Source organism: Cyrtonyx montezumae, unplaced genomic scaffold (genome assembly GCF_038088225.1).
Source record: "Cyrtonyx montezumae isolate F1298 unplaced genomic scaffold, pur_monq_1.0 scaffold_40, whole genome shotgun sequence".
In the NCBI taxonomy this organism is placed as follows: domain Eukaryota; kingdom Metazoa; phylum Chordata; class Aves; order Galliformes; family Odontophoridae; genus Cyrtonyx; species Cyrtonyx montezumae.
The window spans coordinates 97,891-168,163 of NW_027072046.1; the positions used below are offsets into that span (position 1 = coordinate 97,891).

At 49.1% G+C, this 70,273-nt stretch overlaps 1 protein-coding gene across 1 annotated transcript; it reads left to right on the top strand.

The window, feature by feature from the left end:
- Positions 1 to 5,532: 5,532 nt before the first annotated feature.
- LOC136055330 (E3 SUMO-protein ligase RanBP2-like) lies at positions 5,533 to 59,164 on the top strand. The gene is made up of 5 exons (XM_065747055.1): positions 5,533 to 5,567; positions 47,513 to 49,059; positions 50,772 to 52,004; positions 54,243 to 54,309; positions 59,029 to 59,164. The coding sequence occupies exons 1-5, from the start codon at positions 5,533 to 5,535 to the stop codon at positions 59,162 to 59,164; spliced, it is 3,018 nt and encodes a 1,005-aa protein (XP_065603127.1).
- The last annotated feature ends 11,109 nt before the right edge of the window (positions 59,165 to 70,273 follow it).

Sequence of the window (70,273 nt, forward strand, 5' to 3'; positions counted from 1 at the left end):
TTAGAGCTGGAGTTTGGGTTGAGAGAGAGAGCAAGGATTTAGAGCCGGAGTTTGGGTTGAGAGAGAGAGCAAGGATTTAGAGCCGGAGTTTGGGTTGAGAGAGAGCAAGGATTTAGAGCCGGAGTTTGGGTTGAGAGAGAGAGCAAGGATTTAGAGCCGGAGTTTGGTTGAGAGAGAGCAAGGATTTAGAGCCGGAGTTTGGGTTGAGAGAGAGCAAGGATTTAGAGCCGGAGTTTGGGTTGAGAGAGTGTAAGGATTTAGAGCCGGAGTTTGGGTTGAGAGAGCAAGGATTTAGAGCCGGAGTTTGGGTTGAGAGAGAGAGCAAGGATTTAGAGCCGGAGTTTGGGTTGAGAGAGAGCAAGGATTTAGAGCCGGAGTTTGGGTTGAGAGAGAGAGCGAGAATTTAGAGCCGGAGTTTGGGTTGAGAGAGAGAGCAAGGATTTAGAGCCGGAGTTTGGGTTGAGAGAGCAAGGATTTAGAGGCGGATTTTGGGCTGAGAGAGCAAGGATTTAGAGCCGGAGTTTGGGTTGAGAGAGCAAGGATTTAGAGCTGGAGTTTGGGTTGAGAGAGCAAGGATTTAGAGCTGGAGTTTGGGTTGAGAGAGAGAGCAAGGATTTAGAGCTGGAGTTTGGGTTGAGAGAGCAAGGATTTAGAGACAGAGTTTGGGTTGAGACAGCAAGGATTTAGAGCTGGAGTTTGAGTTGAGAGAGCAAGGATTTAGAGCCGGAGTTTGGGTTGAGAGAGCAAGGATTTAGAGCCGGAGTTTGGGTTGAGAGAGCAAGGATTTAGAGCTGGAGTTTGGGTTGAGAGAGAGAGCAAGGATTTAGAGCTGGAGTTTGGGCAGAGAGAGCAAGGATTTAGAGCCGGAGTTTGGGTTGAGAGAGCAAGGATTTAAAGCCGGAGTTTGGGTTGAGAGAGCAAGGATTTAGAGCCGGAGTTTGGGTTGAGAGAGAGCAAGGATTTAGAGCCGGAGTTTGGGTTGAGAGAGAGAGCAAGGATTTAGAGCTGGAGTTTGGGTTGAGAGAGAGCAAGGATTTAGAGCCGGAGTTTGGGTTGAGAGAGAGAGCAAGGATTTAGAGCCGGAGTTTGGGTTGAGAGAGCAAGGATTTAGAGCCGGAGTTTGGGTTGAGAGAGAGAGCAAGGATTTAGAGCCGGAGTTTGGGTTGAGAGAGAGCAAGGATTTAGAGCCGGAGTTTGGGTTGAGAGAGAGAGCGAGAATTTAGAGCCGGAGTTTGGGTTGAGAGAGAGAGCAAGGATTTAGAGCCGGAGTTTGGGTTGAGAGAGCAAGGATTTAGAGCCGGATTTTTGGCTGAGAGAGCAAGGATTTAGAGCCGGAGTTTGGGTTGAGAGAGCAAGGATTTAGAGCTGGAGTTTGGGTTGAGAGAGCAAGGATTTTGAGCTGGGGTTTGGGTTGAGAGAGAGAGCAAGGATTTAGAGCCGGAGTTTGGGCGGAGAAAGCAAGGATTTAGAGCCGGAGTTTGGGTTGAGAGAGCAAGGATTTAGAGCTGGAGTTTGGGTTGAGAGAGCAAGGATTTAGAGCCGGAGTTTGGCTTGAGAGAGCAAGGATTTAGAGCCGGAGTTTGGGTTGAGAGAGCAAGGATTTAGAGCTGGAGTTTGGGTTGAGAGAGAGAGCAAGGATTTAGAGCTGGAGTTTGGGCGGAGAGAGCAAGGATTTAGAGCCGGAGTTTGGGTTGAGAGAGCAAGGATTTAAAGCCGGAGTTTGGGTTGAGAGAGCAAGGATTTAGAGCTGGAGTTTGGGTTGAGAGAGCAAGGATTTAGAGCTGGAGTTTGGGTTGAGAGAGAGCAAGGATTTAGAGCCGGAGTTTGGGTTGAGAGAGAGCGCGAGAATTTAGAGCCGGAGTTTGGGTTGAGAGAGAGAGCAAGGATTTAGAGCCGGTGTTTGGGTTGAGAGAGAGAGCAAGGATTTAGAGCCGGAGTTTGGGTTGAGAGAGCAAGGATTTAGAGCCGGATTTTGGGCTGAGAGAGCAAGGATTTAGAGCCGGAGTTTGGGTTGAGAGAGCAAGGATTTAGAGCTGGAGTTTGGGTTGAGAGAGCAAGGATTTAGAGCTGGAGTTTGGGTTGAGCGAGCAAGGATTTAGAGCCGGAGTTTGGGTTGAGAGAGCAAGGATTTAGAGCCGGAGTTTGGGTTGAGAGAGCAAGGATTTAGAGCCGGAGTTTGGGTTGAGAGAGCAAGGATTTAGAGCCGGAGTTTGGGTTGAGAGAGCAAGGATTTAGAGCTGGAGTTTGGGCGGAGAGAGCAAGGATTTAGAGCCGGAGTTTGGGTTGAGAGAGCAAGGATTTAGAGCTGGAGTTTGGGCGGAGAGAGCAAGGATTTAGAGCCGGAGTTTGGGTTGAGAGTGAGAGCAAGGATTTAGAGCCGGAGTTTGGGTTGAGAGAGAGAGCAAGGATTTAGAGCTGGAGTTTGGGTTTAGAGAGAGCAAGGATTTAGAGCCGGAGTTTGGGTTGAGAGAGCGAGCAAGGATTTAGAGCCGGAGTTTGGGTTGAGACAGCAAGGATTTAGAGCCGGAGTTTGGGTTGAGAGAGAGTAAGGATTTAGAGCCGGAGTTTGGGTTGAGAGAGCAAGGATTTAGAGCCGGAGTTTGGGTTGAGAGAGAGAGCAAGGATTTAGAGCCGGAGTTTGGGTTGAGAGAGAGCAAGGATTTAGAGCCGGAGTTTGGGTTGAGAGAGAGCAAGGATTTAGAGCCGGAGTTTGGGTTGAGAGAGAGAGCGAGAATTTAGAGCCGGAGTTTGGGTTGAGAGAGAGAGCGAGGATTTAGAGCCGGAGTTTGGGTTGAGAGAGCAAGGATTTAGAGCCGGTGTTTGGGTTGAGAGATCAAGGATTTAGAGCCGGATTTTGGGCTGAGAGAGCAAGGATTTAGAGCCGGTGTTTGGGTTGAGAGAGCAAGGATTTAGAGCTGGAGTTTGGGTTGAGAGAGCAAGGATTTTGAGCTGGAGTTTGGGTTGAGAGAGAGAGCAAGGATTTAGAGCTGGAGTTTGGGCGGAGAGAGCAAGGATTTAGAGCCGGAGTTTGGGTTGAGAGAGCAAGGATTTAGAGCCGGAGTTTGCGTTGAGAGAGCAAGGATTTAGAGCTGGAGTTTGGGTTGAGAGAGCAAGGATTTAGAGCTGGAGTTTGGGTTGAGAGAGAGAGCAAGGATTTAGAGCTGGAGTTTGGGCGGAGAGAGCAAGGATTTAGAGCCGGAGTTTGGGTTGAGAGAGCAAGGATTTAGAGCTGGAGTTTGGGTTGAGAGAGCAAGGATTTAGAGCCTGAGTTTGCGTTGAGAGAGCAAGGATTTAGAGCTGGAGTTTGGGTTGAGAGAGCAAGGATTTAGAGCTGGAGTTTGGGTTGAGAGAGAGAGCAAGGATTTAGAGCTGGAGTTTGGGCGGAGAGATCAAGGATTTAGAGCCGGAGTTTGGGTTGAGAGAGCAAGGATTTAAAGCCGGAGTTTGGGTTGAGAGAGCAAGGATTTAGAGCCGGAGTTTGGCGTGGAAATGCGATGAGTTTTTGCAGTAGTTTGGGGTGAGTGTGAGAGAGTTTAATGCAAGAGTTTAAGGTGTAACACTGAGCGTTTAGAGCTGGAGATTGGGGTGGGACAGCGAAAAGTTTTGGCTGCAGTTTAGAGTTGGAATAGTGAGCACTTGGGGTTGGGATTGGGGAAGGAAAGCCAGGGTTTAGGGATGGAGCCTCGGAAGGAGCCTTGAGTGTTTGTGCTGGAGTTCGGGATGGAAAAGCGAGGAGCTGGGGCCGGACTCTGAGTGGGGTAGTCGGGATTTAGGGGTGGATTTTGGGGTGGAATTTGAGGAATTAGGGCCGGAGATCGGGGCTGAAGAGCGAGGATATAAAGCTGGGTGATGGGGTGAGATAGCGAGGAGTTATGGAGGGAGTATGGGTTGCAGCAGCGAAGCTTTAAAGACAGAGGCTGGGGTGGAATAGAAAGGAGTTTTTGCAAGAGTTTGGAGTGAGTCAGCATTGACAGCTGGAGTTTGGCAGGAGGGAGCAAGGATTTAAAGCCGTAGTTTAGGGAGGAACTGTGAGGATTCAGGGCCAGAAAGTGGGGTGAAGCAGCAAGGATTTGTGGCAGGAGATTGGTGTGGAACGAAGGGGAATTAGGGACAGAGATTGGGGTGGAACAGCGAGGATTTGGGCCCTGAGTTTGGGGAGGAACTGTGAGGATTCAGGTCCGAAGTTTGAGGTGACAGAGTGAAAAGTTAGGGTTGGAGTTCAGGCTCAAACAGCGAGGATTTGGGAACGTTCTTTGGGTCTAAAAGTAAGAGGGTGGCATTGAAGTTTGTGCTGAATTAGTGAGGGCTTTGGGCTGGAGTGTGCTGGAAATAGAAAGAGTGCGCCGGAATTGGTTTGAAATAGCGTGGATTTGGGACTGAATGAAATAGGAAATGAAATATGAAAAAATATATTTTCCCATGTTCATGATATTTTCCTATGTTCATGATATTTTCCTATGTTCATATTTTCCCATGTTCATATTTTCCCATGTTCATATTTTCCCATGTTCATATTTTCCCATGTTCATATTTTCCCATGTTCATATAATATGGAAAGATAGGAAATAGGAAAGATAGGAAATGTAACAAAATGTGAAATGAAATAAAAAGAAATGAATAGTAACGAAATAGTGAAATGAATAGTAACGAAATAGTGAAATATGAAATTAAATGAAGTACGAAATCTGAAATGACATCGACGAGATGAAATGCGAGAGGAAACAACAAACGGGAAAAGCGAGAGGAAACTGTTAAAGATAGATGTTTTATAGATGTTATAGATGTTATAGATGTTATAGATGTTATAGATGTTATAGATGTTATAGATGTTATAGATGTTATAGATGTTATAGATGTTATAGATGTTATAGATGTTATAGATGTTATAGATGTTATAGATGTTATAGATGTTATAGATGTTATAGATGTTATAGATGTTATAGATGTTATAGATGTTATAGATGTTATAGATGTTATAGATGTTATAGATGTTATAGATGTTATAGATGTTATAGATGTTATAGATGTTATAGATGTTATAGATGTTATAGATGTTATAGATGTTATAGATGTTATAGATGTTATAGATGTTATAGATGTTATAGATGTTATAGATGTTATAGATGTTATAGATGTTATAGATGTTATAGATGTTATAGATGTTATAGATGTTATAGATGTTATAGATGTTATAGATGTTATAGATGTTATAGATGTTATAGATGTTATAGATGTTATAGATGTTATAGATGTTATAGATGTTATAGATGTTATAGATGTTATAGATGTTATAGATGTTATAGATGTTATAGATGTTATAGATGTTATAGATGTTATAGATGGGCTAAGAATCAAAGAGTCAACTACTGAATTTTATTAATCAGAGAGCAAAGAGGCAATGCAGCGCTGGGCGACAGAGGACTCTGCGTTCCACCGACTGTTGCAACAGTTGAACCAATACCCGATCCTTTTATACAGTCCGTCTTCCGTATACGTGTCCTTATCGCTTTCTCATTGCGGTGTACTCTGCGCATGATCCAGTTGTTGCTAGGGGTCTTCTTCTGCCAGTAAGTAGTCTTCCTCCATATCTCCTTCTTGACCCTTTCTGGTGGTTTTTCCTTTTATGGTATGTTATTTATACGAACAAATCTCACTGCACAATCACTAGTCCTTGAACGTGTTTCGGCTAGCTCCCGGTTTGTGAAAGTTTTGTGTTTTCGCAAGATAAGCTTTCATATAGTAATGGCTATCTTTTGTGGCTTTCTTGATTGCTTAAGTGGAACGTATATCTGCGTTACATGCTAAATCACAAATCACGGTTACATATTTACAGGTCCCTTCCTTCTTACAGAAAACAAAAAGATTACTTTCTCACAGAAACAGAGCGGAAACGTGAGAGGAAATGCGAGAGGAAACGCGTGAGGAAACGCAAGAGGAAACAGAGAGGAAACGCGAGAGAAAACCGAGAGGAAACGCGAGAGGAAAGAGAGAGGAAACCGAGAGGAAACGCGAGAGAAAAACGAGAGGAAACGCGAGAGGAAACAGAGAGGAAACGCGAGAGGAAACAGAGAGGAAACAGAGAGGAAACGCGAGAGGAAACAGAGAGGAAACAGAGAGGAAACGCGAGAGGAAACAGAGAGGAAACAGAGAGGAAACGCGAGAGGAAACAGAGAGGAAACGCGAGAGGAAACAGAGAGGAAACAGAGAGGAAACGCGAGAGGAAACAGAGGAAACGCGAGAGGAAACGCGAGAGGAAACGCGAGAGGAAACGCAAGAGGAAACAGAGAGGAAACGCGAGAGGAAACGCAAGAGGAAACAGAGAGGAAACGCGAGAGGAAACAGAGAGGAAACGCGAGAGGAAACAGAGAGGAAACGCGAGAGGAAACAGAGAGGAAACAGAGAGGAAACGCGAGAGGAAACAGAGAGGAAACACGAGAGGAAACCGAGAGGAAACGCGAGAGGAAACGCAAGAGGAAACAGGGAGGAAACAGAGAGGAAACAGAGAGGAAACGCGAGAGGAAACAGAGAGGAAACAGAGAGGAAATGCGAGAGGAAACAGAGAGAGGAAACAGAGAAAAAACGAGAGAGGAAACAGAGAGGAAACAGAGAGGAAACAGAGAGGAAACAGAGAGGAAACGCGAGAGGAAACAGAGAGGAAACGCGAGAGGAAACAGAGAGGAAACAGAGAGGAAACAGAGAGGAAACGCGAGAGGAAACAAAGAGGAAACGCGAGAGGAAACAGAGGGAAACGCGAGAGGAAACAGAGAGGAAACGCGAGAAGAAACAGAGAGGAAACGCGAGAGGAAACAGAGAGGAAACAGAGAGGAAACGCGAGAGGAAACAGAGAGGAAACGAGAGAGGAAAAGCGAGAGGAAACGCGTGAGGAAACGCGAGAGGAAACAGAGGAAACGCGAGAGGAAACAGAGAGGAAACGCAAGAGGAAACAGGGAGGAAACAGAGAGGAAACAGAGAGGAAACGCGAGAGGAAACAGAGAGGAAACAGAGAGGAAACAGAGAGGAAACAGAGAGGAAACAGAGAGGAAACGCGAGAGGAAACAGAGAGGAAACGCGAGAGGAAACAGAGAGGAAACAGAGAGGAAACAGAGAGGAAACGCGAGAGGAAACAAAGAGGAAACGCGAGAGGAAACAGAGGGAAACGCGAGAGGAAACAGAGAGGAAACGCGAGAAGAAACAGAGAGGAAACGCGAGAGGAAACAGAGAGGAAACAGAGAGGAAACGCGAGAGGAAACAGAGAGGAAACGAGAGAGGAAAAGCGAGAGGAAACGCGTGAGGAAACGCGAGAGGAAACAGAGGAAACGCGAGAGGAAACAGAGAGGAAACACGAGAGGAAACAGAGAGGAAACAGAAGAAACGCGAGAAGAAACAGAGAGGAAACGCGAGAGGAAACGCGAGAGGAAACGCGAGAGGAAACAGAGAGGAAACAGAAAGGAAACCGAGAGGAAACGCGAGAGGAAACGCGAGAGGAAACGCAAGAGGAAACAGAGAGGAAACAGAGAGGAAACAGAGAGGAAACGCGAGAGGAAACAGAGAGGAAACGCGAGAGGAAACAGAGAGGAAATAGAGAGGAAAAGCGAGAGGAAAAGCGAGAGGAAACAGAGTGGAAACGCGAGAGGAAACAGAGCAGAAACGCGAGAAGAAACAGAGAGGAAACAAAGAGGAAACAGAGAGGAAACGCGAGAGGAAAGAGAGAGGAAACGCGAGAGGAAACAGAGAGGAAACGCAAGAGGAAACAGAGAGGAAACTCGAGAAGAAACAGAGAGGAAACAGAGAGGAAACGCGAGAGGAAACAGAGAGGAAACAGAGTGGAAACGCGAGAGGAAACAGAGTGGAAACGCGAGAGGAAACAGAGAGGAAACGCGAGAGGAAACAGAGAGGAAACGCGAGAGGAAACAGAGAGGAAACGCGAGAGGAAACGCGAGAGGAAACGCGAGAGGAAACAGAGAGGAAACGCGAGAGGAAACGCGAGAGGAAACGCGAGAGGAAACGCGAGAGGAAACGCGAGAGGAAACGCGAGAGGAAACAGAGAGGATACAGAGAGGAAACGCGAGATGAAAAGGCGAGAGGAAACAGAGAGAGGAATCAGAGAGAAAACGAGAGAGGAAACAGAGGAAACAGAGAGGAAACAGAGAGGAAACAGAGAGGAAACGCGAGAGGAAACAGAGAGGAAATGCGAGAGGAAACAGAGAGGAAACGCGAGAGGAAACAGAGAGGAAACAGAGAGGAAACGCGAGAGGAAACAGAGAGGAAACAGAGAGGAAATGCGAGAGGAAACAGAGAGGAAACGCGAGAGGAAACAGAGAGGAAACGCGAGAGGAAACAGAGAGGAAACAGAGAAGAAACGCGAGAAGAAACAGAGAGGAAACAGAGAGGAAACAGAGAGGAAACGCGAGAGGAAACAGAGAGGAAACGCGAGAGGAAACAGAGAGGAAACAGAGAGGAGACAGAGAGGAAACGCGAGAGGAAACAGAGAGGAAACGCGAGAGGAAACAGAGAGGAAACAGAGAGGAAACGCGAGAGGAAACAGAGAGGAAACACGAGAGGAAACCGAGAGGAAACGCGAGAGGAAACGCAAGAGGAAACAGAGAGGAAACAGAGAGGAAACCGAGAGGAAACGCGAGAGGAAACCGAGAGGAAACGCGATAGGAAACAGAGAGGAAACAGAAGAAACGCGAGAGGGAACAGAGAGGAAACAGAGAGGAAACGTGAGAGGAAACGTGAGAGGAAACGTGAGAGGAAACAGAGATGAAACAGAGAGGAAACAGAGAGAAAACGCAAGAGGAAACGCGAGAGGAAACAGAGAGGAAACGCGAGAGGAAACAAAGAGGAAACAGAGAGGAAACGCGAGAGGAAACAGAGAGGAAACGCGAGAGGAAACAGAGAGGAAACAGAGAGGAAACGCGAGAGGAAACGCAAGAGGAAACAGAGAGGAAACGCGAGAGGAAAAAGAGAGGAAACGCGAGAGGAAACAGAGAGGAAACGCGAGAGGAAACAGAGAGGAAACAGAGAGGAAACGCGAGAGGAAACAGAGAGGAAACACGAGAGGAAACCGAGAGGAAACGCGAGAGGAAACGCAAGAGGAAACAGAGAGGAAACAGAGAGGAAATCGAGAGGAAACCGAGAAGAAATCGAGAGGAAACCGAGAGGAAACGCGAGAGGAAACAGAGAAAAAACGCGAGAGGAAACAGAGAGGAAACGCGAGAGGAAACAGAGAGGAAACGCGAGACGAAACAGAGAGGAAACGCGAGAGGAAACAGAGAGGAAACGCGAGACGAAACAGAGAGGAAACGCGAGACGAAACAGAGAGGAAACAGAGAGGAAACGCGAGAGGAAACGCGAGAGGAAACAGAGAGGAAACGCGAGAGGAAACAGAGAAAAAACGCGAGGGGAAACAGAGAGGAAACAGAGAGGAAACGCGAGAGGAAACAGAGAGGAAACACGAGAGGAAACCGAGAGGAAACGCGAGAGGAAACGCAAGAGGAAACAGAGAGGAAACAGAGAGGAAACCGAGAGGAAACCGAGAGGAAACGCGAGAGGAAACCGAGAGGAAACGCGATAGGAAACAGAGAGGAAACAGAAGAAACGCGAGAGGGAACAGAGAGGAAACAGAGAGGAAACGTGAGAGGAAACGTGAGAGGAAACGTGAGAGGAAACAGAGATGAAACAGAGAGGAAACAGAGAGAAAACGCAAGAGGAAACGCGAGAGGAAACAGAGAGGAAACGCGAGAGGAAACAAAGAGGAAACAGATAGGAAACGCGAGAGGAAACAGAGAGGAAACGCGAGAGGAAACAGAGAGGAAACAGAGAGGAAACGCGAGAGGAAACGCAAGAGGAAACAGAGAGGAAACGCGAGAGGAAAAAGAGAGGAAACGCGAGAGGAAACAGAGAGGAAACGCGAGAGGAAACAGAGAGGAAACAGAGAGGAAACGCGAGAGGAAACAGAGAGGAAACACGAGAGGAAACCGAGAGGAAACGCGAGAGGAAACGCAAGAAGAAACAGGGAGGAAACAGAGAGGAAACAGAGAGGAAACGCGAGAGGAAACGCAAGAGGAAACAGAGAGGAAATGCGAGAGGAAACAGAGAGAGGAAACAGAGAAAAAACGTGAGAGGAAACAGAGGAAACAGAGAGGAAACAGAGAGGAAACAGAGAGGAAACGCGAGAGGAAACAGAGAGGAAACGCGAGAGGAAACAGAGAGGAAACAGAGAGGAAACAGAGAGGAAACGCGAGAGGAAACAGAGGAAACGCGAGAGGAAACAGAGAGGAAACACGAGAGGAAACAGAGACGAAACAGAAGAAACGCGAGAAGAAACAGAGAGGAAACGCGAGAGGAAACGCGAGAGGAAACGCGAGAGGAAACGCGAGAGGAAACAGAGAGGAAACAGAAAGGAAACAGAGAGGAAACAGAGAGGAAACCGAGAGGAAACGCGATAGGAAACAGAGAGGGAACAGAAGAAACGCGAGAGGGAACAGAGAGGAAACAGAGAGGAAACAGAGAGGAAACAGAGAGGAAACGTGAGAGGAAACAGAGATGATACAGAGAGGAAAAAGAGAGGAAACGTGAGAGGAAACAGAGAGGAAACGTGAGAGGAAACAGAGAGGAAACGCGAGAGGAAACAGAGAGGAAATGCGAGAGGAAATAAAGAGGAAACAGAGAGGAAACAGAGAGGAAAGGCGAGAGGAAACAGAGAGGAAACAGAGAGGAAACAGAGAGGAAACGCGAGAGGAAACAGAGAGGAAACAGAGAGGAAACGCGAGAGGAAACAGAGAGGAAACAGAGAGGAAACAGAGAGGAAACGCGAGAGGAAACGCGAGAGGAAAAAGAGAGGAAACGCGAGAGGAAACAGAGAGGAAACGCGAGCGGAAACAGAGAGGAAATGCGAGAGGAAACAGAGAGGAAACAGAGAGGAAAGAGAGGAAACGCGAGAGGAAACCCGAGAAGAAAACAGAGAGGAAACCCGAGAAGAAAACAGAGAGGAAACAGAGAGGAAACAGAGAGGAAACAAAGAGGAAACAGAGAGGAAACGCGAGAGGAAACAGAGAGGAAACGCGAGAGGAAACAGAGAGGAAACGCGAGAGGAAACAGAGAGGAAACGCGAGAGGAAAGAGAGAGGAAACAGAGAGGAAACGCGAGATAAAACCGAGAAGAAACCGAGAGGAAACACGAGAGGAAACCGAGAGGAAACGCGAGAGGAAACGCGAGAGGAAACAGAGAGGAAACGCGAGAGGAAACAGAGATGAAACGCGAAAGGAAACAGAGAGGAAACGCGAGAGGAAACAGAGAGGAAAAAGAGAGGAAAAGCGAGAGGAAAAGCGAGAGGAAACGCGAGAGGAAACAGAGAGGAAAAGCGAGAGGAAACAGAGAGTAAACGCGAGAGGAAACAGAGAGGAAACGCGAGAGGAAACGCGAGAGGAAACAGAGAGGAAACGCGAGAGGAAACAGAGAGGAAACCGAGAGGAAACACGAGAGGAAACCGAGAGGAAACGCGAGAGGAAACGCAAGAGGAAACAGAGAGGAAACAGAGAGGAAACAGAGAGGAAACAGAGAGGAAACAGAGAGGAAACAGAGAGGTAATGCGAGACGAAACGCGAGAGGAAACAGAGAGGAAACGCGAGAGGAAACAGAGAGGAAACGCGAGAGGAAACAGAGAGGAAACGTGAGAGGAAACGCGAGAGGAAACCGAGAGGAAACGCGAGAGAAAAACGAGAGGAAACGCGAAAGGAAACAGAGAGGAAACGCGAGAGGAAACAGAGAGGAAAATGAGAGGAAACGCGAGAGGAAACAGAGAGGAAACAGAGAGGAAACAGAGAGGAAAGGCGAGAGGAAACAGAGAGGAAACAGAGAGGAAACGCGAGAGGAAACAGAGAGGAAACGCGAGAGGAAACAGAGAGGAAACAGACAGGAAACGCGAGAGGAAACAGAGAGGAAACAGAGAGGAAAAGCGAGAGGAAAAGCGAAAGGAAACGCGAGAGGAAACAGAGAGGAAACAGAGCGGAAACGCGAGAGGAAACAGAGAGGAAATGCGAGAGGAAACAGAGAGGAAACGCGAGAGGAAACAGAGAGGAAATGCGAGATAAAACCGAGAGGAAACACGAGAGGAAACCGAGAGGAAACGCGAGAGGAAACGCGAGAGGAAACAGAGAGGAAACGCGAGAGGAAACAGAGAGGAAACGCGAAAGGAAACAGAGAGGAAACAGAGAGGAAACAGAGAGGAAACGCGAGAGGAAACAGAGAGGAAACCGAGAGGAAATCGAGAGGAAACCGAGAGGAAACGCGAGAGGAAACGCGAGAGGAAACAGATAGGAAACAGAGAGGAAACGCGAGAGGAAACAGAGAGGAAACAGAGAGGAAACGCGAGAGGAAACAGAGGAAACGCGAGTGGAAACAGAGAGGAAACAGAGAGGAAACGCGAGAGGAAACAGAGAGGAAACGCGAGAGGAAACAGAGAGGAAACAGAGAGGAAACGCGAGAGGAAACAGAGAGGAAATGCGAGATAAAACCGAGAGGAAACCGAGAGGAAACGCGAGAGGAAACAGAGAGGAAACGCGAGAGGAAACAGAGATGAAACGCGAAAGGAAACAGAGAGGAAACAGAGAGGAAACGCGAGAGGAAACAGAGAGGAAACGCGAAAGGAAACAGAGAGGAAACAGAGAGGAAACAGAGAGGAAACGCGAGAGGAAACAGAGAGGAAACGCGAGAGGAAACGCGAGAGGAAACAGATAGGAAACAGAGAGGAAACGCGAGAGGAAACCGAGAGGAAATCGAGAGGAAACCGAGAGGAAACGCGAGAGGAAACAGAGAGGAAACGCGAGAGGAAACGCGAGAGGAAACAGATAGGAAACAGAGAGGAAACGCGAGAGGAAACAGAGAGGAAACAGAGAGGAAACGCGAGAGGAAACAGAGGAAACGCGAGTGGAAACAGAGAGGAAACAGAGAGGAAACGCGAGAGGAAACAGAGAGGAAACGCGAGAGGAAACAGAGAGGAAACGCGAGAGGAAACAGAGAGGAAACGCGAGAGGAAACAGAGAGGAAACGCGAGAGGAAACAGAGAGGAAACGCGAGAGGAAACAGAGAGGAAACAGAGAGGAAACGCGAGAGGAAACAGAGAGGAAACGCGAGAGGAAACAGAGGAAACGCGAGTGGAAACAGAGAGGAAACAGAGAGGAAACGCGAGAGGAAACAGAGAGGAAACGCGAGAGGAAACAGAGAGGAAACAGAGAGGAAACGCGAGAGGAAACAGAGAGGAAACCGAGAGGAAATCGAGAGGAAACAGAGAGGAAACGCGAGAGGAAACAGAGAGGAAACGCGAGAGGAAACAGAGAGGAAACGCGAGAGGAAACAGAGAGGAAACGCGAGACGAAACAGAGAGGAAACAGAGAGGCAAAGCGAGAGGAAAAGCGAGAGGAAACGCGAAAGGAAACTGAGAGGAAACGCGAGAGGAAACAGAGAGGAAATGCGAGAGGAAACAGAGAGGAAACGCGAGAGGAAACAGAGAGGAAACGCGAGAGGAAACAGAGAGGAAACGCGAGAGGAAACGCGAGAAAAAACGCGAGAGGAAACGCGAGAGGAAACAGAGAGGAAACGCGAGAGGAAACAGAGAGGAAACGCGAGAGGAAACAGAGAGGAAACGCAAGAGGAAACAGAGAGGAAACGCGAGATAAAACCGAGAGGAAACTAAGAGGAAACACGAGAGGAAACCGAGAGGAAATGCGAGAGGAAACGCGAGAGGAAACAGAGAGGAAACGCGAGAGGAAACAGAGAGGAAATGCGAGAGGAAACAGAGAGGAAACAGAGAGGAAACGCGAGAGGAAACAGAGAGGAAACCGAGAGGAAATCGAGAGGAAACCGAGAAGAAATCGAGAGGAAACGGAGAGGAAACGCGAGAGGAAACAGAGAAAAAACGCGAGAGGAAACAGAGAGGAAACGCGAGAGGAAACAGAGAGGAAACGCGAGAGGAAACAGAGAGGAAACGCGAGAGGAAACAGAGAGGAAACGCGAGACGAAACAGAGAGGAAACACGAGACGAAACAGAGAGGAAACGCGAGAGGAAACGCGAGAGGAAACAGAGAGGAAACGCGAGAGGAAACAGAGAGGAAACAGAGAGGAAACGCGAGAGGAAACAGAGAGGAAACGCGAGAGGAAACAGAGAGGAAACGCGAGAGGAAACAGAGAGGAAATAGAGAGGAAACGCGAGAGGAAATAGAGAGGAAACAGAGCAAAAACGCGAGAGGAAACAGAGCAGAAACGCGAGAGGAAACAGAGAGGAAACGCGAGAGGAAACAGAGAGGAAACGCGAGAGGAAACAGAGAGGAAAAGCGAGAGGAAACGCGAGAGGAAACAGAGAGGAAACGCGAGAGGAAACAGAGAGGAAACAGAGAGGAAACGCGAGAGGAAACGCGAGAGGAAAGAGAGAGGAAACGCAAGATAAAACCGAGAGGAAACCGAGAGGAAACATGAGAGGAAACGCGAGAGGAAACGCGAGAGGAAACGCGAGAGGAAACAGAGAGGAAATGCGAGAGGAAACAGAGAGGAAACGCGAGAGGAAACAGAGAGGAAACGCGAGAGGAAACAGAGAGGAAACGCGAGAGGAAACAGAGAGGAAATAGAGAGGAAACGCGAGAGGAAAAGCGAGAGGAAACGCGTGAGGAAACGCGAGAGGAAACAGAGAAAAAACGCGAGGGGAAACAGAGAGGAAACAGAGAGGAAACGCGAGAGGAAACAGAGAGGAAACACGAGAGGAAACCGAGAGGAAACGCGAGAGGAAACGCGAGAGGAAACAGAGAGGAAACAGAGAGGAAACAGAGAGGAAACGCGAGAGGAAACAGAGAGGAAACGCGAGAGGAAACAAAGAGGAAATAGAGAGGAAAAGCGAGAGGAAAAGCGAGAGGAAACAGAGTGGAAACGCGAGAGGAAACAGAGCAGAAACGCGAGAGGAAACGCGAGAGGAAACGCGAGAGGAAACAGAGAGGAAACAAAGAGGAAACAGAGAGGAAACGCGAGAGGAAACAGAGAGGAAACGCGAGAGGAAACAGAAAGGAAACTCGAGAGGAAACAGAGAGGAAACGCGAGAGGAAACAGAGAGGAAACAGAGAGGAAACGCGAGAGGAAACAGAGAGGAAACGCGAGAGGAAACAGAGAGGAAACGCGAGAGGAAACAGAGAGGAAACGCGAGAGGAAACAGAGAGGAAACGCGAGAGGAAACGCGAGAGGAAACGCGAGAGGAAACAGAGAGGATACAGAGAGGATACAGAGAGGAAACGCGAGAGGAAACAGAGAGAGGAATCAGAGAAAAAACGAGAGAGGAAACAGAGGAAACAGATAGGAAACAGAGGAAACAGAGACGAAAACAGAGAGGAAACGCGAGAGGAAAAAGAGAGGAAATGCGAGAGGAAACAGAGAGGAAACGCGAGAGGAAACAGAGAGGAAACGCGAGAGGAAACGCAAGAGGAAACAGAGAGGAAACAGAGAGGAAATGCGAGAGGAAACAGAGAGGAAACGCGAGAGGAAACAGAGAGGAAACGCGAGAGGAAACAGAGAGGAAACAGAGAAGAAACGCGAGAAGAAACAGAGAGGAAACGTGAGAGGAAACAGAGAGGAAACAGAGAGGAAACGCGAGAGGAAACGCGAGAGGAAACGCGAGAGGAAACAGAGAGGAAACAGAGAGGAAACGCGAGAGGAAACAGAGAGGAAACGAGAGAGGAAAAGCGAGAGGAAACAGAGGAAACGCGAGAGGAAACAGAGAGGAAACACGAGAGGAAACAGAGAGGAAACAGAAGAAACGCGAGAGGAAACAGAGAGGAAACGCGAGAGGAAACGCGAGAGGAAACCGAGAGGAAACAGAGAGGAAACCGAGAGGAAACCGAGAGGAAACGCGAGAGGAAACAGAGAGGAAACGCGAGAGGAAACAGAGAGGAAACGCGAGAGGAAACAGAGAGGAAACGCGAGACGAAACAGAGAGGAAACAGAGAGGAAAAGCGAGAGGAAAAGCGAGAGGAAACGCGAAAGGAAACTGAGAGGAAACGCGAGAGGAAACAGAGAGGAAATGCGAGAGGAAACAGAGAGGAAACGCGAGAGGAAACAGAGAGGAAACGCGAGAGGAAACAGAGAGGAAACGCGAGATGAAAACGCGAGAGGAAACGCGAGAGGAAACGCGAGAGGAAACAGAGAGGAAACGCGAGAGGAAACAGAGAGGAAACGCGAGAGGAAACCGAGAGGAAACGCGAGAGGAAACAGAGAGGAAACGCGAGAGGAAACAGAGAGGAAACGCGAGACGAAACAGAGAGGAAACGCGAGAGGAAACAGAGAGGAAACGCGAGACGAAACAGAGAGGAAACGCGAGACGAAACAGAGAGGAAACGCGAGAGGAAACGCGAGAGGAAACAGAGAGGAAACGCGAGAGGAAACAGAGAGGAAACAGAGAGGAAACGCGAGAGGAAACAGAGAGGAAACGCGAGAGGAAACAGAGAGGAAACGCGAGAGGAAACAGAGAGGAAATAGAGAGGAAACGCGAGAGGAAATAGAGAGGAAACAGAGCAAAAACGCGAGAGGAAACAGAGCAGAAACGCGAGAGGAAACAGAGAGGAAACGCGAGAGGAAACAGAGAGGAAACGCGAGAGGAAACAGAGAGGAAACGCGAGAGGAAACAGAGAGGAAACAGAGAGGAAAAGCGAGAGGAAACGCGAGAGGAAACACAGAGGAAACGCGAGAGGAAACAGAGAGGAAACAGAGAGGAAACGCGAGAGGAAACGCGAGAGGAAAGAGAGAGGAAACGCAAGATAAAACCGAGAGGAAACCGAGAGGAAACACAAGAGGAAACCGAGAGGAAACATGAGAGGAAACGCGAGAGGAAACAGAGAGGAAACGCGAGAGGAAACGCGAGAGGAAACGCGAGAGGAAACAGAGAGGAAATGCGAGAGGAAACAGAGAGGAAACGCGAGAGGAAACGCGAGAGGAAACAGAGAGGAAACGCGAGAGGAAACAGAGAGGAAACGCGAGAGGAAACAGAGAGGAAACAGAGAGGAAACGCGAGAGGAAACGCAAGAGGAAACAGAGAGGAAACGCGAGAGGAAACAGAGAAAAAACGCGAGGGGAAACAGAGAGGAAACAGAGAGGAAACGCGAGAAGAAACAGAGAGGAAACACGAGAGGAAACCGAGAGGAAACGCGAGAGGAAATGCGAGAGGAAACAGAGAGGAAACAGAGAGGAAACAGAGAGGAAACGCGAGAGGAAACAGAGAGGAAACGAGAGAGGAAACAAAGAGGAAATAGAGAGGAAAAGCGAGAGGAAAAGCGAGAGGAAACAAAGTGGAAACGCGAGAGGAAACAGAGCAGAAACGCGAGAGGAAACGCGAGAGGAAACGCGAGAGGAAACAGAGAGGAAACAAAGAGGAAACAGAGAGGAAACGCGAGAGGAAACAGAGAGGAAACAGAGAGGAAACTCGAGAAGAAACAGAGAGGAAACAGAGAGGAAACGCGAGAGGAAACAGAGAGGAAACGCGAGAGGAAACGCGAGAGGAAACAGAGCAGAAACGCGAGAGGAAACAGAGCAGAAACGCGAGAGGAAACAGAGAGGAAACGCGAGAGGAAACAGAGAGGAAACGCGAGAGGAAACAGAGAGGAAACGCGAGAGGAAACAGAGAGGAAACGCGAGAGGAAACGCGAGAGGAAACGCGAGAGGAAACGCGAGAGGAAACAGAGAGGATACAGAGAGGATACAGAGAGGATACAGAGAGGAAACGCGAGAGGAAACAGAGAGAGGAATCAGAGAAAAAACGAGAGAGGAAACAGAGGAAACAGATAGGAAACAGAGGAAACAGAGACGAAAACAGAGAGGAAACGCGAGAGGAAACAGAGAGGAAATGCGAGAGGAAACAGAGAGGAAACGCGAGAGGAAACAGAGAGGAAACAGAGAGGAAACGCGAGAGGAAACGCGAGAGGAAACGCGAGAGGAAACAGAGAGGATACAGAGAGGATACAGAGAGGATACAGAGAGGAAACGCGAGAGGAAACAGAGAGAGGAATCAGAGAAAAAACGAGAGAGGAAACAGAGGAAACAGATAGGAAACAGAGGAAACAGAGACGAAAACAGAGAGGAAACGCGAGAGGAAACAGAGAGGAAACGCGAGAGGAAACAGAGAGGAAACAGAGAAGAAACGCGAGAAGAAACAGAGAGGAAACGTGAGAGGAAACAGAGAGGAAACAGAGAGGAAACGCGAGAGGAAACGCGAGAGGAAACGCGAGAGGAAACAGAGAGGAAACAGAGAGGAAACGCGAGAGGAAACAGATAGGAAACAGAGAGGAAACGCGAGAGGAAACAAAGAGGAAACAGAGAGGAAACGCGAGAGGAAACAGAGGAAACGCGAGTGGAAACAGAGAGGAAACAGAGAGGAAACGCGAGAGGAAACAGAGAGGAAACGCGAGAGGAAACAGAGAGGAAACAGAGAGGAAACGCGAGAGGAAACAGAGAGGAAACAGAGAGGAAACGCGAGAGGAAACAGAGAGGAAACAGAGAGGAAACGCGAGAGGAAACCGAGAGGAAACGCGAGTGGAAACAGAGAGGAAACAGAGAGGAAACGCGAGAGGAAACAGAGAGGAAACGCGAGAGGAAACAGAGAGGAAACAGAGAGGAAACGCGAGAGGAAACAGAGAGGAAACCGAGAGGAAATCGAGAGGAAACAGAGAGGAAACGCGAGAGGAAACAGAGAGGAAACGCGAGAGGAAACAGAGAGGAAACGCGAGAGGAAACAGAGAGGAAACGCGAGACGAAACAGAGAGGAAACAGAGAGGAAAAGCGAGAGGAAAAGCGAGAGGAAACGCGAGAGGAAACTGAGAGGAAACGCGAGAGGAAACAGAGAGGAAATGCGAGAGGAAACAGAGAGGAAACGCGAGAGGAAACAGAGAGGAAACGCGAGAGGAAACAGAGAGGAAACGCGAGAGGAAACGCGAGAAAAAACGCGAGAGGAAACGCGAGAGGAAACAGAGAGGAAACGCGAGAGGAAACAGAGAGGAAACGCGAGAGGAAACAGAGAGGAAACGCGAGATAAAACCGAGAGGAAACTAAGAGGAAACACGAGAGGAAACCGAGAGGAAATGCGAGAGGAAACGCGAGAGGAAACAGAGAGGAAACGCGAGAGGAAACAGAGAGGAAATGCGAGAGGAAACAGAGAGGAAACAGAGAGGAAATGCGAGAGGAAACAGAGAGGAAACGCGAGAGGAAACCGAGAGGAAACGCGAGAGGAAACAGAGAAAAAACGCGAGAGGAAACAGAGAGGAAACGCGAGAGGAAACAGAGAGGAAACGCGAGACGAAACAGAGAGGAAACGCGAGAGGAAACAGAGAGGAAACGCGAGACGAAACAGAGAGGAAACGCGAGACGAAACAGAGAGGAAACGCGAGAGGAAACGCGAGAGGAAACAGAGAGGAAACGCGAGAGGAAACAGAGAGGAAACAGAGAGGAAACGCGAGAGGAAACAGAGAGGAAACGCGAGAGGAAACAGAGAGGAAACGCGAGAGGAAACAGAGAGGAAATAGAGAGGAAACGCGAGAGGAAATAGAGAGGAAACAGAGCAAAAACGCGAGAGGAAACAGAGCAGAAACGCGAGAGGAAACAGAGAGGAAACGCGAGAGGAAACAGAGAGGAAACGCGAGAGGAAACAGAGAGGAAACGCGAGAGGAAACAGAGAGGAAAAGCGAGAGGAAACGCGAGAGGAAACAGAGAGGAAACGCGAGAGGAAACAGAGAGGAAACAGAGAGGAAACGCGAGAGGAAACGCGAGAGGAAAGAGAGAGGAAACGCAAGATAAAACCGAGAGGAAACCGAGAGGAAACATGAGAGGAAACGCGAGAGGAAACAGAGAGGAAACGCGAGAGGAAACGCGAGAGGAAACGCGAGAGGAAACAGAGAGGAAATGCGAGAGGAAACAGAGAGGAAACGCGAGAGGAAACAGAGAGGAAACGCGAGAGGAAACAGAGAAAAAACGCGAGGGGAAACAGAGAGGAAACAGAGAGGAAACGCGAGAGGAAACAGAGAGGAAACACGAGAGGAAACCGAGAGGAAACGCGAGAGGAAACGCGAGAGGAAACAGAGAGGAAACAGAGAGGAAACAGAGAGGAAACGCGAGAGGAAACAGAGAGGAAACGCGAGAGGAAACAAAGAGGAAATAGAGAGGAAAAGCGAGAGGAAAAGCGAGAGGAAACAGAGTGGAAACGCGAGAGGAAACAGAGCAGAAACGCGAGAGGAAACGCGAGAGGAAACGCGAGAGGAAACAGAGAGGAAACAAAGAGGAAACAGAGAGGAAACGCGAGAGGAAACAGAGAGGAAACGCGAGAGGAAACAGAGAGGAAACTCGAGAGGAAACAGAGAGGAAACGCGAGAGGAAACAGAGAGGAAACAGAGAGGAAACGCGAGAGGAAACAGAGAGGAAACGCGAGAGGAAACAGAGAGGAAACGCGAGAGGAAACAGAGAGGAAACGCGAGAGGAAACGCGAGAGGAAACGCGAGAGGAAACGCGAGAGGAAACAGAGAGGATACAGAGAGGATACAGAGAGGAAACGCGAGAGGAAACAGAGAGAGGAATCAGAGAAAAAACGAGAGAGGAAACAGAGGAAACAGATAGGAAACAGAGGAAACAGAGACGAAAACAGAGAGGAAACGCGAGAGGAAACAGAGAGGAAATGCGAGAGGAAACAGAGAGGAAACGCGAGAGGAAACAGAGAGGAAACGCGAGAGGAAACGCAAGAGGAAACAGAGAGGAAACAGAGAGGAAATGCGAGAGGAAACAGAGAGGAAACGCGAGAGGAAACAGAGAGGAAACGCGAGAGGAAACAGAGAGGAAACAGAGAAGAAACGCGAGAAGAAACAGAGAGGAAACGTGAGAGGAAACAGAGAGGAAACAGAGAGGAAACGCGAGAGGAAACGCGAGAGGAAACGCGAGAGGAAACAGAGAGGAAACAGAGAGGAAACGCGAGAGGAAACAGAGAGGAAACGAGAGAGGAAAAGCGAGAGGAAACGCGTGAGGAAACGCGAGAGGAAACAGAGGAAACGCGAGAGGAAACAGAGAGGAAACACGAGAGGAAACAGAGAGGAAACAGAAGAAACGCGAGAGGAAACAGAGAGGAAACGCGAGAGGAAACGCGAGAGGAAACAGAGAGGAAACCGAGAGGAAACCGAGAGGAAACGCGAGAGGAAACCGAGAGGAAACGCGATAGGAAACAGAGAGGAAACAGAAGAAACGCGAGAGGGAACAGAGAGGAAACAGAGAGGAAACGTGAGAGGAAACAGAGAGGAAACGTGAGAGGAAACAGAGATGAAACAGAGAGGAAACAGAGAGAAAACGCAAGAGGAAACGCGAGAGGAAACAGAGAGGAAACGCGAGAGGAAACAAAGAGGAAACAGAAAGGAAACGCGAGAGGAAACAGAGAGGAAACGCGAGAGGAAACAGAGGAAACGCGAGAGGAAACAGAGGAAACGCGAGAGGAAACAGAGAGGAAACAGAGAGTAAACGCGAGAGGAAACAGAGAGTAAACGCGGGAGGAAACGCGAGAGGAAACGCGAGAGGAAACAGAGAGGAAACAGAGAGGAAACGCGAGAGGAAACGCAAAAGGAAACAGAGAGGAAACGCGAGAGGAAAAAGAGAGGAAACGCGAGAGGAAACAGAGAGGAAACAGAGAGGAAACGCGAGAGGAAACAGAGAGGAAACACGAGAGGAAACCGAGAGGAAACGCGAGAGGAAACGCAAGAGGAAACAGGGAGGAAACAGAGAGGAAACAGAGAGGAAACGCGAGAGGAAACAGAGAGGAAACAGAGAGGAAATGCGAGAGGAAACAGAGAGAGGAAACAGAGAAAAAACGAGAGAGGAAACAGAGAGGAAACAGAGAGGAAACAGAGAGGAAACAGAGAGGAAACGCGAGAGGAAACAGAGAGGAAACGCGAGAGGAAACAGAGAGGAAACAGAGAGGAAACAGAGAGGAAACGCGAGAGGAAACAAAGAGGAAACGCGAGAGGAAACAGAGGGAAACGTGAGAGGAAACAGAGAGGAAACAGAGAGGAAACGCGAGAAGAAACAGAGAGGAAACGCGAGAGGAAACAGAGAGGAAACAGAGAGGAAACGCGAGAGGAAACAGAGAGGAAACGAGAGAGGAAAAGCGAGAGGAAACGCGTGAGGAAACGCGAGAGGAAACAGAGGAAACGCGAGAGGAAACGCGAGAGGAAACACGAGAGGAAACAGAGAGGAAACAGAAGAAACCCGAGAAGAAACAGAGAGGAAACGCGAGAGGAAACGCGAGAGGAAACGCGAGAGGAAACAGAGAGGAAACAGAAAGGAAACAGAGAGGAAACCGAGAGGAAACAGAGAGGAAACCGAGAGGAAACGCGATAGGAAACAGAGAGGAAACAGAAGAAACGCGAGAGGAAACAGAGAGGAAACAGAGAGGAAACGTGAGAGGAAACAGAGATGATACAGAGAGGAAAAAGAGAGGAAACGTGAGAGGAAACAGAGAGGAAACGTGAGAGGAAACAGAGAGGAAACGCGAGAGGAAACAGAGAGGAAATGCGAGTGGAAATAAAGAGGAAACAGAGAGGAAACAGAGAGGAAAGGCGAGAGGAAACAGAGAGGAAACAGAGAGGAAAGGCGAGAGGAAACAGAGAGGAAACAGAGAGGAAACGCGATAGGAAACAGAGAGGAAACAGAAGAAACGCGAGAGGGAACAGAGAGGAAACAGAGAGGAAACAGAGAGGAAACGCGAGAGGAAACAGAGAGGAAACAGAGAGGAAACGCGAGAGGAAACAGAGAGGAAACGCGAGAGGAAACAGAGAGGAAACGCGAGAGGAAACGCGAGAGGAAACAGAGAGGAAACGCGAGAGGAAACCGAGAGGAAACGCGAGCGGAAACAGAGAGGAAACGCGAGAGGAAACAGAGACGAAACAGAGAGGAAACTGAGAGGAAACGCGAGAGGAAACGCGAGAGGAAACGCGAGAGGTAACATAGAGTAAACGCGAGAGGAAACAGAGAGGAAACAGAGAGGAAAGAGAGGAAAAGCGAGAGGAAACAGAGAGGAAACAGAGAGGAAACCCGAGAGGAAACAGAGAGGAAACAGAGAGGAAACAGAGACGAAACAAAGAGGAAACAGAGAGGAAACGCGAGAGGAAACAGAGAGGAAACAGAGAGGAAACCGAGAGGAAACACGAGAGGAAACCGAGAGGAAACGCGAGAGGAAACGCAAGAGGAAACAGAGAGGAAACGCGAGAGGAAACAGAGAGGAAACGCGAGAGGAAACGCGAGAGGAAACGCGAGAGGAAACAGAGAGGAAACAGAGAGGAAACAGAGAGGAAACAGAGAGGAAACAGAGAGGAAACAGAGAGGAAACAGAGAGGTAATGCGAGACGAAATGCGAGAGGAAACAGAGAGGAAACGCGAGAGGAAACAGAGAGGAAACGCGAGAGGAAACAGAGAGGAAACGCGAGAGGAAACGCGAGAGGAAACGCGAGAGGTAACAGAGAGGAAACGCGAGAGGAAACAGAGAGGAAACAGAGAGGAAACAAAGAGGAAACGCGAGAGGAAACACGAGAGGAAACAGAGAGGAAACAGAAAGGAAACCGAGAGGAAACCGAGAGGAAACGCGAGAGGAAACCGAGAGGAAACGCGATAGGAAACAGAGAGGAAACAGAAGAAACGCGAGAGGGAACAGAGAGGAAACAGAGAGGAAACAGAGAGGAAACGCGAGAGGAAACAGAGAGGAAACAGAGAGGAAACGCGAGAGGAAACAGAGAGGAAACGCGAGAGGAAACAGAGAGGAAACAGAGAGGAAACGCGAGAGGAAACAGAGAGTAAACGCGAGAGGAAACGCGAGAGGAAACGCGAGAGGAAACAGAGAGGAAACGCGAGAGGAAACCGAGAGGAAACGCGAGCGGAAACAGAGAGGAAACGCGAGAGGAAACAGAGACGAAACAGAGAGGAAACTGAGAGGAAACGCGAGAGGAAACGCGAGAGGTAACATAGAGTAAACGCGAGAGGAAACAGAGAGGAAACAGAGAGGAAAGAGAGGAAACGCGAGAGGAAACAGAGAGGAAACAGAGAGGAAACCCGAGAGGAAACAGAGAGGAAACAGAGAGGAAACAGAGACGAAACAAAGAGGAAACAGAGAGGAAACGCGAGAGGAAACAGAGAGGAAACAGAGAGGAAACAGAGAGGAAATGCGAGAGGAAACAGAGAGAGGAAACAGAGAAAAAACGAGAGAGGAAACAGAGAGGAAACAGAGAGGAAACAGAGAGGAAACAGAGAGGAAACAGAGAGGAAACAGAGAGGAAACGCGAGAGGAAACAGAGAGGAAACGCGAGAGGAAACAGAGAGGAAACAGAGAGGAAACAAAGAGGAAACGCGAGAGGAAACACGAGAGGAAACAGAGAGGAAACAGAAAGGAAACCGAGAGGAAACCGAGAGGAAACGCGAGAGGAAACCGAGAGGAAACGCGATAGGAAACAGAGAGGAAACAGAAGAAACGCGAGAGGGAACAGAGAGGAAACAGAGAGGAAACAGAGAGGAAACGCGAGAGGAAACAGAGAGGAAACAGAGAGGAAACGCGAGAGGAAACAGAGAGGAAACGCGAGAGGAAACAGAGAGGAAACGCGAGAGGAAACGCGAGAGGAAACAGAGAGGAAACGCGAGAGGAAACCGAGAGGAAACGCGAGCGGAAACAGAGAGGAAACGCGAGAGGAAACAGAGACGAAACAGAGAGGAAACTGAGAGGAAACGCGAGAGGAAACGTGAGAGGTAACATAGAGTAAACGCGAGAGGAAACAGAGAGGAAACAGAGAGGAAAGAGAGGAAACGCGAGAGGAAACAGAGAGGAAACAGAGAGGAAACCCGAGAGGAAACAGAGAGGAAACAGAGAGGAAACAGAGACGAAACAAAGAGGAAACAGAGAGGAAACGCGAGAGGAAACAGAGAGGAAACGCGAGAGGAAACCGAGAGGAAACACGAGAGGAAACCGAGAGGAAACGCGAGAGGAAACGCAAGAGGAAACAGAGAGGAAACGCGAGAGGAAACAGAGAGGAAACGCGAGAGGAAACAGAGAGGAAACGCGAGAGGAAACAGAGAGGAAACGCGAGAGGAAACAGAGAGGAAACAGAGAGGAAACAGAGAGGAAACAGAGAGGAAACAGAGAGGAAACAGAGAGGAAACAGAGAGGTAATGCGAGACGAAATGCGAGAGGAAACAGAGAGGAAACGCGAGAGGAAACAGAGAGGAAACGCGAGAGGAAACAGAGAGGAAACGCGAGAGGAAACGCGAGAGGAAACGCGAGAGGTAACAGAGAGGAAACGCGAGAGGAAACAGAGAGGAAACAGAGAGGAAACAAAGAGGAAACGCGAGAGGAAACACGAGAGGAAACAGAGAGGAAACAGAAAGGAAACCGAGAGGAAACCGAGAGGAAACGCGAGAGGAAACCGAGAGGAAACGCGATAGGAAACAGAGAGGAAACAGAAGAAACGCGAGAGGGAACAGAGAGGAAACAGAGAGGAAACAGAGAGGAAACGCGAGAGGAAACAGAGAGGAAACAGAGAGGAAACGCGAGAGGAAACAGAGAGGAAACGCGAGAGGAAACAGAGAGGAAACAGAGAGGAAACGCGAGAGGAAACAGAGAGTAAACGCGAGAGGAAACGCGAGAGGAAACGCGAGAGGAAACAGAGAGGAAACGCGAGAGGAAACCGAGAGGAAACGCGAGCGGAAACAGAGAGGAAACGCGAGAGGAAACAGAGACGAAACAGAGAGGAAACTGAGAGGAAACGCGAGAGGAAACGCGAGAGGTAACATAGAGTAAACGCGAGAGGAAACAGAGAGGAAACAGAGAGGAAAGAGAGGAAACGCGAGAGGAAACAGAGAGGAAACAGAGAGGAAACCCGAGAGGAAACAGAGAGGAAACAGAGAGGAAACAGAGACGAAACAAAGAGGAAACAGAGAGGAAACGCGAGAGGAAACAGAGAGGAAACAGAGAGGAAACAGAGAGGAAATGCGAGAGGAAACAGAGAGAGGAAACAGAGAAAAAACGAGAGAGGAAACAGAGAGGAAACAGAGAGGAAACAGAGAGGAAACAGAGAGGAAACAGAGAGGAAACGCGAGAGGAAACAGAGAGGAAACGCGAGAGGAAACAGAGAGGAAACAGAGAGGAAACAAAGAGGAAACGCGAGAGGAAACACGAGAGGAAACAGAGAGGAAACAGAAAGGAAACCGAGAGGAAACCGAGAGGAAACGCGAGAGGAAACCGAGAGGAAACGCGATAGGAAACAGAGAGGAAACAGAAGAAACGCGAGAGGGAACAGAGAGGAAACAGAGAGGAAACAGAGAGGAAACGCGAGAGGAAACAGAGAGGAAACAGAGAGGAAACGCGAGAGGAAACAGAGAGGAAACGCGAGAGGAAACAGAGAGGAAACGCGAGAGGAAACGCGAGAGGAAACAGAGAGGAAACGCGAGAGGAAACCGAGAGGAAACGCGAGCGGAAACAGAGAGGAAACGCGAGAGGAAACAGAGACGAAACAGAGAGGAAACTGAGAGGAAACGCGAGAGGAAACGTGAGAGGTAACATAGAGTAAACGCGAGAGGAAACAGAGAGGAAACAGAGAGGAAAGAGAGGAAACGCGAGAGGAAACAGAGAGGAAACAGAGAGGAAACCCGAGAGGAAACAGAGAGGAAACAGAGAGGAAACAGAGACGAAACAAAGAGGAAACAGAGAGGAAACGCGAGAGGAAACAGAGAGGAAACGCGAGAGGAAACCGAGAGGAAACACGAGAGGAAACCGAGAGGAAACGCGAGAGGAAACGCAAGAGGAAACAGAGAGGAAACGCGAGAGGAAACAGAGAGGAAACGCGAGAGGAAATAGAGAGGAAACGCGAGAGGAAACAGAGAGGAAACAGAGAGGAAACAGAGAGGAAACAGAGAGGAAACAGAGAGGAAACAGAGAGGAAACAGAGAGGAAACAGAGAGGTAATGCGAGACGAAATGCGAGAGGAAACAGAGAGGAAACGCGAGAGGAAACAGAGAGGAAACGCGAGAGGAAACAGAGAGGAAACGCGAGAGGAAACGCGAGAGGAAACGCGAGAGGAAACGCGAGAGGTAACAGAGAGGAAACGCGAGAGGAAACAGAGAGGAAACAGAGAGGAAACAAAGAGGAAACGCGAGAGGAAACACGAGAGGAAACAGAGAGGAAACAGAAAGGAAACCGAGAGGAAACCGAGAGGAAACGCGAGAGGAAACCGAGAGGAAACGCGATAGGAAACAGAGAGGAAACAGAAGAAACGCGAGAGGGAACAGAGAGGAAACAGAGAGGAAACGCGAGAGGAAACAGAGAGGAAACGCGAGAGGAAACAGAGAGGAAACGCGAGAGGAAACGCGAGAGGAAACAGAGAGGAAACGCGAGAGGAAACCGAGAGGAAACGCGAGCGGAAACAGAGAGGAAACGCGAGAGGAAACAGAGACGAAACAGAGAGGAAACTGAGAGGAAACGCGAGAGGAAACGCGAGAGGTAACATAGAGTAAACGCGAGAGGAAACAGAGAGGAAACAGAGAGGAAAGAGAGGAAACGCGAGAGGAAACAGAGAGGAAACAGAGAGGAAACCCGAGAGGAAACAGAGAGGAAACAGAGAGGAAACAGAGACGAAACAAAGAGGAAACAGAGAGGAAACGCGAGAGGAAACAGAGAGGAAACAGAGAGGAAACCGAGAGGAAACACGAGAGGAAACCGAGAGGAAACGCGAGAGGAAACGCAAGAGGAAACAGAGAGGAAACGCGAGAGGAAACAGAGAGGAAACGCGAGAGGAAATAGAGAGGAAACGCGAGAGGAAACAGAGAGGAAACAGAGAGGAAACAGAGAGGAAACAGAGAGGAAACAGAGAGGAAACAGAGAGGAAACAGAGAGGAAACAGAGAGGAAACAGAGAGGAAACAGAGAGGAAACAGAGAGGTAATGCGAGACGAAATGCGAGAGGAAACAGAGAGGAAACGCGAGAGGAAACAGAGAGGAAACGCGAGAGGAAACAGAGAGGAAACGCGAGAGGAAACGCGAGAGGAAACGCGAGAGGTAACAGAGAGGAAACGCGAGAGGAAACAGAGAGGAAACAGAGAGGAAACAAAGAGGAAACGCGAGAGGAAACACGAGAGGAAACAGAGAGGAAACAGAAAGGAAACCGAGAGGAAACCGAGAGGAAACGCGATAGGAAACAGAGAGGAAACAGAAGAAACGCGAGAGGGAACAGAGAGGAAACAGAGAGGAAACAGAGAGGAAACGCGAGAGGAAACAGAGAGGAAACAGAGAGGAAACGCGAGAGGAAACAGAGAGGAAACGCGAGAGGAAACAGAGAGGAAACAGAGAGGAAACGCGAGAGGAAACAGAGAGTAAACGCGAGAGGAAACGCGAGAGGAAACGCGAGAGGAAACAGAGAGGAAACGCGAGAGGAAACCGAGAGGAAACGCGAGCGGAAACAGAGAGGAAACGCGAGAGGAAACAGAGACGAAACAGAGAGGAAACTGAGAGGAAACGCGAGAGGTAACATAGAGTAAACGCGAGAGGAAACAGAGAGGAAACAGAGAGGAAAGAGAGGAAACGCGAGAGGAAACAGAGAGGAAACAGAGAGGAAACCCGAGAGGAAACAGAGAGGAAACAGAGAGGAAACAAAGAGGAAACAGAGAGGAAACGCGAGAGGAAACAGAGAGGAAACAGAGAGGAAACAGAGAGGAAATGCGAGAGGAAACAGAGAGAGGAAACAGAGAAAAAACGAGAGAGGAAACAGAGAGGAAACAGAGAGGAAACAGAGAGGAAACAGAGAGGAAACAGAGAGGAAACAGAGAGGAAACGCGAGAGGAAACAGAGAGGAAACGCGAGAGGAAACAGAGAGGAAACAGAGAGGAAACAAAGAGGAAACGCGAGAGGAAACACGAGAGGAAACAGAGAGGAAACAGAAAGGAAACCGAGAGGAAACCGAGAGGAAACGCGAGAGGAAACCGAGAGGAAACAGAGAGGAAACGCGATAGGAAACAGAGAGGAAACAGAAGAAACGCGAGAGGGAACAGAGAGGAAACAGAGAGGAAACAGAGAGGAAACGCGAGAGGAAACAGAGAGGAAACAGAGAGGAAACGCGAGAGGAAACAGAGAGGAAACGCGAGAGGAAACAGAGAGGAAACGCGAGAGGAAACGCGAGAGGAAACAGAGAGGAAACGCGAGAGGAAACCGAGAGGAAACGCGAGCGGAAACAGAGAGGAAACGCGAGAGGAAACAGAGACGAAACAGAGAGGAAACTGAGAGGAAACGCGAGAGGAAACGCGAGAGGTAACATAGAGTAAACGCGAGAGGAAACAGAGAGGAAACAGAGAGGAAAGAGAGGAAACGCGAGAGGAAACAGAGAGGAAACAGAGAGGAAACCCGAGAGGAAACAGAGAGGAAACAGAGAGGAAACAGAGACGAAACAAAGAGGAAACAGAGAGGAAACGCGAGAGGAAACAGAGAGGAAACAGAGAGGAAACCGAGAGGAAACACGAGAGGAAACCGAGAGGAAACGCGAGAGGAAACGCAAGAGGAAACAGAGAGGAAACGCGAGAGGAAACAGAGAGGAAACGCGAGAGGAAATAGAGAGGAAACGCGAGAGGAAACAGAGAGGAAACAGAGAGGAAACAGAGAGGAAACAGAGAGGAAACAGAGAGGAAACAGAGAGGAAACAGAGAGGTAATGCGAGACGAAATGCGAGAGGAAACAGAGAGGAAACGCGAGAGGAAACAGAGAGGAAACGCGAGAGGAAACAGAGAGGAAACGCGAGAGGAAACGCGAGAGGAAACGCGAGAGGTAACAGAGAGGAAACGCGAGAGGAAACAGAGAGGAAACAGAGAGGAAACAAAGAGGAAACGCGAGAGGAAACACGAGAGGAAACAGAGAGGAAACAGAAAGGAAACCGAGAGGAAACCGAGAGGAAACGCGAGAGGAAACCGAGAGGAAACGCGATAGGAAACAGAGAGGAAACAGAAGAAACGCGAGAGGGAACAGAGAGGAAACAGAGAGGAAACAGAGAGGAAACGCGAGAGGAAACAGAGAGGAAACAGAGAGGAAACGCGAGAGGAAACAGAGAGGAAACAGAGAGGAAACGCGAGAGGAAACGCGAGAGGAAACAGAGAGGAAACGCGAGAGGAAACCGAGAGGAAACGCGAGCGGAAACAGAGAGGAAACGCGAGAGGAAACAGAGACGAAACAGAGAGGAAACTGAGAGGAAACGCGAGAGGAAACGCGAGAGGTAACATAGAGTAAACGCGAGAGGAAACAGAGAGGAAACAGAGAGGAAAGAGAGGAAACGCGAGAGGAAACAGAGAGGAAACAGAGAGGAAACCCGAGAGGAAACAGAGAGGAAACAGAGAGGAAACAGAGACGAAACAAAGAGGAAACAGAGAGGAAACGCGAGAGGAAACAGAGAGGAAACAGAGAGGAAACAGAGAGGAAATGCGAGAGGAAACAGAGAGAGGAAACAGAGAAAAAACGAGAGAGGAAACAGAGAGGAAACAGAGAGGAAACAGAGAGGAAACAGAGAGGAAACAGAGAGGAAACAGAGAGGAAACGCGAGAGGAAACAGAGAGGAAACGCGAGAGGAAACAGAGAGGAAACAGAGAGGAAACAGAGAGGAAACGCGAGAGGAAACAAAGAGGAAACGCGAGAGGAAACAGAGGGAAAGGCGAGAGGAAACAGAGAGGAAACAGAGAGGAAACGCGAGAAGAAACAGAGAGGAAACGCGAGAGGAAACAGAGAGGAAACAGAGAGGAAACGCGAGAGGAAACAGAGAGGAAACGAGAGAGGAAAAGCGAGAGGAAACGCGTGAGGAAACGCGAGAGGAAACAGAGGAAACGCGAGAGGAAACAGAGAGGAAACACGAGAGGAAACAGAGAGGAAACAGAGAGGAAATGCGAGAGGAAACAGAGAGAGGAAACAGAGAAAAAACGAGAGAGGAAACGCGAGAGGAAACAGAGAGGAAACAGAGAGGAAACGCGAGAGGAAACAGAGAGGAAACGCGAGAGGAAACAGAGAGGAAACAGAGAGGAAACGCGAGAGGAAACAGAGAGTAAACGCGAGAGGAAACGCGAGAGGAAACAGAGAGGAAACGCGAGAGGAAACCGAGAGGAAACGCGAGCGGAAACAGAGAGGAAACGCGAGAGGAAACAGAGACGAAACAGAGAGGAAACTGAGAGGAAACGCGAGAGGAAACGCGAGAGGTAACATAGAGTAAACGCGAGAGGAAACAGAGAGGAAACAGAGAGGAAACGCGAGAGGAAACGCGAGAGGAAACAGAGAGGAAACAGAGAGGAAACAGAGAGGAAACAGAGACGAAAAAAGAGGAAACAGAGAGGAAACGCGAGAGGAAACAGAGAGGAAACAGAGAGGAAACAGAGAGGAAATGCGAGAGGAAACAGAGAGAGGAAACAGAGAAAAAACGAGAGAGGAAACAGAGAGGAAACAGAGAGGAAACAGAGAGGAAACAGAGAGGAAACAGAGAGGAAACGCGAGAGGAAACAGAGAGGAAACGCGAGAGGAAACAGAGAGGAAACAGAGAGGAAACAAAGAGGAAACGCGAGAGGAAACACGAGAGGAAACAGAGAGGAAACAGAAAGGAAACCGAGAGGAAACCGAGAGGAAACGCGAGAGGAAACCGAGAGGAAACGCGATAGGAAACAGAGAGGAAACAGAAGAAACGCGAGAGGGAACAGAGAGGAAACAGAGAGGAAACAGAGAGGAAACGCGAGAGGAAACAGAGAGGAAACAGAGAGGAAACGCGAGAGGAAACAGAGAGGAAACGCGAGAGGAAACAGAGAGGAAACGCGAGAGGAAACGCGAGAGGAAACAGAGAGGAAACGCGAGAGGAAACCGAGAGGAAACGCGAGCGGAAACAGAGAGGAAACGCGAGAGGAAACAGAGACGAAACAGAGAGGAAACTGAGAGGAAACGCGAGAGGAAACGTGAGAGGTAACATAGAGTAAACGCGAGAGGAAACAGAGAGGAAACAGAGAGGAAAGAGAGGAAACGCGAGAGGAAACAGAGAGGAAACAGAGAGGAAACCCGAGAGGAAACAGAGAGGAAACAGAGAGGAAACAGAGACGAAACAAAGAGGAAACAGAGAGGAAACGCGAGAGGAAACAGAGAGGAAACGCGAGAGGAAACCGAGAGGAAACACGAGAGGAAACCGAGAGGAAACGCGAGAGGAAACGCAAGAGGAAACAGAGAGGAAACGCGAGAGGAAACAGAGAGGAAACGCGAGAGGAAATAGAGAGGAAACGCGAGAGGAAACAGAGAGGAAACAGAGAGGAAACAGAGAGGAAACAGAGAGGAAACAGAGAGGAAACAGAGAGGAAACAGAGAGGAAACAGAGAGGAAACAGAGAGGTAATGCGAGACGAAATGCGAGAGGAAACAGAGAGGAAACGCGAGAGGAAACAGAGAGGAAACGCGAGAGGAAACAGAGAGGAAACGCGAGAGGAAACGCGAGAGGAAACGCGAGAGGTAACAGAGAGGAAACGCGAGAGGAAACAGAGAGGAAACAGAGAGGAAACAAAGAGGAAACGCGAGAGGAAACACGAGAGGAAACAGAGAGGAAACAGAAAGGAAACCGAGAGGAAACCGAGAGGAAACGCGATAGGAAACAGAGAGGAAACAGAAGAAACGCGAGAGGGAACAGAGAGGAAACAGAGAGGAAACAGAGAGGAAACGCGAGAGGAAACAGAGAGGAAACAGAGAGGAAACGCGAGAGGAAACAGAGAGGAAACGCGAGAGGAAACAGAGAGGAAACGCGAGAGGAAACGCGAGAGGAAACAGAGAGGAAACGCGAGAGGAAACCGAGAGGAAACGCGAGCGGAAACAGAGAGGAAACGCGAGAGGAAACAGAGACGAAACAGAGAGGAAACTGAGAGGAAACGCGAGAGGAAACGCGAGAGGTAACATAGAGTAAACGCGAGAGGAAACAGAGAGGAAACAGAGAGGAAAGAGAGGAAACGCGAGAGGAAACAGAGAGGAAACAGAGAGGAAACCCGAGAGGAAACAGAGAGGAAACAGAGAGGAAACAGAGACGAAACAAAGAGGAAACAGAGAGGAAACGCGAGAGGAAACCGAGAGGAAACAGAGAGGAAACCGAGAGGAAACACGAGAGGAAACCGAGAGGAAACGCGAGAGGAAACGCAAGAGGAAACAGAGAGGAAACGCGAGAGGAAACAGAGAGGAAACGCGAGAGGAAATAGAGAGGAAACGCGAGAGGAAACAGAGAGGAAACAGAGAGGAAACAGAGAGGAAACAGAGAGGAAACAGAGAGGAAACAGAGAGGAAACAGAGAGGAAACAGAGAGGAAACAGAGAGGTAATGCGAGACGAAATGCGAGAGGAAACAGAGAGGAAACGCGAGAGGAAACAGAGAGGAAACGCGAGAGGAAACAGAGAGGAAACGCGAGAGGAAACGCGAGAGGAAACGCGAGAGGTAACAGAGAGGAAACGCGAGAGGAAACAGAGAGGAAACAGAGAGGAAACAAAGAGGAAACGCGAGAGGAAACACGAGAGGAAACAGAGAGGAAACAGAAAGGAAACCGAGAGGAAACCGAGAGGAAACGCGAGAGGAAACCGAGAGGAAACGCGATAGGAAACAGAGAGGAAACAGAAGAAACGCGAGAGGGAACAGAGAGGAAACAGAGAGGAAACAGAGAGGAAACGCGAGAGGAAACAGAGAGGAAACAGAGAGGAAACGCGAGAGGAAACAGAGAGGAAACGCGAGAGGAAACAGAGAGGAAACGCGAGAGGAAACAGAGAGGAAACAGAGAGGAAACGCGAGAGGAAACAGAGAGTAAACGCGAGAGGAAACGCGAGAGGAAACGCGAGAGGAAACAGAGAGGAAACGCGAGAGGAAACCGAGAGGAAACGCGAGCGGAAACAGAGAGGAAACGCGAGAGGAAACAGAGACGAAACAGAGAGGAAACTGAGAGGAAACGCGAGAGGAAACGCGAGAGGTAACATAGAGTAAACGCGAGAGGAAACAGAGAGGAAACAGAGAGGAAAGAGAGGAAACGCGAGAGGAAACAGAGAGGAAACAGAGAGGAAACCCGAGAGGAAACAGAGAGGAAACAGAGAGGAAACAGAGACGAAACAAAGAGGAAACAGAGAGGAAACGCGAGAGGAAACAGAGAGGAAACAGAGAGGAAACAGAGAGGAAATGCGAGAGGAAACAGAGAGAGGAAACAGAGAAAAAACGAGAGAGGAAACAGAGAGGAAACAGAGAGGAAACAGAGAGGAAACAGAGAGGAAACAGAGAGGAAACAGAGAGGAAACGCGAGAGGAAACAGAGAGGAAACGCGAGAGGAAACAGAGAGGAAACAGAGAGGAAACAAAGAGGAAACGCGAGAGGAAACACGAGAGGAAACAGAGAGGAAACAGAAAGGAAACCGAGAGGAAACGCGAGAGGAAACCGAGAGGAAACAGAGAGGAAACGCGATAGGAAACAGAGAGGAAACAGAAGAAACGCGAGAGGGAACAGAGAGGAAACAGAGAGGAAACAGAGAGGAAACGCGAGAGGAAACAGAGAGGAAACAGAGAGGAAACGCGAGAGGAAACAGAGAGGAAACGCGAGAGGAAACAGAGAGGAAACGCGAGAGGAAACGCGAGAGGAAACAGAGAGGAAACGCGAGAGGAAACCGAGAGGAAACGCGAGCGGAAACAGAGAGGAAACGCGAGAGGAAACAGAGACGAAACAGAGAGGAAACTGAGAGGAAACGCGAGAGGAAACAGAGAGGAAACAGAGAGGAAACAGAGAGGAAACAGAGAGGAAACAGAGAGGAAACAGAGAGGTAATGCGAGACGAAATGCGAGAGGAAACAGAGAGGAAACGCGAGAGGAAACAGAGAGGAAACGCGAGAGGAAACAGAGAGGAAACGCGAGAGGAAACGCGAGAGGAAACGCGAGAGGTAACAGAGAGGAAACGCGAGAGGAAACAGAGAGGAAACAGAGAGGAAACAAAGAGGAAACGCGAGAGGAAACACGAGAGGAAACAGAGAGGAAACAGAAAGGAAACCGAGAGGAAACCGAGAGGAAACGCGATAGGAAACAGAGAGGAAACAGAAGAAACGCGAGAGGGAACAGAGAGGAAACAGAGAGGAAACAGAGAGGAAACGCGAGAGGAAACAGAGAGGAAACAGAGAGGAAACGCGAGAGGAAACAGAGAGGAAACGCGAGAGGAAACAGAGAGGAAACGCGAGAGGAAACGCGAGAGGAAACAGAGAGGAAACGCGAGAGGAAACCGAGAGGAAACGCGAGCGGAAACAGAGAGGAAACGCGAGAGGAAACAGAGACGAAACAGAGAGGAAACTGAGAGGAAACGCGAGAGGAAACGCGAGAGGTAACATAGAGTAAACGCGAGAGGAAACAGAGAGGAAACAGAGAGGAAAGAGAGGAAACGCGAGAGGAAACAGAGAGGAAACAGAGAGGAAACCCGAGAGGAAACAGAGAGGAAACAGAGAGGAAACAGAGACGAAACAAAGAGGAAACAGAGAGGAAACGCGAGAGGAAACCGAGAGGAAACAGAGAGGAAACCGAGAGGAAACACGAGAGGAAACCGAGAGGAAACGCGAGAGGAAACGCAAGAGGAAACAGAGAGGAAACGCGAGAGGAAACAGAGAGGAAACGCGAGAGGAAATAGAGAGGAAACGCGAGAGGAAACAGAGAGGAAACAGAGAGGAAACAGAGAGGAAACAGAGAGGAAACAGAGAGGAAACAGAGAGGAAACAGAGAGGAAACAGAGAGGTAATGCGAGACGAAATGCGAGAGGAAACAGAGAGGAAACGCGAGAGGAAACAGAGAGGAAACGCGAGAGGAAACAGAGAGGAAACGCGAGAGGAAACGCGAGAGGAAACGCGAGAGGTAACAGAGAGGAAACGCGAGAGGAAACAGAGAGGAAACAGAGAGGAAACAAAGAGGAAACGCGAGAGGAAACACGAGAGGAAACAGAGAGGAAACAGAAAGGAAACCGAGAGGAAACCGAGAGGAAACGCGAGAGGAAACCGAGAGGAAACGCGATAGGAAACAGAGAGGAAACAGAAGAAACGCGAGAGGGAACAGAGAGGAAACAGAGAGGAAACAGAGAGGAAACGCGAGAGGAAACAGAGAGGAAACAGAGAGGAAACGCGAGAGGAAACAGAGAGGAAACGCGAGAGGAAACAGAGAGGAAACGCGAGAGGAAACAGAGAGGAAACAGAGAGGAAACGCGAGAGGAAACAGAGAGTAAACGCGAGAGGAAACGCGAGAGGAAACGCGAGAGGAAACAGAGAGGAAACGCGAGAGGAAACCGAGAGGAAACGCGAGCGGAAACAGAGAGGAAACGCGAGAGGAAACAGAGACGAAACAGAGAGGAAACTGAGAGGAAACGCGAGAGGAAACGCGAGAGGTAACATAGAGTAAACGCGAGAGGAAACAGAGAGGAAACAGAGAGGAAAGAGAGGAAACGCGAGAGGAAACAGAGAGGAAACAGAGAGGAAACCCGAGAGGAAACAGAGAGGAAACAGAGAGGAAACAGAGACGAAACAAAGAGGAAACAGAGAGGAAACGCGAGAGGAAACAGAGAGGAAACAGAGAGGAAACAGAGAGGAAATGCGAGAGGAAACAGAGAGAGGAAACAGAGAAAAAACGAGAGAGGAAACAGAGAGGAAACAGAGAGGAAACAGAGAGGAAACAGAGAGGAAACAGAGAGGAAACGCGAGAGGAAACAGAGAGGAAACGCGAGAGGAAACAGAGAGGAAACAGAGAGGAAACAAAGAGGAAACGCGAGAGGAAACACGAGAGGAAACAGAGAGGAAACAGAAAGGAAACCGAGAGGAAACCGAGAGGAAACGCGAGAGGAAACCGAGAGGAAACAGAGAGGAAACGCGATAGGAAACAGAGAGGAAACAGAAGAAACGCGAGAGGGAACAGAGAGGAAACAGAGAGGAAACAGAGAGGAAACGCGAGAGGAAACAGAGAGGAAACAGAGAGGAAACGCGAGAGGAAACAGAGAGGAAACGCGAGAGGAAACAGAGAGGAAACGCGAGAGGAAACGCGAGAGGAAACAGAGAGGAAACGCGAGAGGAAACCGAGAGGAAACGCGAGCGGAAACAGAGAGGAAACGCGAGAGGAAACAGAGACGAAACAGAGAGGAAACTGAGAGGAAACGCGAGAGGAAACGCGAGAGGTAACATAGAGTAAACGCGAGAGGAAAGAGAGGAAACGCGAGAGGAAACAGAGAGGAAACAGAGAGGAAACCCGAGAGGAAACAGAGAGGAAACAGAGAGGAAACAGAGACGAAACAAAGAGGAAACAGAGAGGAAACGCGAAAGGAAACAGAGAGGAAACAGAGAGGAAACCGAGAGGAAACACGAGAGGAAACCGAGAGGAAACGCGAGAGGAAACGCAAGAGGAAACAGAGAGGAAACGCGAGAGGAAACAGAGAGGAAACAGAGAGGAAACAGAGAGGAAACAGAGAGGAAACAGAGAGGAAACAGAGAGGAAACAGAGAGGAAACAGAGAGGTAATGCGAGACGAAATGCGAGAGGAAACAGAGAGGAAACGCGAGAGGAAACAGAGAGGAAACGCGAGAGGAAACAGAGAGGAAACGCGAGAGGAAACGCGAGAGGAAACGCGAGAGGTAACAGAGAGGAAACGCGAGAGGAAACAGAGAGGAAACAGAGAGGAAACAAAGAGGAAACGCGAGAGGAAACACGAGAGGAAACAGAGAGGAAACAGAAAGGAAACCGAGAGGAAACCGAGAGGAAACGCGAGAGGAAACCGAGAGGAAACGCGATAGGAAACAGAGAGGAAACAGAAGAAACGCGAGAGGGAACAGAGAGGAAACAGAGAGGAAACAGAGAGGAAACGCGAGAGGAAACAGAGAGGAAACAGAGAGGAAACGCGAGAGGAAACAGAGAGGAAACGCGAGAGGAAACAGAGAGGAAACGCGAGAGGAAACAGAGAGGAAACAGAGAGGAAACGCGAGAGGAAACAGAGAGTAAACGCGAGAGGAAACGCGAGAGGAAACGCGAGAGGAAACAGAGAGGAAACGCGAGAGGAAACCGAGAGGAAACGCGAGCGGAAACAGAGAGGAAACGCGAGAGGAAACAGAGACGAAACAGAGAGGAAACTGAGAGGAAACGCGAGAGGAAACGCGAGAGGTAACATAGAGTAAACGCGAGAGGAAACAGAGAGGAAACAGAGAGGAAAGAGAGGAAACGCGAGAGGAAACAGAGAGGAAACAGAGAGGAAACCCGAGAGGAAACAGAGAGGAAACAGAGAGGAAACAGAGACGAAACAAAGAGGAAACAGAGAGGAAACGCGAGAGGAAACAGAGAGGAAACAGAGAGGAAACAGAGAGGAAATGCGAGAGGAAACAGAGAGAGGAAACAGAGAAAAAACGAGAGAGGAAACAGAGAGGAAACAGAGAGGAAACAGAGAGGAAACAGAGAGGAAACAGAGAGGAAACGCGAGAGGAAACAGAGAGGAAACGCGAGAGGAAACAGAGAGGAAACAGAGAGGAAACAAAGAGGAAACGCGAGAGGAAACACGAGAGGAAACAGAGAGGAAACAGAAAGGAAACCGAGAGGAAACCGAGAGGAAACGCGAGAGGAAACCGAGAGGAAACAGAGAGGAAACGCGATAGGAAACAGAGAGGAAACAGAAGAAACGCGAGAGGGAACAGAGAGGAAACAGAGAGGAAACAGAGAGGAAACGCGAGAGGAAACAGAGAGGAAACAGAGAGGAAACGCGAGAGGAAACAGAGAGGAAACGCGAGAGGAAACAGAGAGGAAACGCGAGAGGAAACGCGAGAGGAAACAGAGAGGAAACGCGAGAGGAAACCGAGAGGAAACGCGAGCGGAAACAGAGAGGAAACGCGAGAGGAAACAGAGACGAAACAGAGAGGAAACTGAGAGGAAACGCGAGAGGAAACGCGAGAGGTAACATAGAGTAAACGCGAGAGGAAAGAGAGGAAACGCGAGAGGAAACAGAGAGGAAACAGAGAGGAAACCCGAGAGGAAACAGAGAGGAAACAGAGAGGAAACAGAGACGAAACAAAGAGGAAACAGAGAGGAAACGCGAAAGGAAACAGAGAGGAAACAGAGAGGAAACCGAGAGGAAACACGAGAGGAAACCGAGAGGAAACGCGAGAGGAAACGCAAGAGGAAACAGAGAGGAAACGCGAGAGGAAACAGAGAGGAAACGCGAGAGGAAATAGAGAGGAAACGCGAGAGGAAACAGAGAGGAAACAGAGAGGAAACAGAGAGGAAACAGAGAGGAAACAGAGAGGAAACAGAGAGGAAACAGAGAGGAAACAGAGAGGAAACAGAGAGGTAATGCGAGACGAAATGCGAGAGGAAACAGAGAGGAAACGCGAGAGGAAACAGAGAGGAAACGCGAGAGGAAACAGAGAGGAAACGCGAGAGGAAACGCGAGAGGAAACGCGAGAGGTAACAGAGAGGAAACGCGAGAGGAAACAGAGAGGAAACAGAGAGGAAACAAAGAGGAAACGCGAGAGGAAACACGAGAGGAAACAGAGAGGAAACAGAAAGGAAACCGAGAGGAAACCGAGAGGAAACGCGAGAGGAAACCGAGAGGAAACGCGATAGGAAACAGAGAGGAAACAGAAGAAACGCGAGAGGGAACAGAGAGGAAACAGAGAGGAAACAGAGAGGAAACGCGAGAGGAAACAGAGAGGAAACAGAGAGGAAACGCGAGAGGAAACAGAGAGGAAACGCGAGAGGAAACAGAGAGGAAACAGAGAGGAAACGCGAGAGGAAACAGAGAGTAAACGCGAGAGGAAACGCGAGAGGAAACAGAGAGGAAACGCGAGAGGAAACCGAGAGGAAACGCGAGCGGAAACAGAGAGGAAACGCGAGAGGAAACAGAGACGAAACAGAGAGGAAACTGAGAGGAAACGCGAGAGGAAACGCGAGAGGTAACATAGAGTAAACGCGAGAGGAAACAGAGAGGAAACAGAGAGGAAAGAGAGGAAACGCGAGAGGAAACAGAGAGGAAACAGAGAGGAAACCCGAGAGGAAACAGAGAGGAAACAGAGAGGAAACAGAGACGAAACAAAGAGGAAACAGAGAGGAAACGCGAGAGGAAACAGAGAGGAAACAGAGAGGAAACAGAGAGGAAATGCGAGAGGAAACAGAGAGAGGAAACAGAGAAAAAACGAGAGAGGAAACAGAGAGGAAACAGAGAGGAAACAGAGAGGAAACAGAGAGGAAACAGAGAGGAAACGCGAGAGGAAACAGAGAGGAAACGCGAGAGGAAACAGAGAGGAAACAGAGAGGAAACAGAGAGGAAACGCGAGAGGAAACAAAGAGGAAACGCGAGAGGAAACAGAGGGAAAGGCGAGAGGAAACAGAGAGGAAACAGAGAGGAAACGCGAGAAGAAACAGAGAGGAAACGCGAGAGGAAACAGAGAGGAAACAGAGAGGAAACGCGAGAGGAAACAGAGAGGAAACGAGAGAGGAAAAGCGAGAGGAAACGCGTGAGGAAACGCGAGAGGAAACAGAGGAAACGCGAGAGGAAACAGAGAGGAAACACGAGAGGAAACAGAGAGGAAACAGAGAGGAAACGCGAGAGGAAACAGAGGAAACGCGAGAGGAAACAGAGGAAACGCGAGAGGAAACAGAGAGGAAACAGAGAGGAAACAGAAAGGAAACAGAGAGGAAACCGAGAGGAAACGCGAGAGGAAACCGAGAGGAAACGCGATAGGAAACAGAGAGGAAACAGAAGAAAAGCGAGAGGGAACAGAGAGGAAACAGAGAGGAAACAGAGAGGAAACGTGAGAGGAAACAGAGAGGAAACGCGAGAGGAAACAGAGAGGAAATGCGAGAGGAAACAGAGAGGAAACAGAGAGGAAACAGAGAGGAAAGGCGAGAGGAAACAGAGAGGAAACAGAGAGGAAACGCGAGAGGAAACAGAGAGGAAACGCGAGAGGAAACAGAGAGGAAACAGAGAGGAAACAGAGAGGAAACGCGAGAGGAAACAGAGAGTAAACGCGAGAGGAAACGCGAGAGGAAAAAGAGAGGAAACGCGAGAGGAAACAGAGAGGAAACGCGAGCGGAAACAGAGAGGAAATGCGAGAGGAAACAGAGACGAAACAGAGAGGAAACAGAGAGGAAACGCGAGAGGAAACGCGAGAGGAAACGCGAAAGGAAACAGAGAGGAAACGCGAGAGGAAACAGAGAGGAAACAGAGAGGAAAGAGAGGAATCGTGAGAGGAAACAGAGAGGAAACCCGAGAAGAAAACAGAGAGGAAACAGAGAGGAAACAGAGAGGAAACAAAGAGGAAACAGAGAGGAAACGCGAGAGGAAACAGAGAGGAAAAGCGAGAGGAAACGCGAGAGGAAACAGAGAGGAAACGCGAGAGGAAACAGAGAGGAAACGCGAGAGGAAACAGAGAGGAAACACGAGAGGAAAGAGAGAGGAAACAGAGAGGAAACGCGAGATAAAACCGAGAAGAAACCGAGAGGAAACACGAGAGGAAACCGAGAGGAAACGCGAGAGGAAACGCGAGAGGAAACAGAGAGGAAACGCGAGAGGAAACAGAGATGAAACGCGAAAGGAAACAGAGAGGAAACGCGAGAGGAAACAGAGAGGAAAAAAAGAGGAAAAGCGAGAGGAAAAGCGAGAGGAAACGCGAGAGGAAACAGAGAGGAAAAGCGAGAGGAAACAGAGAGGAAACGCAAGAGGAAACGCGAGAGGAAACAGAGAGGAAACGCGAGAGGAAACAGAGAGGAAACGCGAGAGGAAACCGAGAGGAAACACGAGAGGAAACCGAGAGGAAACGCAAGAGGAAACAGAGAGGAAACGCGAGAGGAAACAGAGAGGAAACGCGAGAGGAAATAGAGAGGAAACGCGAGAGGAAACAGAGAGGAAACAGAGAGGAAACAGAGAGGAAACAGAGAGGAAACAGAGAGGAAACAGAGAGGAAACAGAGAGGAAACAGAGAGGAAACAGAGAGGTAATGCGAGACGAAACGCGAGAGGAAACAGAGAGGAAACGCGAGAGGAAACAGAGAGGAAACGCGAGAGGAAACAGAGAGGAAACGCGAGAGGAAACGCGAGAGGAAACGCGAGAGGAAACGCGAGAGGTAACAGAGAGGAAACGCGAGAGGAAACAGAGAGGAAACAGAGAGGAAAGAGAGGAAACGCGAGAGGAAACAGAGAGGAAACAGAGAGGAAACCCGAGAGGAAACAGAGAGGAAACAGAGAGGAAACAGAGATGAAACAAAGAGGAAACAGAGAGGAAACGCGAGAGGAAACAGAGAGGAAACAGAGAGGAAACAGAGAGGAAACAGAGAGGAAATGCGAGAGGAAACAGAGAGAGGAAACAGAGAAAAAACGAGAGAGGAAACAGAGAGGAAACAGAGAGGAAACAGAGAGGAAACAGAGAGGAAACAGAGAGGAAACGCGAGAGGAAACAGAGAGGAAACGCGAGAGGAAACAGAGAGGAAACGCGAGAGGAAACAGAGAGGAAACAGAAGAAACGCGAGAGGGAACAGAGAGGAAACAGAGAGGAAACAGAGAGGAAACGTGAGAGGAAACAGAGATGATACAGAGAGGAAAAAGAGAGGAAACGTGAGAGGAAACAGAGAGGAAACGTGAGAGGAAACAGAGAGGAAACGCGAGAGGAAACAGAGAGGAAATGCGAGAGGAAATAAAGAGGAAACAGAGAGGAAACAGAGAGGAAAGGCGAGAGGAAACAGAGAGGAAACAGAGAGGAAACGCGAGAGGAAACAGAGAGGAAACGCGAGAGGAAACAGAGAGGAAACAGAGAGGAAACAGAGAGGAAACGCGAGAGGAAACAGAGAGTAAACGCGAGAGGAAACGCGAGAGGAAAAAGAGAGGAAACGCGAGAGGAAACAGAGAGGAAACGCGAGCGGAAACAGAGAGGAAATGCGAGAGGAAACAGAGACGAAACAGAGAGGAAACAGAGAGGAAACGCGAGAGGAAACGCGAGAGGAAACGCGAAAGGAAACAGAGAGGAAACGCGAGAGGAAACAGAGAGGAAACAGAGAGGAAAGAGAGGAATCGCGAGAGGAAACAGAGAGGAAACAGAGAGGAAACCCGAGAAGAAAACAGAGAGGAAACAGAGAGGAAACAGAGAGGAAACAAAGAGGAAACAGAGAGGAAACGCGAGAGGAAACAGAGAGGAAAAGCGAGAGGAAACGCGAGAGGAAACAGAGAGGAAACGCGAGAGGAAACAGAGAGGAAACGCGAGAGGAAACAGAGAGGAAACGCGAGAGGAAAGAGAGAGGAAACAGAGAGGAAACGCGAGATAAAACCGAGAAGAAACCGAGAGGAAACACGAGAGGAAACCGAGAGGAAACGCGAGAGGAAACGCGAGAGGAAACAGAGAGGAAACGCGAGAGGAAACAGAGATGAAACGCGAAAGGAAACAGAGAGGAAACGCGAGAGGAAACAGAGAGGAAAAAAAGAGGAAAAGCGAGAGGAAAAGCGAGAGGAAACGCGAGAGGAAACAGAGAGGAAAAGCGAGAGGAAACAGAGAGTTAACGCGAGAGGAAACAGAGAGGAAACGCAAGAGGAAACGCGAGAGGAAACAGAGAGGAAACGCGAGAGGAAACCGAGAGGAAACACGAGAGGAAACCGAGAGGAAACGCGAGAGGAAACGCAAGAGGAAACAGAGAGGAAACGCGAGAGGAAACAGAGAGGAAACGCGAGAGGAAATAGAGAGGAAACGCGAGAGGAAACAGAGAGGAAACAGAGAGGAAACAGAGAGGAAACAGAGAGGAAACGCGAGAGGAAACAGAGAGGAAACAGAGAGGTAATGCGAGACGAAACGCGAGAGGAAACAGAGAGGAAACGCGAGAGGAAACAGAGAGGAAACGCGAGAGGAAACAGAGAGGAAACGCGAGAGGAAACGCGAGAGGAAACGCGAGAGGTAACAGAGAGGAAACGCGAGAGGAAACAGAGAGGAAACAGAGAGGAAAGAGAGGAAACGCGAGAGGAAACAGAGAGGAAACAGAGAGGAAACCCGAGAGGAAACAGAGAGGAAACAGAGAGGAAACAGAGACGAAACAAAGAGGAAACAGAGAGGAAACGCGAGAGGAAACAGAGAGGAAACAGAGAGGAAACAGAGAGGAAATGCGAGAGGAAACAGAGAGAGGAAACAGAGAAAAAACGAGAGAGGAAACAGAGAGGAAACAGAGAGGAAACAGAGAGGAAACGCGAGAGGAAACAGAGAGGAAACGCGAGAGGAAACAGAGAGGAAACAGAAGAAACGCGAGAGGGAACAGAGAGGAAACAGAGAGGAAACAGAGAGGAAACGTGAGAGGAAACAGAGATGATACAGAGAGGAAAAAGAGAGGAAACGTGAGAGGAAACAGAGAGGAAACGTGAGAGGAAACAGAGAGGAAACGCGAGAGGAAACAGAGAGGAAATGCGAGAGGAAATAAAGAGGAAACAGAGAGGAAACAGAGAGGAAAGGCGAGAGGAAACAGAGAGGAAAGAGAGAGGAAACGCGAGAGGAAACAGAGAGGAAACGCGAGAGGAAACAGAGAGGAAACAGAGAGGAAACGCGAGAGGAAACAGATAGGAAACGCGAGAGGAAACAGAGTGGAAACACGAGAGGAAACGCGAAAGGAAACAGAGAGGAAACGCGAAAGGAAACAGAGAGGAAACGCGAGAGGAAACAGAGAGGAAACGCGAGAGGAAACAGAGAGGAAACGCGAGAGGAAACAGAGAGGAAACGCGAGAGGAAACAGAGAGGAAACGCGAGAGGAAACAGAGAGGAAACGCGAGAGGAAAGGAGAGGAAACGCGAGAGGAAACAGAGAATAAACGCGAGAGGAAACAGAGAGGAAACATAGAGGAAACGCGAGAGGAAACAGAGAGGAAACAGAGAGGAAACGCGAGAGGAAACAGAGAGGAAACGCGAGAGGAAACAGAGAGGAAACAGAGAGGAAACAAAGAGGAAACGCGAGAGGAAACAGAGAGGAAACCGAGAGGAAATCGAGAGGAAACCGAGAGGAAACGCGAGAGGAAACTGAGAGGAAACAGAGAGGAAACGCGAGAGAGAACAGAGAGGAAACGTGAGAGGAAACAGAGAGGAAAGGCGAGAGGAAACGCAAAAGGAAACAGAGAGGAAACGCGAGAGGAAACGTGAGAGGAAACAGCGAGGAAACGTGAGAGGAAACAGCGAGGAAACGCGAGAGGAAACAGAGAGGAAACGCAAGCGGAAGCAGAGAGGAGGCAGAGAGGAAACGCGAGAGGAAACAGAGAGGAAACGTGAGAGGAAACAGAGAGGAAGCAGAGAGGAAACGCGAGAGGAAACAGAGAGGAAACAGAGAGGAAACAGAGAGGAAACGCGAGAGGAAACAGAGAGGAAACGCGAGAGGAAACAGAGAGGAAACAGAGAGGAAACGCGAAAGGAAACAGAGAGGAAACGCGAAAGGAAACAGAGAGGAAACGCGAGAGGAAACAGAGAGGAAATGCAAGCGGAAGCAGAGAGGAGGCAGAGAGGAAACGCGAGAGGAAACAGAGGAAACGTGAGAGGAAACAGAGAGGAAGCAGAGAGGAAACGCGAGAGGAAACAGAGAGGAAACAGAGAGGAAACAGAGAGGAAACGCGAGAGGAAACAGAGAGGAAACGCGAGAGGAAACGTGAGAGGAAACAGAGAGGAAACGCGAAAGGAAACAGAGAGGAAACGCGAAAGGAAACAGAGAGGAAACGCGAGAGGAAACAGAGAGGAAACAGAGAGGAAACGCGAGAGGAAACAGAGAGGAAACGCGAGAGGAAACAGAGAGGAAACGCGAGAGGAAACAGAGAGGAAACGCGAGAGGAAACAGAGAGGAAACGCGAGAGGAAACAGAGAGTAAGCAGAGAGGAAACGCGAGAGGAAACAGAGAGGAAACGGGAGAGGAAACGCGAGAGGAAACAGAGAGGAAACGCGAGAGGAAAAAGTGAGGAAACGCGAGAGGAAACAGAGAGGAAACGCGAGAGGAAACGCGAGAGGAAACGCGAGAGGAAACAGAGAGGAAACGCGAGAGGAAACAGAGAGGAAACAGAGAGGAAACGCGAGAGGAAACAGAGAGGAAACGCGAGAGGAAACAGAGAGTAAACGCGAGAGGAAACGCGAGAGGAAACAGAGAGGAAACGCGAGAGGAAACGTGAGAGGAAACAGAGAGGAAACGCGAGAGGAAACAGAGAGGAAACGCGAGAGGAAACAGAGAGGAAACAGAGAGGAAACGCGAGAGGAAACAGAGAGGAAACGTGAGAGGAAACGCGAGAGGAAACAGAGAGGAAACGCGAGAGGAAACAGAGAGGAAACGCGAGAGGAAACAGAGAGGAAACAGAGAGGAAACGCGAGAGGAAACAGAGAGGAAACAGAGAGGAAACGCGAGAGGAAACAGAGAGGAAACGCGAGAGGAAACAGAGAGGAAACAGAGAGGAAACAGAGAGGAAACGCGAGAGGAAACAGAGAGGAAACAGAGAGGAAACGCGAGAGGAAACAGAGAGGAAACATGAGAGGAAACAGAGAGGAATCGCGAGAGGAAACAGAGAGGAAACGCGAGAGGAAACAGAGAGGAAACGCGAGAGGAAACATATAGGATACGCGAGAGGAAACGCGAGAGGAAACGCGAGAGGAAACAGAGAGGAAACAGAGAGGAAACAGAGAGGAAACAGAGGAAACAGAGAGGAAACGCGAGAGGAAACAGAGAGGAAACGCGAGAGGAAACAAAAACAATGAAAGAAAAACGGAAATAATTATAAGGAAGCAGGAAATGTTAGCAAGGAGGAAATCAAATCTTTCAAAAAATGAAAGGAATCTGGAAATATAGGTAACAGGAAATGAAAGGAAAAATATAAAAGCAAACAGGAAATGAATCGAAACCATAAATGAATGGGAAAAGGGAATGAAAGGAAACAGTAAATGGAAGCAAAACCGGAAATGAAAGGAAAGAAATAATGTGAGGAAACCAGAAAGGAGAGGAAACCGGAAATGAGAGGAAACCGGAAAGGAAAACATACAAATAATGAGAGGAAACCGGAAAGGAAAGGAAACCGGAAAGGAAAGGAAACAGGTTGTTGCAGTAGCTGGATGCTGCTGTAGGTTTTCTCCAAAATAGTATAGGAAACTTTGATTTAATTATTTATTTTGGTAAGGATTCCATTCATCTTCAACATCAGTCTCTGTTTTCAGATACCGTTTACGATTTGAACGTATGATTTTAGTTGAAACTGATTGGAGTTGAAATCTAATGTTGATGTACACCCTGTTATTAAGAAAAAACGTTATATGAGCTTTAGCACCCTAAAGACCTTTTTCTCCTTTTCCACAACAATGTCATTGTGTTTTGTCTTTAGGCATCTCTCTGTGGTAAGAATGGACTTGCACTTCAGCAACATATAAACGCTTTTGAAAAGATCAATCCGTTTAACTTCCAAGAACCAAGCAAGCCACCGTTCTTTTTGACTTCCAATTCTGATTTGGCCTATAGAAGTCATGAAACAGAGGCAGGAAGCACCCATGGTAAAAGTGAGGATGATGATGGACCTCATTTTGATCTTGTGGTGCCGCTCCCTGACAAGGTTGAAGAATCTCAAGAAACAGCAGAGGAAGACAAGGCTGAGTTTAGTTTTGGCCGAAATAGTGCCAGTACTTTTACTTTTGCGGACCTTGCCAAAAGTACTCCTGCAAAAGGCTTTTGGATTGGCAAAAAAGACCCTAACTCTGAAGGCTTCTCAGGCGCAGGTGAACAGCGGTTTTCCTGGAAGGTTTCTAAAGCTGATGGCAAAGCAAGCACCTCTGCTGATCTTGGTAAGAAGGATGATGATGCGTCTGAGGCTGAGGACAGTAATGATATCCATTTGGAACGGATAGTTCTGGTGCCTGAGAAAGCAGAACCATTTACGGGAGAGGAAGCTGAGAAAGTGCCGTACTCCCAAAGAGTAAAGTTATTTAGGTTTGATCCAGACAGAAGCCAGTGGAAACAACGTGGTGCGGGCAGCCTGAAGATCCTTGAAAATGGAGTTAATGTCAAAGTAGTAGTGATGCAACGTGAGCAGGTACTAAAGGTCTGTGCAAATCACTGGAGAACAACAACAGTGAACTTGAAAGTGCTGTCGGGCTCAGGCAAAGCATGGATGTGGATGGCCTGTGAGTTCTCTGATGGCAATGCAAAGCTGGGGCAGCTGGCAGCAAAGTTCAGAACAGCAGAGCAGGCTGAGGAGTTCAAGCAGAAGTTTGAAGAGTGTCAGCAGCTACTGCTAGATGTACCAGTGAGGACACCCCCTAAACTTGTTGATACAGGCAGGACAGCTCAGCTTACAGAGAAAGCAGAAGAAACAAAGCGTGGCTTAAGAGACCTCAGAACGTCTGTGACAGATGCCAGGACCAAACTAGCAAAAGAAGAAACTACAAACTCTGTTTGTGCCAGTGGTCCTTCTGATTCGGTGATAAAACCGCATGCTGAAGGTACTGCCCCTGCTCTGGAACGGAGTAAGTGTGGGTTGCGCGGAGAAGCAAGTTCAAGTAGCTGTGTATACGCGTTACCTCTTGCAAGTAGCCCCGTGAGGATAAGTCTGTCTCCAATTGGAGAGTCTGCAGCTGACAGCTTACAATCTGCCTCGAGTCCATCCAGCTCTCCTGCCAAGCAGAACCAGAGTGGAGCGTCTCTTAAAACTTTAGGACCAATTTGTGTATCGAGCACCTCTGACAGGCCAACACAGACAGTGGATTCTCCTCCAAAGTTTGTATTCAGATCTGAATCTGTCAGGAGAATTTTCAATACTGGAAAGTCAGAGACGTTCACGTTTGGAAATAGTTCAGGCACCGGTTCCCTCTTTGGATTCAGCTTTAAACCTCCAGGAAAAAGCGGAGACAGTATCGTGACATTTCAGAAAGCAGAGCAGAAAGAAATGGGGGTGGCTGAGCTCCCAAAAAGCTCTGTCTCACCTCGGAAACCTTCAGGCAGCATGGCATCCAACTCTGCCCCTTCAGCACAGGATGGGCCCTCCAACTTCTCATTCAAAATTCTGGAAAAAGGTGAGTGTTAATTGAACTCGTAACGTATTCAAGTGTGCGCCTTACTAGTCTGTCACTTACTAATAGCTAGCTGCAGGGTTTTTCTTCTTGGGTTTTTTTTTTTTTTTTTTTTTTCCTTATCGTGTATTTTCTTTCAGTTCTAATGCGTGTAGGTGGTTATTCAAATTCCAGAGTTCCAACCTGAGTGAATATTAAGTGGTAGTTACTTACACGTAAAAATACAAGCCTGCGTGATGCAGGATCTAGTGTTACTCTCGAGTGAGATGGAGAATCGCAGGCAGGACTTGGGGATCTTTACAGAAGGGATGGTTAAAATGTCAGGGTTGAGTGCTTGAAGCACGTTTTTTAGCTTGAACTGGTATCATACATGCAGGGCCTTCACTCTGACTGGTGAATGATGAAAACGGCATTCGTGCTGAAGCTAAGGCTTGAATTATCCCTGGGACAGGGTGGATGGGTATTCTGAAACTACGCTCGGTACATTTACTTGAAGTCTTGAAGGGTGGGTGGTCTGTGCAATTTCAGATGCACAAGCAGTGACTTAGTTGGCTGGCTTTTACTGATAGAGGACTTCATGCGCTGCTTCCTCCCATTACAGGACTGTATCACCAGGTGAAAGGTGCGTATTCTGCTTGTGTCAAATTAGCGACTTTGTGTTAAAGAAGGGAGGAGAAAAAGCTGTGTCATAACATCAGTAGTGGTATTTCTCCTTGCTGGGAAAGCTAGTTACATTTCAGAAAGCTGAGAGCGGTATTTTTGTTGCTTTGGTAGTATGGAACTAAAAGATTTCTTCTAGAATGAATGTCAGTAACTGCTGTTATGTCGAAAAGTTGAGATTAGTCAGTAAAAAGCGTAAGCTTCCCAGGAGTAACTTGAAATAAGTTCTGTTCAGTTGCTGTTTGATACCTTCTGGAATGTGAAACGCTCAAAGCTCTTCAATAGCACACACTGCTGCAGGCAGCTTTAATTCTGTGACTCCCTTTCTCAGTCCTGGATTGTACTTTTCCACCGTGGGTGATACCTCTATGGCTCTTGTCTCTATCAGTGTTTTGTTTGGTGTAAGGACATGAGTAATCCTCGTACCACTATAGAAACACTGACCTGATCCTGGCCTGAGATGTGAATTTCAAGGGCGGTAGGGTAGGATGTAGTTGGGTATGCAGGTTAGAACTTGTTCCTTCTTAGCACGGTTGGTAACTCTGTCTGTTCTAGCATTCTGTAACTGTGACTGTTTTTCCGGTGGATGGCTCGAAAATACATAGGCTTCAAATGTGTTTCCAGCGACCACAGTAATAATTCAGCTTTGTGACGTGGGCAATGGGGAGCTGGTGTTGCTAGTATGACTAGAACCAACAGACACTGATATTACTGAGAGTGGTAAAACGGTCATCTTCCTTTTGGCCAACGACCTTCCATCTCCCTTTCCAAGTCTGCTCTGTGAGACTCTTAACTAAAAAGGGCAAGGTGCTTGTTTTCTGAAAAGGTGAAAGCCGTGCCATGAATGTAGGCAGAGCAAGTGTCAGTAGTGTAATAAAGCACCTGTACGTAAATAAGAATTGGGAACTTACTTGCTGATGTGTAAAGTTCTTCAAACATATGTGGAAGTCTTGCGTGCGTGGCCAGGCTTGTGAGTCTGAAGGGCTTAACAAACTTGGACTTGTGTCTGCGTGTGGAGAACTGATGAGAACTCCCGCTTGTTTCCTGTATTTCAGATGAAGTCTGTGAACCAACAGCTCAGAAACTTAGAAATACCTTCAGTTTCAGTGACAGACATACTTCAGGAATCTCTTTTTCAGAAAGCGTGGGACAAAATGCTGAGGAAGCTGAGAAAGTGCCGTACTCCCAAAGAGTAAAGTTATTTAGGTTTGATCCAGACAGAAGCCAGTGGAAACAACGTGGTGCGGGCAGCCTGAAGATCCTTGAAAATGGAGTTAATGTCAAAGTAGTAGTGATGCAACGTGAGCAGGTACTAAAGGTCTGTGCAAATCACTGGAGAACAACAACAGTGAACTTGAAAGTGCTGTCGGGCTCAGGCAAAGCATGGATGTGGATGGCCTGTGAGTTCTCTGATGGCAATGCAAAGCTGGGGCAGCTGGCAGCAAAGTTCAGAACAGCAGAGCAGGCTGAGGAGTTCAAGCAGAAGTTTGAAGAGTGTCAGCAGCTACTGCTAGATGTACCAGTGAGGACACCCCCTAAACTTGTTGATACAGGCAGGACAGCTCAGCTTACAGAGAAAGCAGAAGAAACAAAGCGTGGCTTAAGAGACCTCAGAACGTCTGTGACAGATGCCAGGACCAAACTAGCAAAAGAAGAAACTACAAACTCTGTTTGTGCCAGTGGTCCTTCTGATTCGGTGATAAAACCGCATGCTGAAGGTACTGCCCCTGCTCTGGAACGGAGTAAGTGTGGGTTGCGCGGAGAAGCAAGTTCAAGTAGCTGTGTATACGCGTTACCTCTTGCAAGTAGCCCCGTGAGGATAAGTCTGTCTCCAATTGGAGAGTCTGCAGCTGACAGCTTACAATCTGCCTCGAGTCCATCCAGCTCTCCTGCCAAGCAGAACCAGAGTGGAGCGTCTCTTAAAACTTTAGGGCCAATTTGTGTATCGAGCACCTCTGACAGGCCAACAAAGACAGTGGATTCTCCTCCAAAGTTTGTATTCAGATCTGAATCTGTCAGGAGAATTTTCAATACTGGAAAGTCAGAGACGTTCACGTTTGGAAATAGTTCAGGCACCGGTTCCCTCTTTGGATTCAGCTTTAAACCTCCAGGAAAAAGCGGAGACAGTATCGTGACATTTCAGAAAGCAGAGCAGAAAGAAATGGGGGTGGCTGAGCTCCCAAAAAGCTCTGTCTCACCTCGGAAACCTTCAGGCAGCATGGCATCCAACTCTGCCCCTTCAGCACAGGATGGGCCCTCCAACTTCTCATTCAAAATTCTGGAAAAAGGTGAGTGTTAATTGAACTCGTAACGTATTCAAGTGTGCGCCTTACTAGTCTGTCACTTACTAATAGCTAGCTGCAGGGTTTTTTTTCTTGTTTTTTTTTTTTTTTTTTTTTGCCTTATCATGTATTTTCTTTCAGTTCTAATGCGTGTAGGTGGTTATTCAAATTCCAGAGTTCCAACCTGAGTGAATATTAAGTGGTAGTTACTTACACGTAAAAATACAAGCCTGCGTGATGCAGGATCTAGTGTTACTCTCGAGTGAGATGGAGAATCGCAGGCAGGACTTGGGGATCTTTACAGAAGGGATGGTTAAAATGTCAGGGTTGAGTGCTTGAAGCACGTTTTTTAGCTTGAACTGGTATCATACATGCAGGGCCTTCACTCTGACTGGTGAATGATGAAAACGGCATTCGTGCTGAAGCTAAGGCTTGAATTATCCCTGGGACAGGGTGGATGGGTATTCTGAAACTACGCTCGGTACATTTACTTGAAGTCTTGAAGGGTGGGTGGTCTGTGCAATTTCAGATGCACAAGCAGTGACTTAGTTGGCTGGCTTTTACTGATAGAGGACTTCATGCGCTGCTTCCTCCCATTACAGGACTGTATCACCAGGTGAAAGGTGCGTATTCTGCTTGTGTCAAATTAGCGACTTTGTGTTAAAGAAGGGAGGAGAAAAAGCTGTGTCATAACATCAGTAGTGGTATTTCTCCTTGCTGGGAAAGCTAGTTACATTTCAGAAAGCTGAGAGCGGTATTTTCGTTGCTTTGGTAGTATGGAACTAAAAGATTTCTTCTAGAATGAATGTCAGTAACTGCTGTTATGTCGAAAAGTTGAGATTAGTCAGTAAAAAGCGTAAGCTTCCCAGGAGTAACTTGAAATAAGTTCTGTTCAGTTGCTGTTTGATACCTTCTGGAATGTGAAACGCTCAAAGCTCTTCAATAGCACACACTGCTGCAGGCAGCTTTAATTCTGTGACTCCCTTTCTCAGTCCTGGATTGTACTTTTCATCCGCGGGTGATACCTCTATGGCTCTTGTCTCTATCAGTGTTTTGTTTGGTGTAAGGACATGAGTAATCCTCGTACCACTATAGAAACACTGACCTGATCCTGGCCTGAGATGTGAATTTCAAGGGCGGTAGGGTAGGATGTAGTTGGGTATGCAGGTTAGAACTTGTTCCTTCTTAGCACGGTTGGTAACTCTGTCTGTTCTAGCATTCTGTAACTGTGACTGTTTTTCCGGTGGATGGCTCGAAAATACATAGGCTTCAAATGTGTTTCCAGCGACCACAGTAATAATTCAGCTTTGTGACGTGGGCAATGGGGAGCTGGTGTTGCTAGTATGACTAGAACCAACAGACACTGATATTACTGAGAGTGGTAAAACGGTCATCTTCCTTTTGGCCAACGACCTTCCATCTCCCTTTCCAAATCTGCTCTGTGGGACTCTTAACTAAAAAGGGCAAGATGCTTGTTTTCTGAAAAGGTGAAAGCCGTGCCATAAATGTAGGCAGAGCAAGTGTCAGTAGTGTAATAAAGCACCTGTACGTAAATAAGAATTGGGAACTTACTTGCTGATGTGTAAAGTTCTTCAAACATATGTGGAAGTCTTGCGTGCGTGGCCAGGCTTGTGAGTCTGAAGGGCTTAACAAACTTGGACTTGTGTCTGCGTGTGGAGAACTGATGAGAACTCCCGCTTGTTTCCTGTATTTCAGATGAAGTCTGTGAACCAACAGCTAAGAATCTTAAGAGATGGTAACCCAGTGATGAGAAAGAAACAAGGAAATGGCAAGGTACGTCTGAATTGGAAGCACGGGTATCAATCTAGTAAAGACGTGAAGGGGAATGAAAATACTTCCATCCATCAAATTCTGGTTTGTTCACATGACACTGCTCCCGAGCACTGCTTATCTCTGCTGTGTGATTTATACTGTAACGAGGTTCCTGTGAAATACCGTGTTGAGTACTTACTCGAGTTCTGTGGATCTGAGTTCAGAGTCACAGCTATCATAGAGATGCGTGGCACACTGAAGCTCAGTCTTGAGCAGCTTTTTGGACTAGAATAAAAAAAGCGGTCACTGTGAGAAGTCACGTGCCATTTTTAAAGCTTCTCCAGTTTCTTCTTACGGCTGTATGACACGTTTCCCTTGAGGAAGGAGAGAAAGGTGTGATGTTTCCATCTTTGACAGAAGGTAAACAGATGCTGTTTGGCTTTGGGAATGCTTCAGGCTTGTCATTTGCAGATGTGGCTTCCAAGAACTCTGGAGACTTTGCTTTTGGCTCTAAAGATGAGTTCAGCGTGAGCCTCTGGTAAAGATAAGCATCTGGATTTGTGCATCCCACAGTGAACCTCTGTGTACCAGATTTCTGCTTATTGCTAAATGATGCAAGCTTGTGTCATCTTTCCTCTTGGTGAGTTTAAAATGTAAATCTCTTAATTGTAGGTAAAATCTTCAAATGGGCGAACGCAGGAGCAGCTGTTTTTGGAGTGCAGCCAGCCAGTAAGGCTGACGAAGTTGAAGGTGGCAGTGATGATGAGGTGGTCCACAGTGGTGCTCTCCACTTGGAGCCAGTTGTCTCTTTACCAGAGGAGAGGGAACTGTCAGAACTTAACAAGAACAATAATATAAATGTATCTACTAACAGCAGGTTTTTTATAAAAATAAAATATAAAAAATAAAAAAAATTATCTTTGCTTTCTGTCTTCTGTGCTTTGTTCCGTATTTTCTTACTCAGCCTGTGTGGAAACGGCTTGCTGTTCTGAATCTTAGTACGACTTTGTACTGGGGAAGCACATCAGTAAGCGATGCAAACTGTACTGTTTCATTTCTGGAGTCAGTGTTGGTTGTGCAGATTTGTACAGGTAACTTGGAGAGGTTAAAACCGATTCATGATAGCGTCTTTGGAAGACGATGTGGAGGGGAACCTTGAGTAATGACCATACAACTGTGTGATCTTTTTCTGGGAATGAATTCTAGCTGGAGTTCTGTGAAAGCCTTCGCAGTTGGATTTCAGAGACTTCAGGAATCACAGAGCAGTCAAGATGGAGCACAATTAACTGAGGCTAAGAAAAGTTAACATCTGTAGTTGGCGAAGAAATAGCTCTTGAGGAAGTAAAAGAACTTGGAAGCTTAAGTAAAGCTTAGTGCACCTTGAAGTAGCCTGATGTAACTTTGTAAGGCTGAAACATCTGGGTTTTGTATTTCAGCTTAGTGTGCCTTATAAGATGAGAAGCTTGCAATGCTTATGGTTCATAGGTTCATAAGGTTGGAAAGGACCTACAAGATCATCTAGTCCAACCATCCTCCTATCACTATCCCTACCCAACTACTAAATTAAGTCCTTTAGCACCTCATCTAAACGCTTCTTGAACAGCACTAGGGATGGTGCCTCACCCACCTCCCTAGGCAGGCCATTCCAGTGCCTGACCACTCTTTCAGAGAAAAAATGTTTCCTCAGGTCTCATCTCAATCTTCCCCGGCGCAACTTGTGGCCATTCCCTCTCGTCCTGTCATTACTTATCAGGGAGAAGAGGCCTACCCCCTCCTCACCACAACCCCCCTTCAGGAAGTGGTAGAGTGCAATAAGGTCTCCTCTGAGCCTCCTCTTCTCCAGACTGAACAATCCCAGCTCCCTCAGCCGCTCCTCATAAGACTTGTGCTCCAGGCCCCTCACCAGTTTTGTTGCCCTTCTCTGAACACGCTCCAGGGCCTCAATGTCCTTCTTGTAGTGAGGGGCCCAAAACTGAACACAGTACTCGAGGTGCGGCCGTACCAGAGCTGAGTACAGGGGGATGATCACCTCCCTGCTCCTGCTGGCTACACTATTTCTAATACAGGCCAGGATGCTGTTGGCCTTCTTGGCCACCTGGGCACACTGCCGGCTCATGTTGAGCCGAGCATCAACCAACACCCCCAGGTCCTTTTCCTCTCTCCATTCTTCAAGCCATTCTGCCCCAAGACCCCAATGGTCTTTTAGTTTGGCTTCCTGTAGGGAATGTAACTTAATTACAGATTAGTGTAATTGTTAAACAAGACTAAGAGCACAAAGAAACAATATGTTGTGTCCTGTAATTGGAACAGCTAATCCGATGTAGTCTGCAAAACATTGTCTTCCTCTTCAGTGTTTTCTATGCCTTTCCTCATCTGTTATAATCATATTGGGACTTGTGTGGTTCTCTTTCTTGCTTTACCTGCTCTTTTTCTCCTGCACTGTCACCTCTCCCATCAGAAATGCCCTCTGTCTCAAAGAATCCAATGATTGTTCTTCACATCTCTGGAACATCTGAGCTTAACTTATGTTTTTGTGATGCCAACGATTTACCCTTTTTTTTTCTCTCTTTCTTCCTCTAGTTGTGTCTGCTCTGAATAAGGTATGGTGTGTGAACCGTTCCGCTTGTTCAACTCGCAGCACCAAGCTGATGCTCAAGTAAGATAACGGGTAGGTGCGATGCCTTCAGAAATATCAGCAGTTATCTTTACGATACTAGATGTTGCTATAGCTGTAACTGTTACGGTACAACAGCTGTGGGAGCAGCATTGAGAAAATGTGCCCGGTCCTTTTTCTTGCACCCTTTTCTCATTTACATTTCTTTCAGCTTTCTGTTCCGTCCTTCCTTCAGTTCAGTCTTCTGAACTCTTCTCCTTTTTCGTCCTTTATTTTTTCAGCATTCAACTCTGAAGGGATGAGTTTGTTGAAACTGATCTGTCTTAAGAGAGAACGTTGTAAATAGGGACATAACTCGGAGTATTTCAGTCACAGTCTACAATGCATAGAACCCTTCTGCAAGTCATTTCAGGCCTATGTAGAAAGTGCAGTTGTAATTTTTTGCCTGTGCACGTTTGATACGACCTTCATTTTCTTCAGTATCCCTTCCACTGAAGCTTTGTTTGTTTCCTTGCTCTGCCATTTTAGAAATGAATTTGTAGTGTACGATATGAAGGCTATCGGCAAAAAGTGCTGCTAGGAGAAGTTTTCCTCTAGAGCTGAAGAACAGACTGAAGCAATGAGCTGAAACTGTTGGAAGGAAGCAAAGGCTCGGTCTGCTGTCCCCTTTCCTTATGCAAACGTTACAGACATTGCTTGGGAGGGACTCTGAGGCTGTAATCAGACAGTAGGTGACGATGCACACCTTTTATCTTCAGGTTCTCCACTGTCACATACATGAACTCATGCAATACTGAGGGCTGCATTGACGGTGCAGCATAAGTTCATAAGGTTGGAAAGGACCTATAAGATCATCTAGTCCAACCATCCTCCTATCACTATCCCTACCCAACTACTAAATGTACTACTAAACTCTCTCCACGTGTACCTGTGTACGTATTTGCTGATGAGCAGACCGCACTTAGAGACGCAATTAAACGTCAGCTCGCCTGAAAGGTTTCTGACCCCGGCAGAGCACCAGTGGGCCATGGTGCACAGCAGTGCCATTGATGTTAATGAGAGGATCGGTGCGCAGATTAAGCGTGCGTACAAACTTTCAGGTGGCTTGGGTGAGAAACCAAATGTTCCTCATTTGCTGGAAAAAACACTGCTTAGATTTCAGGTGAAGTAGTCCCAGTGAAGAGCGTTGTTTAAGGTGGTTTGAAAAGTATCCTATTTCTAAATACAGTCACTGCACGAATGACCTGCTGCTGAGTGCTTACATGCTGAATCTTTGTCCATCACACTTGGCGTGAAATATCTGTATGAAGTCTAGTTCCCACTGCAAGAAATAAGTATACTCAGCACTACTTGAATTTTGCTTTACTCCATTCAGAGTGGCACATTAACTTTTGTGCCTGCTTTTGCATTTTACGTACTATTTGTGCCTTATTCCGCTGGGCCATATTTAACAGTGTTCCGTTAAATAAATCGATGCAGTTCTTTTTATTTCTTATTTTTGGGCAGAAACTCAGGTACGAGGTATTTCCAAGGGATAACAAAATTGGCCTTAGTTATGCAGGATGCAAGAAGAATTTGGTTTCAAGTGTGAATGCCCAGGGTTAAAATTTAGCTTCTAGGCTTCCCTGACTTCTGGAGCAGTAATGAAAATGTGTATTTCAATCACCTGGCAGTATTATTGTTACACTGTGGGTTTAAAGAAATGCAATGTGATCCTACTAGGATCTGTATCTTCAGGTGTCTTCAAGAACTGTGCTCTCAAATGGTCAGAATTCACTGCAGTGTGCTTGGGATTGTTTTATCCTATTGACTTCTGTCCATGAAAATTGGTTGTATTTTTCCCTTTTGCACCAAAAAATACAGTTCCTTAGGAACTCTGTGTGGTACTGTGTTACGGAGCATGCAAATCTTTATTTCCTAGTAGAGAGTTAGACAATTTTATGTAATTACATCATAGCGAGCAAACTTTCCTTTGCTGTTCTGGAAAACCAATTGCTTTGTAACATCTTTCCAGCATCCTCAATAAAGGCTATGTTATTAAAACCTGTATCGCCTCTCTTACGTGAGTGCTTGAGGTAGGTGGAAAAGCAACTAGTTAGCCTTTGTGTGTGTCATGGTGTTATACGTGACGAGGAAACGAGGGAAAACAGAGAAGGGAGAGAGGGAGGAAAAAGAACTGCACCATCCATGGCTGTGTGCTCTGGGATGGGGGGTGGGGGGAGGATGGGACAGAGGTAATAGATGGGTCTACCAAAAGCAATGGCACCATCTGAGGAGGAACGGTAACTTCTATCTATCTAGAAACATAACAGTAATTAACATGCATTGCATACAAACATATCTATCTGTATATATACATGGAGTCTGACACTGCACTCCCTCGGCATCGAATTCCCTCGTGGTGTACACACTGGATGTCCCCATTTTCCTCCATCAGCCACCAGGTGGATCCAGGTCCCTGCGCAAAAACGGTTCCACGGAGGGCTTTGCCCTTTCCAGAGTTCGGAAGGACCCAAACCGCTTTTCCCAACATGCTCCTTACGTGCACCACAGGCACCTTATCTCCCTCTACGGTCTGCAGGGAGCTGGACTGTGTGGGTCCTAATGAGGTTCAATAAGGCCGAGTGCAGGGTACAACCCCAGGTATTTCTACAAAGTGGGGGAAGATCTCCTGGAGAGCAGCCCGGAGGAGAAGGACTTGGGGGTCCTGGAGGACGAGAAGCTGGACATGAGCCGGCAGTGCGCGCCTGAAGGCCAACTGTGTTCTGGGCTGCCTTAGAAAAGGGGTGGCCAGCAGGGACAGGGACGGGATTGTCCCCCTCTACTCAGCTCTTGTGAGGCCCCATCTCCAGTACTGCATCCAGGCCTGGGGGCCCCAGCACAGGAAGGACGTGGAGCTCTTGGAGTGGGTCCAGAGGAGGGCCACGAAGATGATCAGAGGGCTGGAGCACCTCTCCTGAGAGGAAAGGTTGAGGGAACCGGGCTTGTTCAGCTTGGAGAAGAGAAGGCTCTGGGGAGAGCTCATTGTGGTCTTCCAGTACTTGAAAGGAGTGTATAAACAGGAGGAGGAACGCCTGTTTACGAGGGCAGATAGTGATAGGATGAGGGGGAATGGTTTTAAACTGAGACAGGGAAGATTTAGGTTAGATATTAGGAGGAAGTTTTTCACAGGTTGCACAGGGAGGTCGTGTGGGCCCCATCCCTGGAGGTGTTCAAGGCCAGGCAGTGGTGCTGGGCAGCTTGACCTAGTGGTTGACAGCCCTGCACATGGCGGGGAGGTTGAAACTAGATGATCATGACGGTCCTTTTACAGCCAGGCCATTCTATGATTCAATGATTATACGATTCTATGGTTCTCTGCTTCTATGACTCTAAGATTCCCTACTCATGTTAATGAAGCTCTAAGTATTAAATGTTTAAGGAATGAAGTCGTATCTTAAGTAATGAAGTTCTGCTCTTTTAATTCGATAGCATACTTCTTACGATTGAATCAACTCACACGCTCTTTAGACCACGTGTTCGGTTGGATGTGTCCCGTGACAGAACAACTTCCATGTGAGGAAGTTCCATGTCTTCTCTGAGCAAAGCCAGCTCCACGTTGCAAAAATCCAGCTCCTGTCTCCACATAGCCAGAGTTTGCTCACTGTCCTGGTGCAACTTCTCCCAGTGCTGTGGTTGGCTGCTCAGCTGTGGCTATGATGTCGGCCCACAGCTCCAAAAGCAGATGGTGGTGGTGTGGCAGTAAACAGCGAACCTTCCCAATCGTATTCCATTCCATTTTGTTGCTGATCTTTATGAAATAGTGCTGTTGTGCTCTTTATGACCATGGCAGTTTCTGTAGCAATAAATAGGAGTTGGGAAGGCAGAAAGAAAGAGATCTGGGACAGACAGAGGGGAGATTTGGGGTGGGGGAGAGGGGAAAAGCGGGATGTGGCAGAAACGAGCTCTGGGAATAGGGAATGGGGAGAGCCGGGATGGAAAGAGGGAAGGTTTGGGGTGGGAGAGGGGGGAACTGAGGGCGAGGTGGGGAAGAGGAGCGATGGGGGGCAGCGAAGAGGAAGAAGGAGGAATCTGGAGTGAGAGGATAGCACTGGGAATAGGGAATGGGGAGAGCCACAGCGGGAGAGCTGGGAATGGGGATCGGGTTATAGGGATGGGGAGAGAGCTCCGGGGTGACGGAAAGGGGAGAGCCGGGGTGGGGGAGCGGAGCAGTGCAGTGGGAGAAGGGAGCTCCGGGAACAGGGGATTGGGAGAGCTGGGACAGAAAGCGGGGCGGTTTGGGGTGAGAGAGTGGGGCACCGGGACAACGGAACGGGGTCTCAGAAATTGGGAAGGAGCACTGGGGTGGCAGTGGTGAGAAATGAGATGAGAGGAGCTCCTTTTATTTTTTATTTTTTTATATTTTTTTATATTTTTATTTGTTCGGGGTTTTTTAATTTTTTTTTTTAATTTGGTTTTATTTTAAGGAAAGTTGCAAGTGTCTTTAACACTTCCTGGGCCCTGTGACTCTTCTCATCCTGGTGGTGAGTTTCAGGCAGTCAGCCCACCTCCTCCAGCGGTTCCTGCGGCTCAGGTTGTGCTCCTTCTGCCCTTGGGCTGTGTTTGGTTCTCGTTCTGTTCGCGTCCTGCTGCTGCTCGCAGACGTTCCCGAGCTGTTGCACGATGGAAGCCAGCTCTACTGTGAAAACAGACAGCTCTCCTTCACACGTAACCTGAGTTTACTCACTCACCTGGTGCTAACTGCTGCCACTGCTGAGCGTGGCTCGCAGCTGTAGCAGCTCCTCCTGGAGGGAGTGGATCTACCGGTGGCACAGAGAGGTTATGCACATGCATGCTTAGCACAGGAGCCTAGTGGGAAGGCTTGGGCCATGCTCACCTCCTGCCGGTTCTGCTCCTGACCTGAGAGGGGCTGCTGCCTGTCTTCTCTGAGCAAGGCCAGATCCACATTGCAAACATCCAGCTCCTGTCTGCACATAGCCAGAGTTTGCTCAGTCTCCTGGTGCAACCGCTCCCAGTGCTCAGCTTGGCTTCTCAGCTGCTGCACCCTCTCCTGGAGGGAGTGGATCTGCCAGTGGCATAGAGTGGTGATGAGAGACATGCACGCTTAGCGCAAGTGCCTATTGGGAAAGCTCGGGCCATGCTCACCTCCTGCCGGCTCTGCTCAGCTTCTGAGAGGGGCTGCTGCCTGTCTTGTCTGAGCAAAGCCAGCTCCTCTTGTTGTGCAGCCTGAGGTTCCAGTGCATCCCAGTGCAACTGCTCCCAGTGCTCAGCTTGGCTGCTGAGCTGTTGCACCCTCTCCTGGAGGGAGCAGATCTGCCAGTGGCACAGAGGGGTGATGAGAGACACGCACGCTTAGCACAGGTGCCTATTGGGAAAGCTCGGGCCATGCTCACCTCCTGCCGGCTCTGCTCCTGACCTGAGAGGGGCTGCTGCCTGTCTTCTCTGAGCAAGGCCAGATCCACATTGCAAACATCCAGCTCCTGTCTGCACATAGCCAGAGTTTGCTCAGTCTCCTGGTGCAACCGCTCCCAGTGCTCAGCTTGGCTTCTCAGCTGCTGCACCCTCTCCTGGAGGGAGTGGATCTGCCAGTGGCATAGAGTGGTGATGAGAGACATGCACGCTTAGCGCAAGTGCCTATTGGGAAAGCTCGGGCCATGCTCACCTCCTGCCGGCTCTGCTCAGCTTCTGAGAGGGGCTGCTGCCTGTCTTGTCTGAGCAAAGCCAGCTCCTCTTGTTGTGCAGCCTGAGGTTCCAGTGCATCCCAGTGCAACTGCTCCCAGTGCTCAGCTTGGCTGCTGAGCTGTTGCACCCTCTCCTGGAGGGAGCAGATCTGCCAGTGGCACAGAGGGGTGATGAGAGACACGCACGCTTAGCACAGGTGCCTATTGGGAAAGCTCGGGCCATGCTCACCTCCTGCCGGCTCTGCTCAGCTTCTGAGAGGGGCTGCTGCCTGTCTTCTCTGAGCAAAGCCAGCTCCTTTTCTTGTGCAGCCTGAGGTTCCAGTGCATCCCAGTGCAACTGCTCCGAGTGCTCAGCTTGGCTGCTGAGCTGTTGCACCCTCTCCTGGAGGGAGCAGATCTGCCAGTGGCACAGAGGGGTGATGAGAGATACGCACACTTAGCACAGGTGCCTATTGGGAAAGCTCAGGCCATGCTCACCTCCTGCCGGCTCTGCTCCTGACCTGAGACGAGCTGCTGCCTGTCTTGTCTGAGCAAAGCCAGCTCCTGTTGTTGTGCAGCCTGAGATTCCAGTGCGTCCCAGTGCAACTGCTCCCAGTGCTCAGCTTGGCTGCTAAGCTGTTGCACCCTCTCCTGGAGGGAGCGGATCTGCCAGTGACAGAGAGGGGTGATGAGAGACGTGCACGCTTAGCACAGGTACCTAGTGGGAAAGCTCGGGCCATGCTCACCTCCTGCCGGCTCTGCTCCTGACCTGAGAGGAGCTGCTGCCTGTCTTGTCTGAGCAAAGCCAGCTCCTTTTCTTGTGCAGCCTGAGATTCCAGTGCGTCCCAGTGCAACTGCTCCCAGTGCTTAGAATGGCTGCTGAGCTGTTGCACCCTCTCCTGGAGGGAGCAGATCTGCCAGTGGCACAGAGGGGTGATGAGAGACACGCACACTTAGCACAGGTGCCTAGCAGGAAGGCTTGGGCCATGCTCACCTCCTGCCGGCTCTGCTCCAGATCTGAGATGAGCTGCTGCCGGTCTTGTCTAGGTAGATCAAGCTCCTTTTCTTGTGCAGCCTGAGATTCCAGTTTGCCCGACTGCAACTGCTCCGAGTGCTCAGCTTGACTGCTCAGCTGTTGCACCCTCTCCTGGAGGGAGCAGATCTGCCAGTGACAGAGAGGGGAATTGAGAGACATGCATGCTTAGAACAGGTACCTAGCAGGAAGGCTTGGGCCATGCTCACCTCCTGCCGGCTCTGCTCAACTTCTGAGAGGGGCTGCTGCTTGTCTTGTCTGAGCAAAGCCAGCTCCTCTTGTTGTGCAGCCTGAGATTCCAGTTTGCCCGACTGCAACTGCTCCGAGTGCTCAGTTTGACTGCTGAGCTGTTGCACCCTCTCCTGGAGGGAGGAGATCTGCCAGTGACAGAGAGGGGTGATGAGAGACACGCATGCTTAGCACAGGTACCTAGTGGGAAGGCTTGGGCCATGCTCACCTCCTGCTGGCTCTGCTCAACTTCTGAGACGGGCTGCTGCTTGTCTTGTCTGAGCAAAGCCAGCTCCTCTTGTTGTGCAGCCTGAGATTCCAGTTTGCCCAACTGCAACTGCTCCGAGTGCTCAGCTTGACTGCTGAGCTGTTGCACCCTCTCCTGGAGGGAGCAGATCTGCCAGTGGAATAGAGGGGTGATGAGAGACACGCACGCTTATCACATGTGCCTAATGGGAAGGCTTGGGCCATGCTCACCTCCTGCCCGCTCTGCTCCAGATCTGAGATGAGCTGCTGCCTGTCTTGTCTAGGTAGATCAAGCTCCTCTTCTTGTGCAGCCTGAGATTCCAGTTTGCCCGACTGCAACTGCTCCCAGTGCTTAGAATGGCTGCTGAGCTGTTGCACCCTCTCCTGGAGGGAGCAGATCTGCCAGTGGAATAGAGGGGTGATGAGAGACACGCACGCTTAGCACAAGTGCCTATTGGGAAAGCTCGGGCCATGCTCACCTCCTGCCGGCTCTGCTCAACTTCTGAGAGGAGCTGCTGCTTGTCTTTTCTGAGCAAAGCCAGCTCCTCTTGTTGTGCAGCGTGAGATTCCAGTGTGTCAAACTGCAACTGCTCCCAGCGCTCAGTTTGACTGCTGAGCTGTTGCACCCTCTCCTGGAGGGAGCAGATCTGCCCGTGGCACAGAGGGGTGATGAGAGACACGCACGCTTATCACATGTGCCTATTGGGAAAGCTTGGGCCATGCTCACCTCCTGCCGGCTCTGCTCCTGACCTGAGACGAGCTGCTGCCTATTTTTTCTGAGCAAAGCCTGCTCCTTTTCTTGTGCAGCCAGACGTTTCATCTTGTCCAGGTGCGACATCGCACAGTTCTCAGCATGGCTGCTGAGCTGTTGCACCGTCTTCTGGAGGGAGCAGATCTGCCAGTGGCACAGAGGGGTGATGAGAGACACGCACGCTTAGCACAGGTACCTAGTGGGAAGGCTCGGGCCATGCTCACCTCCTGCTGGCTCTGCTGCAGATCTGAGACGAGCTGCTGCCTGTCTTGTCTGAGTAAAGACAGCTCTATTTCTCCTGCAGCCAGACGTTTCAGCATGTCCTGGTGCGACATCACACAGTTCTCAGCATGGGTGCTGAGCTGTTGCACCCTCTTCTGGAGGGAGCAGATCTGCCAGTGGAATAGAGGGGTGATGAGAGACACGCACACTTAGCACAGGAGCCTAGTGGGAAGGCTCGGGCCATGCTCACCTCCTGCCGGCTCTGCTCCTGACCTGAGAGGAGCTTCTGCCTGTCTTGTCTGAGCAAAGCCAGCTCCTTTTCTTGTGCAGCCAGAAATTCCAGTGTGTCAAACTGCAACTGCTCCCATTGCTCAGCGTAGCTGCTGAGCTGTTGCACCCTCTCCTGGAGGGAGCAGATCTGCCAGTGGCACAGAGGGGTGATGAGACAAGCACACCTAGCATGGTACGTAGTGGGAAAGCTCGGGCCATGCTCACCTCCTGCTGGCTCTGCTCCTGACCTGAGAGGAGCTGCTGCCTGTCTTGTCTGAGCAAAGCCAGCTCCTTTTCTTGTGCAGCCAGAAATTCCAGTGTTTCAAACTGCAACTGCTCCCAGCGCTCAGCATATCTGCTGTGCTGTTGCACCCTCTTCTGGAGGGAGTAGAACTGCCAGTGGAATAGAGGGCTGATGAGAGACACGCACACCTAGCACAGGTACCTAGTGGGAAGGCTCGGGCCATGCTCACCTCCTGCCGGCTCTGCGTCTGGGCCCTCTGCAGCTTCTTCAGCTTTTCCTCATAGGCTGCACTCTTCTCCTCCTGCATGAAGAAGGTGGGGTCTGTGAGCAGGAGTGGCTGGGCAGGGCACATGTGTCTGCGGGCATTGAACTCGCACAGTGCAGCCTGTGCCCTCTGCACTGAGCAGCGATGTCTGTGAGCGGTACCCGGTGTCATCCCGCCCTGCAGCCCCTGACAGAGCCTGGGGCTGGACAGACGTGCTGCTGGTCCAGGTTCTGGTCAGCAAGCAGCACCGGACTGCTGGGTGCAGAGCTCTCCCCGGGCGTGTGCTCACACACCTCCTGGGGGTCTCAGGCACTCCTGCTGCCCAGCTCCACAGCGTGCTGGTGCCAGCTGCAGCAGCTGTGAACAACGGTGGCAGCTGCACCGCTGCAGCAGAGCTGGATGCCCTCCCCTCCCTGGGGAGAGCTAATGGAGCTCTGGGAGTCTGCTTGCCTTGCAACACTTTACGGACAAGGCGTTTGTGGTTGCCTGCTCCACACCCTACCCTGCACTACGCTCCCTGCGCGATGCATCTCAGTCGCTCACCTGTCCCTGTTGTCGGCTTGCTCTTCTGCAGAGGCGGACGCAACCAGCCCTCAGCAGGGAGAAAAGGACAAACCATATAAAGACCTCAATGAGGATTCTGATTACCACCACCTTGTCCATCCTGAATGAGTTAAGGGTATCTAGAGAAAACAGAAACATTCCCACGATGGTGAGCTCTAAGAGAGGCAGGTGGATCTTCACCCTGTTCTCTTGCCAAGATTGTCAACACGCGAGTGGCTGTCACCCAGAGCAGAGCTCCAGCAGTGAGCACCCGATGGAGCGGCTGCCCCAAGTGTCTGTGCTGGGGGAAGCTGCCCTGTGCCTTAAAGACTGATGTCACGCCCTGCCCTGTGATGTCACAATGCCTTTCCCCCACCCTGGCCGTGGGATTCCCAGTGTGCCCTGGTGGATGCCCTGCTGGACTTGTGAGATTCGCATCTCGTCGAGGCTTGGAGAAGTTCAAAGTCCTCTAGATGCCACTGTGATGCGGCACGAAGCCGACGTGGAGGCACACAGAAGGTTCTGAAACCCGCCTTGGATGCGAGTTTCACCAAAGACTATTCCTAATAGCGGGAAACACTGGACGTTTCTCCAGCTTCAGCTCCGTGGAAGAGCTCTGCTCTTCATTCTGTATCTGTGCGTGACCTATGTGCTAGGGCTCGGGCTGCGTGGATGCCTCAGTTCCACAGAAAACCAGGTAGTAGCTGGGCGGGCTTTAAGGTTCCTTCCTTCAAGAGTCCACCAGCTCCCGCACTCTCCCTCTTCGTATTTGATTCATTGGCTTCGATTCCAATTAAATGGTGTTATCCCGTATTCTTTGGCATTCGGTGTCTTATTTAGGAAGTGAGTTCTCCTCCTCCGATCGTTGCCGCTGCCGTTGCGATGCGGGATCCGGGGAAAAGGGGAAGGAGGAAACGTGCAGTGAAGGTGGGGGGTTAAGGGCAGAGGTGGGAAAATGCGGGAGTGATGCTCCGGCTTATTTCCAGCTGAGTTAAACTCTCCTGCATGCAGAGATCTGTGGGAGAGTGCCAGAAGTGCTGTACCAAAGCATCTTCACTTCCTCCATTTTGACTTGATCTGTTTTATACATTTGCGATAAAAAAAAAAAAAACAACAAAGAAACCAACCCTAAATAAATAAATAAATAAGAAAATAAATAACAGCACAACTTTTCTTTCTGGATTTGATTTAATTCTTTGCTCGGTTGTGTCCAAAATGGTATGTTTTACTATCCCCTTTCACACAAGAAACATCAGCTGTAATTCTGAGGGCTGCTCTGAAGGTAATGCCTCCTATGCTATGGTTGGAAATAAAGCTAATTAATCAAATAAAATGAGCAAGGGAGAGTGTCCGATAAACCGAAGACCTTATGCTAACGCTGAAGGAGAGACGGCAGCGAGCACCCACTGCTGGGTCAATGCCAAAGGAAAGTTCTCCTGTGTGAGGTGTGAGCAGGTGGAAGATCTGCTTAGCATGGTGACAGAGCTGAAAGAGGAGGTGGAGGGACTGAAGGCCATCGGGGACTGCGAGCGGGAGATTGACTGGTGGAGCAGCTCCCTCGAGTGCCAGAGAGAAAGGCACCAGGGAGATCCCCCAAAATTGGTGATGGACTCTCTGACCTGTCCCCATGGGACAGAGGGGGGGTATCTGAGGGATGGGGAGGGCTGGCAGAGAGTCCCTGCTCGGTACCGTGGGCAATCTCCCCCTCTGCCTACCTCGTATCCCCAGGTCCTCCTAAGCAATAGGTTTGCAGCACTGGACGTTGAAGGGGAGATAGGGGGGAGGTGCGGGAAGATCCCCCCAGGAGGTCACCAATGGCAAGGCAGTCGACTCTGCACATTGAGACTGCTGCTGCCAAGAAAGAAAGAAAGGTGATTGTAGTGGGCGACTCCCTTCTCAAGGGAACTGAGGGCCCCATTTGCAGACTGGACCCAAACCGTAGGGAAGTGTGCTGTCTCCCTGGGGCTCGGGTCAGGGACATAGCTAAAAGACTCCCGGATTTGATACGCCCCACTGACTACTATCCGTTACTCATAGTTCGGGCAGACAGCGATGAAATAAGTCAGAGAAGCCTGCAAACTATGAAAAGAGATTTCAGGGGCTTAGGGCGATTATTTCAAGGGGTGGGAGCACAAGTGGTGTTTGCTTCCATACCTTCTGGGGCGGTGAAGGACACAGAATGGGCTAGGAAAACACAGGTGATGAATCATTGGCTGAGAGGCTGGTGTAGAGACAGACACTTTGGGTTTTTTGACCATGGGGCAGTTTACTCGGCTCCTGGCCTGTTATCTGTTGATGGGACGCACCTATCCCAAAGGGGGAAATGAATCCTAGCACAGGAGCTAGCTGGACTCATTGAGAGAGCTTTAAACTAGCTGTGACAGGGGAGGGGGATAAAACAGGGCTCACCAGTAAAGAGCCCAGGGGGGCTGTGGTGGAGGAAGGGGTGGAGCAGATGTCTCAGCTGAAGTGCATCTACACCAATGCACGCAGCATGGGCAACAAACAAGAAGAGCTTGAAGCCATTGTGAGGCAGGCTAACTGTGACCTTGTGGCTATTACAGAAACATGGTGGGACCTCTCCCATGACTGGAGTACTGGGATTGATGGCTACAAGCTCTTCAGAAGGGATAGACAGGGAAGAAAGTGTGGTGGCATAGCTCTCTATATCAAAGAGTGTTTTGATGTTGAAGTGCTTGAGGTTGGAAATGACAAAGTAGAGTGTCTATGGAAAAGGATCAGGGGGATGGTCTGTAGGGGTGACATCGTGGTGGGGGTCTGTTATAGACCACCTAGTCCGGATGAAGAGATAGATGAGGTGTTCTACAAGCAACTAGTAGATGTTGCACGATGGCCAGAACTCGTTCTCATAGGGGACTTCAACTTCCCTGATATATGCTGGAAATGTAATACTGCGCAGAGGAAGCAGTCCGTGAGATTTCTAGAATGTGTGGAGGATTGTTTCCTGTCACAGCTGGTGCAAGAACCTACCAGGGGAGGTGCCCTGCTAGACCTGCTCTTCACTAACCAGGAAGGACTAGTAGGAGATGTGAAGGTTGGAGATTGTCTTGGCCAGAGTGACCATGAAATGGTGGAGTTTGCTATTCTAGGTGATGTCAAGAGGGTGACTAGCAAAACTATTACCTTGGACTTCCGGAGGGCAGACTTTGACCTGTTCAGGACACTTGTTGCAAAGGCCCCTTGGGACTCGCTCCTGAGGTGTAATGGGGTCCAGGAAGCCTGAATGCTCTTCAAGATGGAAATCTACAAGGCACAGGAGCAGGCAGTCCCGGAGTCCCGTAAGTCAAGCCAGAGGAGAAAAAGACCAGTGTGGATGAACCGGGAACTTTTGTTGAGACTCCGAGAGAAAAAGAGAGTCTATGTCCTCTGGAAGATGGGACAGGCTACTTGGGGTGACTACAGAGAACTGGCCAAGATCTGCAGGCATGAAGTTAGAAATGCAAAAGCCCAGCTCGAACTTAGACTGGCTACTGCTGTAAAGGAGAGCAGACAATCCTTTGACAAATATATTAACAGCAAGAGAAGAACTAAGGAGAATTTCTCTCCTTTACTTGATGAGGCAGGGAATGTAATCACGGAGGATAAGGAAAAGGCTGAGGTTCTCAATGCCTTCTTCGCGTCTGTCTTTAATAGACAGAGCAGTTATCCTCAGGGTACTTTTCGCCCTGACCTCGAAGTCCGGGATGGAGCGTGTAATACACCCTCTGTGATACAAGCAGAGACGGTCAGAGACCTGCTCCTCCATCTGAACTGCCACAAGTCCATGGGGCCAGATGGGATCCACCCAAGGGTGCTGAGGGAGCTAGCAGAGGTGATTGCCGAGCCACTTTCTGCCATCTATCAGCATTCCTGGTTAACTGGAGAGGTCCCACAAGATTGGAGGCTTGCCGATGTGACTCCCATCTACAAGAAAGGCCGTAAGGAAGACCCGGGGAACTACAGGCCTGTCAGCCTGACCTTGGTATCTGGGAAAGTTATGGAGCAGATGATCTTGAGGGAGATCACACGACACGTGCATGGCAAACAGGGGACCCAGCCAGCACGGGTTCACCAAGGGCAGGTCGTGCTTGTCCAACCTCATCTCCTTCTATGACTGGGTGACCAGACAGGTAAATGAGGGAAAGGCTGTTGATGTAGTCTACCTGGACTTCAGCAAGGCCTTCGACACGGTCTCCCACAGTATTCTCCTGAGGAAACTGGCAGCCCGTGGTGTGGACAGGTTCACTCTTCTCTGGGTGAAGAACTGTCTAGAGGGTCATGCTCAGCGGGTAGTGGTGAATGGAGTGAAGTCCAGCTGGCGTCCTGTAACGAGTGGTGTCCCCCAAGGGTCGGTATTGGGGCCATCTTGTTTAATATCTTTATTGGTGACCTAGACGAGGGGATTGAGTGTACCCTCAGTAAGTTT

Coding starts and splice junctions, on each gene's coding strand:
- LOC136055330 (XM_065747055.1), top strand. CDS start 5,533: ATGATCCAGTTGTTGCTAGGGGTCTTCTTCTGCCA. Junction 52,005..54,242: donor ATTCAAAATTCTGGAAAAAG/GTGAGTGTTAAT, acceptor TGTCATTTGCAG/ATGTGGCTTCCAAGAACTCT. Junction 54,310..59,028: donor GAGTTCAGCGTGAGCCTCTG/GTAAAGATAAGC, acceptor GTACAACCCCAG/GTATTTCTACAAAGTGGGGG.